General features: G+C 48.4%; 5 protein-coding genes across 15 annotated transcripts in view; 2 read left to right on the plus strand and 3 right to left on the minus strand.

Annotated features, from left to right (window-relative positions):
- The first annotated feature begins 4,946 nt into the window (after positions 1 to 4,946).
- Positions 4,947 to 15,206, plus strand: E2f1 (E2F transcription factor 1). Its single transcript, XM_036185139.1, has 7 exons — positions 4,947 to 5,327; positions 10,210 to 10,300; positions 10,616 to 10,835; positions 11,500 to 11,652; positions 13,220 to 13,334; positions 13,429 to 13,645; positions 13,742 to 15,206. The coding sequence occupies exons 1-7, from the start codon at positions 5,073 to 5,075 to the stop codon at positions 13,987 to 13,989; spliced, it is 1,299 nt and encodes a 432-aa protein (XP_036041032.1). The 5' UTR covers positions 4,947 to 5,072; the 3' UTR covers positions 13,990 to 15,206.
- A 490-nt stretch (positions 15,207 to 15,696) lies between these two features.
- Necab3 (N-terminal EF-hand calcium binding protein 3) lies at positions 15,697 to 30,420 on the plus strand. Of its 4 annotated transcripts, none has more exons than XM_036184809.1 (13): positions 15,698 to 15,874; positions 17,503 to 17,527; positions 18,654 to 18,762; positions 19,399 to 19,424; positions 19,594 to 19,691; positions 26,826 to 26,962; positions 27,248 to 27,366; positions 27,527 to 27,606; positions 27,709 to 27,762; positions 28,088 to 28,215; positions 28,377 to 28,454; positions 29,467 to 29,558; positions 29,655 to 30,420. In XM_036184809.1, exons 1-13 carry the CDS (start codon positions 15,773 to 15,775, stop codon positions 29,681 to 29,683), a joined length of 1,077 nt encoding a protein of 358 aa, XP_036040702.1. In that variant the 5' UTR covers positions 15,698 to 15,772; the 3' UTR covers positions 29,684 to 30,420. The 4 variants fall into 4 exon arrangements, with proteins under 4 accessions (XP_036040701.1, XP_036040702.1, XP_036040703.1 ...); XM_036184810.1 differs by having other exon boundaries at positions 28,103 to 28,215; XM_036184811.1 differs by having other exon boundaries at positions 28,121 to 28,215.
- Actl10 (actin like 10) lies at positions 20,935 to 22,640 on the minus strand. Its single transcript, XM_036184812.1, has one exon. It carries the CDS (start codon positions 21,988 to 21,990, stop codon positions 21,121 to 21,123), a length of 870 nt encoding a protein of 289 aa, XP_036040705.1. The 5' UTR covers positions 21,991 to 22,640; the 3' UTR covers positions 20,935 to 21,120.
- Positions 23,856 to 25,295, minus strand: C4H20orf144 (chromosome 4 C20orf144 homolog). Its single transcript, XM_036184813.1, has 3 exons — positions 25,043 to 25,295; positions 24,713 to 24,811; positions 23,856 to 24,532 (listed from the first exon to the last, which is right to left on the minus strand). Exons 1-3 carry the CDS (start codon positions 25,166 to 25,168, stop codon positions 24,122 to 24,124), a joined length of 636 nt encoding a protein of 211 aa, XP_036040706.1. The 5' UTR covers positions 25,169 to 25,295; the 3' UTR covers positions 23,856 to 24,121.
- A 10,065-nt stretch (positions 30,421 to 40,485) lies between the features above and the next one.
- Positions 40,486 to 68,844, minus strand: part of Cbfa2t2 (CBFA2/RUNX1 partner transcriptional co-repressor 2) — a 97,063-nt gene continuing 68,704 nt past the window's right edge. For 7 of the 8 annotated variants that reach the window (XM_036185048.1, XM_036185041.1, XM_036185045.1 and 4 more), the window contains 8 exons: positions 67,230 to 67,319; positions 62,705 to 62,886; positions 61,374 to 61,627; positions 57,715 to 57,800; positions 54,940 to 55,135; positions 49,588 to 49,656; positions 47,058 to 47,248; positions 40,486 to 42,255 (listed from right to left, as the gene is read on the minus strand). In XM_036185048.1, the coding sequence (XP_036040941.1) occupies positions 41,959 to 42,255; positions 47,058 to 47,248; positions 49,588 to 49,656; positions 54,940 to 55,135; positions 57,715 to 57,800; positions 61,374 to 61,627; positions 62,705 to 62,886; positions 67,230 to 67,319 (1,365 nt within the window). In that variant the 3' untranslated portion in view covers positions 40,486 to 41,958. The remainder of the gene's footprint in view (positions 42,256 to 47,057; positions 47,249 to 49,587; positions 49,657 to 54,939; positions 55,136 to 57,714; positions 57,801 to 61,373; positions 61,628 to 62,704; positions 62,887 to 67,229; positions 67,320 to 68,844) is intronic. The other variant, XM_036185042.1, reaches the window with a different exon arrangement.

Genomic DNA, 68,844 nt, shown 5'->3' on the forward strand with positions numbered 1-68,844 from the left:
GGGTTTCTCTGTGTAGCTGTGCACCTTTTCCTGGAACTCACTTGGTAGACCAGGCTGGCCTCGAACTCACAGAGATCTGCCTGCCTCTGCCTCCCGAGTGCTGGGATTAAAGGCGTGCGCCACCACCGCCCAGCTTGTTTGTTTTTTCAAGGCAAGGTTTCATTGGGTAGCCCTGGCTATCCTGGAGCTCACTCTGTAGTCCAGGCTGGCCTCAAACCCAGAGATCTACCTACCTCTGCTTCCTGAGTGCTGGGACTAAAGGTATGTGCCACCACTGCCTGGCCCATTCTTCATCTCAGAAAGAACCAAAGGCGAGATGTCTCCAGGCAGAAGACACAGGGCCAGGAGCTACCACCTCCATGGGCTCCTTTAGAGATGAGGTTGGTGTAGATGGTGGTAGGTGTAGGTACCTACTAACCAAGTCAGAATCCCTTTACCCTACTACCCTTTGGAAGCCACACATTATATCCTGACCCTGGTTCCTTGGACATGAACAGGGAATGGCAAATATAAGAGAGGGCAGCAGCCCTGGATTTTGCAGAGGAACGGGCTAAGTTTGCACTTTAGTTTGCTGTGTGACCTTGAGTTGTGAGGGACCCTCTCTGAGCCTCTTCCTTTCTGCATCCTGCAGATAAAAAAGCTTCACTCATGGGATTATGAGGCCTCAGGAGAACTGCTGACATTGAGAACAGCCTTATCAGAATCTTCCAGGCTCTGGGCCAAGGGGCCCATCTCTCCAGCCCTTTCCAGCTCTCCACTATTTATTAACGGATCCAAAAGCCCTTATCTCATCCTCATTTTCCCCTGGGGAATTTTGGCCTTTACCCCACACTCCTTTCTGCTGCTCAGGACCCGAGGGCTCATAGGAACGAATGAGGACCCTTCTGTCACCTCGGATATGTATTTGAGTGTTTGTTTTTGTTTTAAAAGATTTATTCGGTTGGGGATTTAGCTTAGTGGTAGAGCGCTTGCCTAGCAAGCACAAGCTCAAAAAAAAGATTTATTCATTATGTATACAGTGTTTTGTCTGCACATATGCAGGCACAGGCCAGAAGAGGGCACCAGATCTCATTACAGATGGTTGTGAGCCACCATGTGGTTGCTGGGAATTGAACTCAGGACCTTTGGAAGAACAGTCAGAACAGTCAGTCAGTCAGTGCTCTTAACAACAACAACTTCTTCTTCTTCCCCTCCTCCTCCTCCTCCTCCTCCTCCTCCTCCTCCTCCTTTAGGTTTTTCTAGACAGGGTTTCTCTGTGTAGCTTTGCACCTTTCCTGGAACTTACTTTGTAGACCAAGCTGGCCTCGAACTCACAGAGATCCTCCTGCCTCTGCCTCTCAAGTGCTGGGATTAAAGACACATGCAACGAGCTAGAGAGATGGCTCAGTGGTTAAGGGCATCGACTGCACCTCCAGAGGTCCTGAGTTCAAGCCTCAGCACCTACATGGTAGCTCACGTGTTCTACCCACCACTCAGCCATCTCTATAGTTACTTTTGTTTTTTTTTTAAGAAAGGATCTCATTATGTAACTCTGGCTGGCCTGGAACTCATTCTGTAGACCAGCTGTCCTTGAATTCACAGAAATCTACCTGCCTCTGCCTCCTGAGTATTGGAGTTAACAACACCTTGCCTAGCATAAGAGCTGCCCCGTCTTTATAATGGGGTAATACGATTTTTCCTTCTGTAGCCCAGCTGCCCTTGATTCCCTATATTCAAATGATCTTCCCACCGCAACCTCCTGAGTACCTGTGACTCTAGGCTTGTGTAGGATATATAGTTGAATTTTTTTGGAGGGAGAGGCTTTGCAAAACCCCTGGCCTTGGCCTCTCCAACCCTGGGTAGTATATTTTAACATACTAGGTAAACACAGGTTATCATCCTAAAATGGGACAATATTATGTTTCTCCCTCCAGCAACCATCTTGATTCTTGATATATAACAGATGCTCAGTAAGTGTTTGTTGAGTGACTATTGAGTAGCAGAAGGCTTTTCAAAAGTGACTGTCATTATTAATGGGTCCCTTAGGAAAGCGCAGAAAAAGGAAGCGCTCCATCTGGAGCAAGACTGTGCCAACCTCTCTCACCCTCCGTCAGTGTCTGGCTTGCTTATGTTGAATGAGATCTAGCCCTCAGCTTCTCTACTGTGTGTAGTGTGGAAGGTGAGTAGCATGGTTGTGGGGACAGGCAGACCCCGGGGCTGGGGATCCGTCGTGCGCTTACAAGCACCATCCCTGAATGAGCCTCATTTCCCCATCTGGACAGCAAGAGACTCATGTGCTCTTGTCCTTCCCAGTTCTGACACATTCCAGGATTTGCAATGAGTCATTTCACAAACTGTTCATGAGAGAGGGAAGGAGAGACACTCCTGCTATTTTCCAAAGCACCTCATAGTCTAGAATACTGTCTAGTCTGTTATGCCTTCATCTCATGAAGTGAGGTGCTTGAGGCAAGGTCTTCACAAGAAACTGAACTGGAAACCATCCTTAACAGCTTCAATATGCTTGTTTTAAAACAAGATCTCATGTAGCCCTGGCTGCCTATGTAGGCAAGGATGATCTAGAACTCCTGGTCTTCCCCTATCTACCTGCTAGGGTGTACAGCTGTAGGAACTGTAATTTTTGCCTCCACTCTACATGTTTATTATAAAGGTATGCCAATTTGTTTTCAAAGATCAACACATTATCTGGAATAGGCACAAGTGTTCCTTGTGGGTTTTCTTTGTTGTTGTTGTTTTTATTTTGTTTTGTTTTTTTGTTTTTTGTTTCGTTTTGTTTTGTTTTGGGTTTCTCTGTAGCTTTGGAGGCTGTCCTGGAACTCCCTCTGTAGACCAGGCTGGCCTTGAACTCACAGAGATCCACCTGCCTCTGCCTCCCGAGTGCTGGGATTACAGGCATGCGCCACCACTGCGAGGCGAAAGTTTTTTTTTTTTTTTTTTTTTTTTTAGCTGAGGATCGAACCCAGGGCCTTGGGCTTGCTAGGCAAGCGCTCTACCACCAAGCTAAATCCCCAACCCCCTTGTGTTTTTTGTTTTAAGGTCTTATTTATTTATTTTTGCTGTATATAGCCCAGGCTGTCCTGGGACTTAAGCTCTTCTGGCCCCTGCCTTCTAAATGCTGGAAATACAAGTGTGTTTCTTGAGAAGTTGCTTGTAAAATGCACATTCCTGGGCTCCTAGAGATTCTAAACTGGATCTGGGTGTAGTGGCACATACCTGTAACCCCAACTCTCAGGGAGCCGATGCAGGAAGATTATCTCGACTCAGTTTGTACTGGATAGCAAGATTCTGAGTGAGCCAGGCATAGTGGTGCACCCCTATAATTCCAGCACTTGGGAGACAGAGACAGGTGGGTGTCTGAGTTTAAGGCCAGCCTGGTCTACATAGTGAGTCCAGGGCAGCCAGAGCTACATGGTCTCAACAACAAGAACAACAACCAACAAAACAAAAACCCCAAAACAAAAAACCAGCCAAAAAACTAAGAGGTGGTGTGGTGGGAGATGGGGGTGGTGGTGTAGAGATTGATTCTAAGTTGTCCAAGCTGGGGTGGCCCAAAGTTAACAGGTGCCCTGGCATTTTGGAAGCCTTGGAAAATTATAGCCTCCTGTTGCTTCCTTGCTCATCTCTGCCCTCAGCTTCCATTTCTGTCATACCCAGAAAGGATATGAGAAACAGCCCCCGCTAGGCCAGCCCAGATCAGTGTGATCAGAGTTGGGACAGAGAAAAAGTGGCATGGGGCAATGGAGCAAGTAACCCTGGGTTGAAAGCTCCCTGGAGGAAGCAGTGCTTACACAGGGGACTGGGGACTTGAATGGTGTCAGCTCCTCTTCTTGTGGTCACCCCGCCCCCAGTGCAGGAAGCTTGTAGGTCTTGTTAAACCTTTCATATCTCTGTCCCCAGTGTTGGCACAATGCCTAGCAAAGAGGACAATACTGGTCAGATGGGCTGACCCGAGCAATGAGAAATGCCGATGGACATAGCCCGGAGCCTCAGGATTAAATGCACATCTGTCCATATGCATCCTCACCACCCTCGCACCGCCCTCCATGAGGTCTAATGTGGCGATCATTTAATGGCTGAGTCTCTTCCCGTAGCAAGCTTCTGCTGTTTGTTTTCCTCCTTCCTTTTCACTAAGTCAGGAGTCAAGGTCTGGACTGAGGATGGGGCACTGCGCAGGCTCTCAGACGTTTCTGATTTTTAAAGACAGGGTCTCACTGCGTAGCCCAGGCTGGCCTAAAGAAAGAAGATCGCCTGCCTCTGCCTCCCAAGTGCTGGGATTAAAGGCCTGTGCCGGTGTGGAGTGAGCAAAGGAATGAAGGCAAACCGGGCGCTAGCTACTGAAGGAATTTAAGCTAAAAATCAGACTGAGATCAAAGCCATACTCCCTACCCATTTCCCGGCACCCCTCTTGGGCTTGGCTTCGAGGTGACAGGGATAGGGAAGAGCACACGATCTGTGAGCAGATGGCATAAATGGATCTTAGGACGGGAGATGTGGCTGAAGCGAGCTTTGGTGGTGAGCCTGAGCGTGCAGAAGAGACAGTTTCTGGAATCTGAGCTGAGGGGGTGGAGGCCACAGGTTGAGAGTCTAGGGGTCATGTGGCATGGGAGACTGCGGGACGTGCAGAACCCAGTACGAAGTTTGTTCCCTTCGCCAGGCCACGCCACCCACGAGTAGGCGGTGGAGGGGGCGGGGCCCCGGCGCCCACGCCTCCTGCGGGGCACGGCTGGAGGCTGTAGGGACAAGGAGCCCCGCACCGCCCGGACAAAGCCTGCGCGCGCCCCGCCCCGGGATTGGCCGCCCCGCCCCGGGTCCCGCCCTCCATCGCCGGCCCGAACGCTGCAGCCAATGTTCGCCACCGGCGCCACCTCCGTCACAGCCGCGCCGACCAATGGAGGTGGCGCTCGGCGGCGCGTGGCTCTTTCGCGGCAAAAAGGATTTGGCGCGTAAAAGTGGCCCGGACTTTGCAGGCAGCGGCGGCCGGGGCGGAGCGGGATCGAGCCCTCGCCGCGGCCTGCCGCCATGGGCCCGCGCCGCCGCCGCCGCCTGCCTCCCGGGCCACGCGGGCCGTGAGCGCCATGGCCGTGGCCCCCGCGGGCGGCCAGCGCGCGCCGGCGCTGGAGGCCCTGCTCGGGGCGGGCGCGCTGCGGCTGCTCGACTCTTCGCAGATCGTCATCATCTCCACCGCGCCCGATGTCGGCGCCCCGCAAGTCCCCGCCGGCCCCGCCGCGCCGCCCGCCGGCCCCCGCGACCCTGACGTGCTGCTCTTCGCCACGCCGCAGGCATCCCGGCCCGCGCCTAGTGCACCGCGTCCCGCTCTCGGCCGCCCGCCGGTACGGACCCTAGGCGCGGGCGGGGGAGGGGCGGGCTGCAGCGCTGGGCGGCGCGGAGCCTGGGCTGGGCCTCCGGGCTCCGCCCCGGGGCGCGCGGTGACAGACTGCCTGCCTGTCCCGGTTTGCTGCGCTTTGCTCTGGGCCTCCGTGTCCTCACCAGAGCGTCGGATTCGTTCATGATAATGGTTCACGTGTATTCAGCTGGTGCTTGCTTAGTGCACGCCCAGCCTTTAGCACACTCAGAACCTCGGCCCACATTCTCAATTCTGCTGGGAGCTGGGTGTTGTCACGTGCCCATCTGCCGGAGGGAGGAACTGAGGCCCAGACAGGGAAGTGCTGCTTCACGCAGCTGCAGGTGGTGGGGCTGGTATTTTAACTGATGTCTGTTGGCTTGGCGCAGAACTTCGGGCTGGGTAGTGAGCGCGGTTGCTTGTGAGAGGTGAAGGAGGGTGACTTGGGGAGACCCCTCCTTAGTGCCTCGATATTGGATTGCCAGGTGCAGCAGGCCTAGCCTTGCAGGCCTCTGGGGATAGGCCTCCTGTCTGGGAGACCTTCTCTGCAGGGGCGGGGTGCTGGGCCAGCTGCTGCAACTCTTCCTCTGCTCGTCCTTCCATCTGCCACCCTTCCAGCCCCTGGTTGCCATGGAACTTTATTAATCAGGCAGGCAGACCCCGGAGTCTCTGGAGGACTGGGTGGGCTGGGCCCCTGAGATCTATGGAAGAGGCCTCCAGTGCCTGGAGAGAGAAGACGTGGGAGGGAGATCCCTGGATAAAGTCTTCACTTATCCCTGAACAGCAAGTAGCTCAAGACCAGTTTAGGCTGGGGGCCTAGAAAAGGCAGCTGAGTCAGTGGAGAGTGGAAGCTTGGAACTTGGATCCAAGCAGGGGCGGGCGCCGGCGCAGGGTGTGGGCCACCAACTTTATTGTGGGGGTGGAGCAGACAGGAGGGGGGTTCTCAGCAGGGGGCTTGGAGCAAATGGGAGGGGCAGGGCCTAGTACCCAGAGTAGAACAGCCTTTCACTGCTGATGGGGGTGTGGGTGGCAGCTGGTCCCTGAGGCATCTTGGGAAGGCCCATAGCCCCCTTGGCCCAGTGCCCAGTGCTGCCTTCCTTCCGGAATCACCAAGATGCTAATAATAATAACAATAGCAGCTACCATTGTTTTAAGGATGTTTCATGTGCCAGGCTCTGTGCTGAGCGCAGCACTCACTTAACCCTGGGGGCCACCCTTACTTTCTGACCCTTATAGATGGGGAGGCTGAGGCCCAGAAATGGTGCAACTTTCCCTAGCCATTCAGCCAGGGAGTGGTATTTCCTGATTGTTCATGGCCCTTCCTCCCAGTGAGGGCCGGCTTGTATTTGGTGGGTCAGCTAGCTTGCCTTCCACAAACTCCAGGGGCCTATGCCTGCAGGTAGGAGCTTGGGGCCTGGACAGGTAGTCTGCATTGGACCAAACATTCCATTCACTCCAGTTGGGTTAGTGAGTCCCCATTACATGCTAGGTGCAGAGGTAGTTGAGGATCCCCTGCCCCCATGGTACTTAAGGGCTGGCAAACATTTTCTGTGGGAGAGGCTGACAACGTCCTGGAGCCAAAGGCCGGGACTGCAAATCTGGAGTTTGGCCTCTACTGACTTTGTGCTGGCATTTTTGGGGGTAGCCCTTGAAATAAGCTTCAGGCTTGGCTTCCACCCAGCAAGCACTTGTTGAATGCTTCCTGTGTACAGAACTCCATGCAATTCTGACATTCCTTTTTGCCCCGCCTGCCTACCTCTACTTTGTCATGGCGCTGTGTGTGTGTGTGTGTGTGTGTGTGTGTGTGTGTGTGTGTATTCTGTAGGGGGAAAGAGGAGACAGGAGAATTGCCACAAGTTCAAGGCCAGCCAGGGTTTTATAGTGAAACTTTGCCTTAAAAGTAAATTAATTTTTAAAAGTAAACGTGCTCTATTATGACAACTAGAGTTTGGATCCCAGCACCCACATTAAGGTTGTAGATGCCTGTAACTCCAGCTTCAAGGGATTTGATGGTGTCTTCTGTCCCCGTGCCCACATGTTCACATACACTCATTCATACACAAATTTCTTAAAAAGTAAATTAATTAAATAAAAATCTATCACAATATAGTCTACCTTGGTTTATTGGCATATCTTACAATTACAGACAAGAGTGAGGATACCAACTCTTAAATACAAAGACCCTATTACAAAATTGTAACAGTGAGAAGCCGAGGTTCCCACTATACACATAGTACTTGTTTACTGTAGGAAGTGTGCAGTACTGTACATTAGGTCTGTAAAAAACCATTTGTAGCTCAGGGCTCTTGTTTTAGAGGTGACATTTTTATTCTATGTATCCCTGGCTGATCACTGCCTACTTAATGCTATTGGGGATTGAACCAGGGATTTAATGTATGCTGAACAAGTACTCTGCCAGTCCTCAGAATTTTAATAGTTCTAAAAATTGCTGTGAGCCAGGCATGATGGCAGTACTTACAAAGTAGAGATATAAGGATCAAGAGTCCAAGGCTTTCCTCAGCTGTATATCATGCTGGAGGCCAGCCTGGGCTATTTGAGACTGATCCGTGTTCAGACAGACTGTCATTCTCCTTGCCCAGAGCAGGCAACAGTCTGCCCTGTCTCTCCCACAGACGTGTCCTGTTTCTGAAGCACACTCTGTTAGAAACTGAACTAGAGAACAGCTGAGAGTTTTGATTCAGGAAGGGGCCATGTATGTGTTAACCTGTCACAGTGGTTTCCTTGTGTGTCTGTGAGGGCATTCTGGGTTGGCCTGGGCTTGCCTCAGTATTTCACTGAGACTGCGTGCTGTTCCAGGGGCTAAGTAAACAGTTTTTGTGGCCCTTCCTGTGGATGGGTGTTCGAGTCATTCAGCTGTTTTCACTAGTGAATGTCTTCACCTGTGGCTTTTAGGATCCTAGTGCTAGGGTTTTCTAGAGAGGCGTGACGGACAGGCAACTCTTTGAGCCCCGTACTTGCCTTTAGGGGTCAGCAAGGGCTAGGGTACTGGGGAGAAGGTATTCCTGGCTAGTTTGTATATTGGAGGCTTGCTTCTCTGTCAGCCCATTGGGGTACATATCTTGGGTTTCTCCCTAGCTACAGGTCCATCCCAAGGTGGAGAGCACCATAGACTGCTGCCAGACAAGATCTTGGTGAGGAAATGTATGGGAAGCAGTTACTATCCTGCCCTGCGTAGACATCGTAGGATGTCTGCCTGCCTGTGATCCTCTTCCTCACAGGTTGTCCTGTTCCTTGGCATGAGAGGGTGAGGAGTCTGGTCAACACATGTTGACTGACACTGAGGCCTGTGGCAGACAGTGATGCAGGGGTGCATTGGATCCAAGGACACTTTCTGAGGTGGAGGCGGTAGGCAGGAAGACAGACACCTCTGTGGCAATTTGTAATGGGTGTAGTCAAAGGTTGGGCTTGAGACAATGTAGAGAGAAGGATAACATCACTTAAGTAATTGTTAAGGGTCCTGCTGGAGGGAGCCACAGGTGTGAGGAGAGGCCTAGGCTAAGCCTTAGAGCAGGGTGGGAGAAGTCCATCTCAGCAGTTCTTATGAGGAACGCTGTTGGAAGGCTTTACTGAGATGTGGAGGGAGGCCAGTGTAGGGACAGCTGGACGACTGTCCAGTGGGAGGGTGATAATGGCTGTGGGTAGAATTCTTGGCAAGCGAATGTGCCAGGTGGTGGGCCAGGTTGGAAGCGGGTTTAGTTGAGAAAGGCCTGTGGCTGGTGAGGACAGCAAGTCTGGTCCCGTCAGGGTGGCTTGAGCTATCTCTCCGTGGGATTTCAGGATCCTTTCCATCTCCACGTGTCTAGCCTAAACCAGAGGGCATGGAGATGAGCAGCTTGGGGTCCTTCTCAGACAGATCTGGGTAGGCATTGTGGCTCTGTCGCTTCCTGACTGATCTTGAACGTGGGTTGCTTTAATCTGCAGAGGGAGCCATTGGGTGCTGCCAGTCCAAAGGCACCAGCTGCTGCCATGGTTCTAGATGTGTAAATGAGTTACAAACTAGAGAAGTGACTTACTTGCCCAAGGGACCTCTACCCTTCCTTGGTGGCTTATTACGTAGTCTCTGGACCAGGACTTGAGGGACATTCAGCTGGTGCTTCTAGCCTGGTCCTCATCAGAAAGCATGACTAAGGCTGCGGGATTTGCTTCCAAGCTTGTGATGTTCCTCCTCACCTAGAGGGTGAACTCTTTGCCAGCAGGGCTTATCTTCGGGGCTCCATGAGGGATGGCACAGCAGCTTTCTCCTGCCCCTTGCCAGCTGACCGGAGGAGCTCCAAGACCTCAGTGACCAGTGTCCCAAGTGACACTGTCAGTTCTGGCTAGCGCTTAAGGGGAAGGAAGTTAGCACTTGTCTTTGAAAGAAGTTCCAGAAGTAGGAAGTCCTGGTGGCGCGAGCCTGTAAGCCCAGTATTTGGGAGGTAGAGGCAGGAAGAAAAGTAGTTCAAGATCATCCTTGGCTACACAGTAAGTTTGAGGCCAGCCTGGGTTAAATAGTGAGACATTATAGTTGTAGGAACTGAGGAGACTAAATGGTAGATTGTATGTTAGTATACACAAGGCCTTCATTTTAATCTCTAGCATTCCAGCTATGATTTTTTTCTTTGCTGATGTATTTAAAAAACAAAACAAAACAACAACAACAAAACCACCTGTTGGACCTAAAACTTGAATTCCAATCTTCAGTCCTGCACTTGAATGATTTGTATGGTAGGATAGCCCAGTGCTGTGTGCCTTGGGATCTGTCTCTGCTCGCATACCTGGGCATCCTAATAGAGGAAAAAAGACTGGGGTGCCCTTAGCTGAGTCTTCTGTGCGGTCTCGTTACTGGGCATCTTCCTGTGTTTCTGCTACAGGTGAAACGGAGGCTGGATCTGGAAACTGACCATCAGTATCTGGCTGGGAGCAGTGGGTCCTTCCGGGGCAGAGGCCGCCACCCAGGGAAAGGTGATGGTTGACTCTAGCTTCTCAAGCCCAGATTTGGGGGTGGGCATGCTTGTAGACTCTGGGGCCCCAGCAGGCAGCTGGAATGGCTGGCTGACAGGCCTTCCTTGGGCCTTGGAGGTGGGGAGTTCCCCAGCCACAGAGGAATGCTTTGGTTGGCAGACAGCAGCCACAGGGCCTTTCTGCTTGGTCTGACTAAGAGGAAGGAGCCCTCTGCCTCCCACCTCATCCTGCCACTCTGCACTGCTGGGGAGTCAGGCCTGTTGGGGGCAGGCTGAGTGTTGAGGAGCCCTGCCTAGCCTAACCCCTGCCCCCCAGGTGTGAAGTCTCCAGGGGAGAAGTCACGCTATGAGACGTCCTTGAACCTCACCACCAAACGCTTCTTGGAGCTGCTGAGCCGCTCGGCTGATGGTGTTGTTGACCTGAACTGGGCAGCTGAGGTACTGAAAGTGCAGAAACGGCGCATCTATGACATCACCAACGTCCTGGAGGGCATCCAGCTCATTTCCAAGAAGTCTAAGAATCATATCCAGTGGCTGTAAGTACTGACCACTTTCCACATTCCTAACAGCTAAGAGACCAAGGTCTGAGGAGAGGTGTCTCCCTGGGTTGATAGAAGGGGAGGATACACAGACCTTTCGGATCCGGCTCCCCACAGCTGTACGAGGTATCCCATCCAGCAAACACACACGCACCCCCTCAAGGTTTCCTGTTCCTTTTCCTGGTGCTGCCCATTTCTGGACCGCTGGGCAACCACCATTCCAGCCTTTGCTGTCATCACTGAGGTCGGCCTTACAGATGTTTTACGTTTTGTCACGACTTCCCCTTGTACCTCCCTCTCTCTCCCAGGCATCCTGCTGCCCTCTCTGGTACATCTGTCTTCTTGGTTTTGGATAGCTCATTCTTCTGGTTTTGGATAGCTCATTCTTCGTTCTGTATTGTTTCTCTTCCCTTGACGGTGTGTCTTGGTGGCATTCCATGTCATGTGTGTGGTTTCCTGGCTCCTTGGTGGGGATATGTAGGTGTTTGTTGACAGACCAGGCATTTTACTAAGCCCGTGCCAGTCTGACTTGGAGCCTAGCTGGGGAGCAGAGCCGGAGGGGGGAAGAACTTGCCTACTTCTCACAGAACAGTGGCGGCAGCAGGCTGGGCTGATAGATGGAGGGCCTGAGGACTGCTAATCCTTCACTGGCTTCCCACAGAGGCAGCCACACCATGGTGGGGATCAGTAAGCGGCTTGAAGGCCTGACCCAGGACCTACAGCAACTGCAGGAGAGTGAGCAGCAGCTGGATCACCTGATGCACATCTGTACCACGCAGCTGCAGCTGCTTTCTGAGGACTCAGACAGCCAGCGATATCCTTGAATTGGCCAGGGAACATGGAGGGCAAGCTTGGCCAGTGATGGCACCACACTGAGACTATGGAGGTTACCTAGGGCTCTGGATTCTAAAAGATTCTGGATTTGGAAACAAGGCCTGGCTTTGCATTTACTCACCATAGGACACTGAACAAACTACTTGGCTTTTATGGGCCTAAGTTTCATCTGTAAAAGAAAATAGTAATATCCATAATTATACACAATAATAAAAAAAAAAGCTGGATGGTGGTGGCATACCCCTTTAATCCCAGCACTTAGGAGGCAGGTGGATCTCTGAGTTTGAGGCCAGCCTGGTCTACAGAGCAAATTCCAGGACAGCCAGGGCTACACAGAGAAACCCTGTCTTGAAAAACCAAAACAAGAAGAAAAGGTCCTGATGAGACGGCTTGCTGAGTGAAGGCGCTTTTGGCCATCTGAGTTTGAGCGGCCGGAGGGAGGGACTAACTCTGTAAGCTGTCCTCTGACCTGTACGTGTGTACACAAAGACACACAAAGTAATGCGTTTTAAAGTAAGTAATACATTTTGTTTGTTTGTTTTTTTGAGACAGGGTTTCTCTGTGTAGCTTTGCGCCTTTCCTGGATCTCACAGAGATCCACCTGCCTCTGCCTCCCGAGTGCTGGGATTAAAGGTGTGCGCCACCACCGCCCGGCCTCATTTTAAAAGAAGCCCAGAACTGGAGAGTTGGCTCAGCAGTTAAGAGCACTTTGTTGCTCTTGTAGAGGACCCGGGTTCAATTCCTTGCATTCACATGGTGGCTCACAGCCATCTGTAACTAGTCTGATGTCCTCCTCTGACCACTGAAGGCAGCAGGTACATATGTGGTGCACATACATGTCGGGAAAACAGTCATACACAGAAAAGTCCAGTGGTACACACCACTTGGAGGCAGAGGCAAGTAGATCTCTGAAGGCAAGGCCAGCCTGGTCTACATACCAGGCTAGCCAAGGATACACAATGAGACCCTGTCTCAAGAAAACAAAGAAAAGCCCAGTATGTTGGTGTGTGCTTGTGATCTCAGGACCAGGTATGAGTCAGAAACTGCTACATATTCAAGACTAGTCGAGGCTGTGTAGGGAGACTGTCTCAATAAAAATAACCACAGGCCACTGGACTCTACAGTGAGACCTGGTCATCAAAGAAAAAAGCTAGTACCAGTAGTGACAAACCTTTCATTAGTCATTGATTAGCGCTTGATTGTAGCTGCAAAGTTAAGGCTTTTTCATTCACAAAAAGAAACTTCATTAGAATATGTGTGAATACCATTGATTAACAGCAAGATTGTCAAAAGCAATTTCCATCTCCCAGCCTGGAGACCTGTTGAGCATTTTATATGGAATTATCACAGGCAACCATTAGTTTGGAATTAGATGGGTAGATAGTCTCACTGTACAGATGTGGCAGTTGAAGCTTGGGAATGAGGCTCTGAGCACCTAGTGTGTGCTAGGCCTTGTGAAGAAGGAGTCAAGACAGAGTGACTAGGTTGGGGTGGGCCCTGCCATGTTGCTGAGTCAGGTTCCTCAAATGCTCCTTGACTCTCCCAACCCTGGCCTATGTGACCTGCCAGGACCTTCGTAGCATAGCGGACCCCGCAGAACAAATGGTCATAGTGATCAAGGCCCCTCCTGAGACCCAACTACAAGCTGTGGACTCTGCGGAGGTAAGAATCGTGACCCCAGGCCTGGCCAAGACAGGGTGGGCTGGGCTGATGGTCACCTGGGCCTCAGTTTACCCTGCTTGCTGCCTCCACCCAGACGTTTCAGATCTCTCTTAAGAGCAGACAAGGCCCCATCGATGTTTTCCTGTGCCCTGAGGAGAGTGCAGGAGGGATCAGCCCTGGGAGGACCCCATGCCAGGAGACATCTGGGGAGGACGGGACTGCTGAGCCTGGCACTGCAGGGCCTCCACCATCACCTCCCTCCACATCCCCGTCCTTGGATCCCAGCCAATCCCTGCTAGGCCTGGAGCAAGGTAGGTAGGGCAGGTCCTGTTCTCCTGTTTGGGCAGGTGGTCGCGGCAGTTCCTTTCCTGCTGGGCCATCTCTAACCTAACACCTGCTTTCACCAGAACCAGTATTGTCACGGATGGGCAGCCTGAGGACCCCCGTGGACGAAGACCATCTGTCACCACTGGTGGCTGCTGACTCACTCCTGGAGCATGTTCGAGAAGACTTCTCTGGACTTCTCCCTGGGGAGTTCATCAGCCTTTCCCCACCCCATGAGGCCCTTGACTACCACTTTGGCCTAGAAGAGGGTGAAGGCATCAGAGATCTCTTTGACTGTGACTTTGGGGACCTGACCCCTCTGGATTTCTGACAGAAGCCTAGGGAGCCTGGGTGTCTGGAGATGCCCACCCTGCCTGCAGCTTTGGAGCCTCCTGCCCTGGGCCATCCTTCCTGCCTCATTGGAAAAGCACGATTTATACCCTCTTCTCTGTGCAGTAGCTTCTAGCTCTGGGGTTTGGCTGCTGCCAGACTGAGCAGACCAAAAGGGGAAGGATTTTGTATGGTGCGTGCGTGCATGTGTGTTTGTGCGTGTTTGCGTGTGTGTGTGTGTGTGTGTGTGTGTGTGTGTGTGTGTGTGTGTGTGTGCCGGGGAATGAAGGTGAACACATCTGTATGTGTGCTGCAGACACATCCTGGTGTGTCCACGTGTGCATGAATTCATGTGTGCGCATTGGGGTGGGGGGGGGGCTCTAACTGCACTTTTGGTGTCCTTGCTGCAGAGGCCCTGTGAGGCCCAGGGTGACTGCCTGCTCCCAGAATCCTGTGTGCCAGCCAGGCCAGGTAGGGCAGCTTGGCTGGCTGGGTTTGCAGGGCAGCAAGAGCACTGCTTAAAGGTTTTCCGATCGAAGCTTTAATGGAGCGTTTATTTATTTATCGAGGCCTCTGGCAAGCCTGGGGAATAAGCTAAGGGTGGGAGGGATATGGGGCTAATGTCCCAGGTTCCTATACTCTGAAGCAAGGGCAGGGTCCCCTAGCTGTCCCGTCCCCCACTTTGCCCAACCCCAAAGGAGCTGAGGCCCAAGCAGTTTATTTATTGGGAAAGTGGGAGGCGGGGAATAGACTGACAGCCATGGATGGGTTGGAGAGATGGTCCCCTTTTAGGAGGTGGTACCAGCACCCTAGCTACACCCATGTGGATTTGAGATGGGAAAAGTGGGTGAGGGCCTTTACTGACACGGTGGGCAGGAGGGTGGGTGTGGGCCCCCTTGTGGTCTGAGTGCACCTCCATTGTCCTCCCCACCCTCCAAACTGCACTTTGATTTTGTTTCTTAACAGTTCTGTTCCCTCCTGCTTTGGTTTTAATAAATATTTTGATGGTGTTAGGGCTGGGTTCGAGACTCTAGGGTCAAAGGGAATACTCAATCCCCTGTTCCCGACTTAATTTCCTTTCCGTATGTAACCACTTGAGAGGAAGAAGACAGACCCAGAGACTGGTAGGAAGTCATGCATGTGACCTAAGTGCAGAAAAGGGAGTGTTAGAGCCGGCTTGCTGTGTGTCTTCCGGACATTTCTGAGCATTAGTAAAGATGCAACACACAGTGAACTGTATTTGTGTCAGATGCTTTTGTGTGTGTCTGTGTGTGTGTCTGTGTGTCTTACTGTACTTGGAGCGTGTGTCTAGGACTGTCTTGGAAGTGAGAAAAACCAAAGTTTCTTGGAAGAGGTGATGGGGCTGAGATCTGGGAGAAGGGAGCGGTGACTGGGAATCCATGACATGCGTGAAACCCTAAGTCCTTTGAGCAAAGCATTTACAATTCCTTTGGCAATCTCTGGGGCGCCAGTTACTGACAGATGCCCAGGGTTGACAGCTTGTGGGTTTGACCTGTTATGGCTCCTGCACTTAGAGCTTTGACTGCCCACACCAGACTGCGTGGAGCGCCTGGTCCTGTTAAACTGGCAGGCTGTCATTGCCAGTAACCCCTGGGATGGCTCCTTACCCCACCCCTTTTGGAAGCCTCTTCCAGGCAGGGAAACCGAGGCCAGGTGGGGGCGGGGCCACGCTTGGGCCAATGGGCGCGCGCCCCGCCCCCAGCCAGCCTGGGCGGCCTGGGAACCGCAACCCGCAGCCTTGCGAGCCGGCGAGCCTCCGAGCCATGGCGTGCGCTGGGTTGCTCGCTGTGTGCTTGCTCCGGCCACCCGCGCCCCAGCCGCCACGACACCCCGCGCCTGCCGCGGGACACGCGCTTTTCCAGGATGTGAGTAGGGCTCCGGTGGGCGGGTGCAGGGCTCCCCAGGTCTCTGTACTCCATGTCTCTGTCTCTCCCTCCACATCTGTTTGGTTCTGCTTCCGTCCCTCTCCCAGATTATCTGTGACCCTGCTATTCTCAGCCCCCTGCCTTTGTGTTCCTCATGCTGTCTGCCGCTCCGTGTCTCTCCTTGTCCACCCCAAATGTGCCCAGTGGGGCTAGGGCTGTCAACACTCGGTCACAGCAGATATCACTGACCTGCTCCATTGCAGCCCCTGCTGGGCTGATGGGACATGGGAACCTCTGGACCTAGGAGCTCTGTCCTGCCCCAGAAGCCTCAGGCCTGACCCGAGGGTGGCAGAGTCCTACAGTTGGTAAGGGACTCCTCTCATGGACAGCAGGTGGCAGCATTGAAGCCCCCTTGTATGGCTAGAGAGCATCCTGACCTGACTCAGCCACTGCTCTGAGTCCCCAACCCCATCTTCCCCCGCCCCCAAACCTTTCACTGATGTACTCAGCCAGTCCTGGCCCTCTCCTACCCCTACCCCAGAGGTCCTTGCCGAGGGGAGAGACTGTGCCCCCTCCCCAATGCCCTAGTGACTCAGCACCTTGACCACGGTCCTTCAGGCCTGAGGAGACATGTTCCAGGTCACAGATGGAGTCAGGGGGCACAGCAGGATGTGGATGGAAGTGTCTTCATTCCAAGCTTAGCTCTCCTGTCTCACCTCCATTCCAGTTACCCCCGCCAGGCCATGCTGGGCTGCTGTGTGATCCCAACCTAGTAGAAGGCCTTCTCTGAGTCAGCCTAAGGGTTACATTAGTTGTTTAGACCAGTGACTCTGAGGGATTTGAGTGGAAGAGTTCAGCAGCCAGGACCCTGGCCTGTGGGGTTCTGCCCAGGCCTTGAACTTGATGCCCTTTGCTTGGCTGCTTTGGAGAACTGCGTGCTAGAAGGGAACTTGAGTATGCTCGATGCCTGCTTCATCACTGCCTCTACAAACAAAATCTGCTGGCCCTTGCCGCCCTCCTTGCCCCTCACACAAACGTGTATGCCCAGATGCCCAGTCTTTATGACGAGATGGCCTCTTCCCGAGCTTTGAAAGGGTTAAACTCAGGCTACTCCGTCACTACTAGTGGGAAAACCAAAGCATCCACAGAGGGGTAACCACTGCCCGCCAGCCTTCAGAGGCACAGGGGAAGTGCCTGTTCATTGAGGGTGGATGGAGAACGGAGTGGACTATGGGAGGACACAGAAGAGTCGGGGTTCGGGTCTGATGAGGCTTCCATGGCTCCTCAGGATGGAAATTGGTCCATCTGTCCAGACTTCCTCAAGCTGGGATCATGCCAAAGGCTGATACATCAGAGCGAACCCAGGCTAGACTCCAGCTGGGATAGAGCTGTCCAGGAGCACCACCCACCCACCGTGAAGCACCCTCAGCAGGAGGGAGCCGGCATTAGGACTTGCTGTGCGAGCTTCCTGTGCTACCTTGCTGGAGACTCCTGCAGGACTGCCCTAAGCAGGAGGAAGGCGACATAGGGGAGCTGGCTGGCCAGCTGGGGCCCCATTGGCCTGGGAGGGAGACCTCTGCCTCTCTGGCTCCACTCACAGCACCCACTCATTTCCCTTTGTCCCCTAGGTTTTTCGCAGAGCAGACAAGAATGGTGAGTGTGGCTTCTTCCCCTTGGGTCCCACACCGTGTGTGTGTGTGTGTGTGTGTGTGTGTGTGTGTGTGTGTGTGTGTGTAGGGGTGTGTGAGGCAGGGTAGGAGAGCTAGGGACTTGGAGGTACAGCCCAGAGTTAAGTCTTGAGACCCCCAAATGGGAGGTCAAACAAGGGACACTGCCTGGAGAACAGATGGTGTGCAGAATAGGGAGCAGGGAACTGTGGTTTGACCTGAGCCTGGAGGTGGGGGCTTATATTAAGCAGTACTTTAGCTCAGTGATGGGTGCTTGTACAAGACCTGGTGATGTCCTTACAACAGCTTGCTAGGTGGGAATTCCTCACTCCATCTCACAGGCAAAGGAATAGAGAATCAGAGAAGAGCATTCAATTGTCTAAGCCTTTAATTAGTGGGTCTGGGATATAGATCTGTGTGATACATCACCCTGTGCTCCCTGAACTAGGTGGTGGGGCACCCACTCAACCTCCACTTTTCTTCTCCCTGGGCATCCAGACTCGTGTGTTTCAGCCTCCTTGTGTCCCCACGTTTGTCCTTTCATGAGCCTCCATACTGGTGGGGACCACTGCTTTTAAGACACAGGCTCTCGGTGCATTCTGTGGCAGAGACTCCAGCCATCCCCAACTTTATCACTCAGATCCAATCCCAGCATCTTTAATCATCTTGTCCCTCTGCTCTCTGCTTACATGCTCCCTATGATGGGAAGCTCATTCTTATCCGAGCCAGTTTGCGGCTTTGTAGAGTCCCATTGTTAGACAGCTTCACCTGCCTCTCTGTGACCTAGGGTAAGGCTAGTCTATGGGACCAGGGGCTGTGTCCCTAAGTCCTAAGCCATGCTCTGGTGTGTCCCAGGCTGCTCACTCATTTCCATTTGGCTGATACTGAGTCCCTACCAAATGCATCCTGTACAAGATGGGTCTTGTTTCCTTCAGCATATTCTTTTGGGGACTCTTGTCCTTTTGTCCAAAACAGTTAGGACCACCACTAAGGTCAGAACCCTACCTGGCTGAGTGATTGTGAATGCTGTCGGGCCTTTGGGGAGCCTGGATCTGGGGACAGGATGCAGCCAGGACTCAAGGACACCAACTCTATGCCTTGTCTCTCCCCAGATGATGGTAAGCTCTCATTTGAAGAATTCCAGAATTACTTTGCTGATGGGGTTCTCAGCTCAGCGGAGCTGCGGGAACTGTTCAGTGGCATCGATGGGCATCTCACCGAGTGAGTACAATGGAGGGATGGCTTGCTGTGCAGTGCCTGGCCAGGTTGTCCCAACCCACTGTGTTTCCTGCTGTCATGGCTCTTTCTGGAGGCCAGGGGGTGGGGAAAGACGCCGGGCCCAGTGCCAACTTTACCCACCCACCTACACCTTCTTCAGCTCCAGCCTTGTTGCCACACTGCTTCCAGCTGGGACCCCAGAATAACCAGGCTTGAGTCACTACCCGTGATCAGCCCTTCCATTCCCATGCAGAGGATGTCTGAGGACAGCTGGGTTCTGCCTGCCTCCTCCTGTGGATGCAGGTGCAGGAATACACATCTTCCCACGCGTCCATATACACACATCTGGTTCAAGTGTACACTCCTTCCCTGCTTCTTCGCCTGGGGACACACACACCATGAACATGCACAGCTGCTCTGCTCTGCTTTCCTCCCCTTCCCTCCCCTCCTCTCCCAGACTAGATCAGCACTCAAGGCTTCAAAGGCTTTGACTGACCCTTTGAAGTTCCTCTGCCCGCCTCCCCCCCAAACAGATACCATGTCAGGCTGAGTAAAAGGGACAGAGACACTAGCATCTATGTTCAGTTCACCAGGCGCAGGTTCTAAGAGTCTGAGGGATCTTTTCTCTTTCCCTCACAGCAATTTAGAAACTGAGAAACTGTGTGGTGAGTAGGCCTATGTTGGCCCTTGTGTCCCAGCCCCTGGGCAGGTGGGTGTGGTAAGGGATGCTTTATGGGCTATTCTCATGGGATGGGAAGGCTGGGGCCACTGAAGAATTCCAGGCTGGAGAGATTGGTGTGGGCTGGATCCCTTGAGCACCTTTTCTGCCTACAGACTATTTCTCCAAACATCTGGGTGTCTATCGGCCTGTGCTGGCTGCACTGGAGTCCCTGAACCGTACGGTGCTCACCGCTATGGACACTACAAAGCTGGTAAGTACTGGGAAGGGCCTATGGGGAACCTGAAATGATGGCTCGGTGGGAGACTTTGCTGCTGTGGCTCAGGGCTGTGGAAATGGAGCTCGGGTTCAGATTCTGGTCTTCCCACTTGATGACTACCCTTTACTTCCTGATCCACAGTTTCCTCTTCTATAAACCAGAGGTGATAATGAACAATTAGTGGGTCATGGTGGCTCACACCTGCAATCTAACTCAGGAGACAGAGGCTGTCAGTTTCTGGCCAGCCTGGCTAGAGTGAGACCCTGTTGGGGGAGGAAGAGGCAGAGATCTAGTGTTTTGATCTTTGCTCTGTTCCCAGTACCCCACACAAGTCAGCCAATATAGTAGGTTTTTGTTGGCCTGTTGTAATTGCTGGGGGCTCTCAAGCCAAGATCCTGCAGGCATGGGCTAGGACTCAGATGAGTGTATACATGTCCACAGGTGTGTAGAGCCTATGAGGCAGGGCCTAACCTCAGTATATGTTAGAAGGCAGGTGTGTATATATATATATGCCTACCAGTTTGTTGGCCTATATTATAACCTGTGTAGACAAATATTGGCAGCCAGGGCTCCAGACCCTTAGTGACCAAAACCAAAACCAAAACCAAACCAAACAGACAAACAAACAAACAAAAAAACCCAAAACCCTCCCTTTATGTGTCAAGAACCGTCTCTGCCAGGATTAGGTATTAGCTTACACTTTCTTCTTTTTGGAGATGGTTTCTCTGTGTAGCCCTGGCTGTCTTGGAACTTGATCTGTAGACCAGGCTGGCCTTGAACTCACAGAGATCCACCCGCCTCTGCCTCCTGAGTGCTTGGGGTTAAAGGCATGCGGCACCCCTGCCTGGTAGTAGCTTGCACTTTTAACCCCAACACTTAGGGGAGACAGGAGAACTTGAGACTGAACCCAGCCTGGGCATATAGTTGAGATCCTGTCTCAAAAACTAGAGAGAACTGCTCCCCCTTCTGGGGGTGGTGTGAACAGGTCTGGGGCCTTTCTGACTACCTGGTTTTTTGTTTTGGTTTTGGTACGTGAGGACAGACCCTAAGATCTTGCACATGCCAATCACTGCTCTCTGACCCCACTTTCTACAGACAAGGGGAAACTGAGAGCTAACGATCCCGAGTCACAGCTAGCAACAGGGCTTCTCGTTCCCTCATGTAAGAGTTTTTTCAAGTGTTGGTCTTTGTGCCTGGCCCTGCTGGACTGACATTCTCTGAACTGGTGGTTTGGGTATGAAATGAAAGCAAAATGAGGGCCAGTGTTAGCCCCCAAAGGGCAAAGGGTAGCCCATCCACATATAACCCCACCAGTTGCAAACACTTCAATCTGTTTATCCGATTCTCCATGTTAGGACAGCATTGCCGCCTCTGTTCCTGCAGTACCCCCGGTGCCACCATCCATTCTATTTCAGTAGAAAGCTCAATCGAACACTTCTCGCACCAGAAAAGGGCCATACTCCTCGTACATGGCCCGAGTCATCCAGCGGCACTCAAAGGAGTTCAAGGAGGCCATCATGGAACCTCCAGTCCACACAGCTGTGCCCCGCCCAGGCTGAGCCACCAGGCAGGGCTGCAAGGCCTGATACCCATGCCTCCGACACTGTGCCTGTAGCTCCAGATTCATGCGCTCCACAAAGCCGGGGAAAAGGGTGGAACCACCAGCCAGCACCACCGTATTGGCCAGCCGTGTCCGCAGTGTTGTGGGTATCTTCTGCAGTGCCTGGAAGGCCAGTGTGGGCAGTCCTGGCTCAGGGTGGCCTAGGAGACTTGGCTGGAAGAGGGGTTCAGGACAGCGGAAGCGCTCGCTGCCGAGGTGCACGTAGCAGCCATTGCCCAGGCAAAAACAGGCCCTCTGGTGGCGGGCAGGGTCACAGATATCACCCTGGAAATCTAGGGACACGTAACAGCAGCGCTTCTTGAGCTGTGTAACGGTCTTGCGGGGCAGAGCCTGCAGGGGAAGATCAGGAGATGCTGTCACCAGCAGGTCTCGAAAGTAGCGCGACAGGGTGCTGCCTGCCACGTTCAGACGGAAGGTGGCATTGTGCCATGAGTGACCTGCGTAGACGGGTGTGGCGTGGCACACTCCTGCGCCCGCCTCCACAGCCAGCCCACTGAATGCTCCGGTAGAGCAGAGTGCCAGCAGTGCCGTGCTGGCCATGTGGCACGCGGGTACTGCCAGGGCCTCGAACAGCAGTTCAGCCACCTTTTCTCTGCCCTCCGGTGGTGCTGATGGTGAGTCGCTCACCAGCACAGGCCACTGCTCGGGGCGAACCTGCAGGCATCCCACCATTAGGCGCTCCCACAGTCCCTCCAGTGCGTCCCAGTCAACCACCACACCGTGCTTGATGGGGTGTGCACGAGCCACGCCGCCCGCCAGCTCACAACCCCGAGGTCCGGGCAGCACAGGCTGGTCCCAACTTGGCCTCAGACTAGAGCTCTTCAGCACAACACGCGGCTGGACCTCCCCAGAGAAGCCCGCCTTGGTGAAGCCCGAGCCTTGGTCTACCACCACCGCCACGTGGTCCAATGAAGGCAGCCTGTGGGCGCGGCGGGTCCTGCGCACCGACGCCACCTTCTGGGCTCAGCGTGCCCCAAAGCCCTGAGGGCCTTCTGGGCAGCTAACCAGCCCTCAGTTCTCAGCTCCGCCTCTGACTAAGAGTGGCGGTTCCTTTTTGTGGCTCCACCCCAAAGCTGGGATTTGGCCCTCTTGGTCAGTACTTAATTCCTCCTTAGGGTCCCAGAGTCCCGGCTTCCTAGGAAGTCTCTTGGCGCAGGTCACCTAGCTTGGCTAGAGAGTCACCTGGCTGTGGAAGTGGGAAGGAATAGTTCGAGAAGAAAGGAACTTAGATTGGGTTCATTATGACCTCAGTCTTGTAGTGCTCCCCACCCCCTTCCTCCAGCATGGAGCTGGTGGCCGCCATTTGGGAGCCCACAATAGGGGCCTGGCTGACCAGCACAGCCTGTTAATTCTTCCTCCCAAATGCTTGGAGTATCTGTGTACTCCAGCCACATGTGCAGCTCTTCTATCTCAGTTCTAAAGAGAAAGCTCTCAACCACACATCTACAGCTACAATGAGGACTTTCTTATGCTCAGCCCTGATAGCCACACAGGGGGTCTGGCCTGACCCCTTCAGTTCTGAAGCTCACATAACCTTCACAAGTCCAAATCCTCCTTCGTGGTGTTTCTTCCTCCAAAAGGCAGCAATGAGCCTCACCTCCTGAATAGTCTATTTTCTTTAGGACCATTTACACATAGAAGACTCAGATGCACTTAAGCTAAAATAAGGATTACACAGATATTGGATGTTTTCTGAATCACAAGGACGAAATGGGTCTTGGGAAAAGAATCTAATCATAGGGTTGTAGTTAACTGGGAAGATCTCTTAAAGTTCCTAATTACAGTCCTGGGGAAGGGGATAATAGAGCCACTTTGGACCAAGCGTGCATGTGCTGAGAACCCTGCAACAGGACAATTACCTCTCAAGTAAATAGGTACTATGCTGTGCATAGGTCACACATTTCCCAGCATGATTCAAGCCTGTGGACAGTGACAGAAGTACATCCTTAAGTCCATGGCTTATGGGTCTAGTGGGCTGAGACCTCATCCTGCTTCCTCTGGCCCCGGGGGAAGCATTCTGAGTTGGTCATCAGTGTGAGGCAGGAAAGTCGACTCAGTTTTTATTTTCTGAAGCAATCTGTTGTACTGAACTCAAGACCCTCCTACCCCATCCTCATGAGTGCTAATATCACCCCAGCTGGACTACAACTGGAGATGGTAGCTTTAGTGTCTATTCTGGAAGCTGGGTGTGGGGTCCAAGAAAGCCAGCGGCATGCTGCTCCTCTCAGGAGTGATGTAAGCAGTAAGCCTGACACTGGAGACCACTGGTGGCAGGACCGGAAGAGCGGGGGGGGGGGGGGGGGCCAGGCACTGGGAGGTGCCCAGGGAAGGCAGGCTGGGGAGCTGGGAGGGCACATCCCAATTTTAGCCTTGGGTTTTAGTGGGGATAGTGGAGAAAGAGTGGGAGCTATGTGCAGGGGCATGAACTGCCTGAGACAGATTAGTTTGGACGAAGCTTCTGGCTACATGTGGGGTAGAGACTAGAACTGGGTACCTCGGGAGGAAAGTGCTTTGACTAAGAGACCTCAAGCCTTTGCTAGAAACACGTTCTCCCGAGCGTAGCCACGTATAGATTATTCAAGCTCACCTTGAGCCTGTAGATCTGGCATGCGCTGACCTTTGTGCTACAAAGATAAAAGCAGCCCTAGCTCCAGGTCATGACGGTGGCTGTTCTAAGTACCTACTCACCCGGGGCCTCAGCTTTGACCCTGGACCCGACGGCTGGGACAGAGGTGGCAGACGCCCAGGTTGCTATGTGCTCTTTATTGAGCAGAGCCCTGGCACTGGGGGCCGCGCCAGGCACTCAGGGCCGCGGGCGAGGGCAGCGGCGCCGCTTGCGCGGCTGCTCCTCACGGGGGTCGCCTTCACCGCAGGCTTCGCGGTGGGTCAGCAGATGCGCATACAGCGGCTGCCAGCCCTGCGGGGCCTTGGCCCCGGTCCCCCGCCCGCCTGCCCCGCGACGCCCTTCCTCCTGCAGCCGCGCGTCCAGCTGCAGCAGCAGCACCAGGATCCTTTTCATCTCCCGCGCGCGCGCGCCTTCGCGCCTGTCCACGCCGTCGCCTGCCCCACGCAGCATGGGCGCCACCGCTGGGAAGCACGTCGTCGGGGCGCCGAGCGCATCCTCGGCCGGCCGCCCGGGCCGCACATACGGGCCCGCTGCTGCCTCGGCCAGCTGTTGCCGCTTATCCAGCGGGAAAAGCAGGACGATCTTGGTCTGGGTGGGCGGGTTGTGAGGGGAAGAGCGCGCCCTGGCAGGGTCTGAAGCCACTCCCGCGCCTCTGGAAGACCCAACCTCCCGAACCCCACGGTGCCATCAGGGCCGTTCACCCCGCACCCCGGGACCCTGCCTCCTCACAGGAACCCATCGTCCACCCTAGGCCGGTCCACTGCGTACTTTCCCAGCCTTGATGCGGGTGTTCTCACCCACCCGGGTGGAGTCAGGGGCCTCTCGCCATTGAAAGAAGGGGAAAGTGATGTGTTGTGAAGCTGTGGGCTGGAGAGAGGAAGTAAAGGACATTCCATGTCTGTGGACCCAGTGACACCTATGCCTGACCCATGGTTAAGAGAGCCCCATCTTCTGCTCTTGCTTCTGGGACCCCTATACCGCCTATATGGGCTTAGGGACCCTCCTCCTCTAAAGAGATTCTCTAACCCCTCTCATGCCCCTGGGTCTAAAGGCATAGACTCGAGCACCCAGCATCCCTTCGGGCCTCCCCGTACTCACACTTGGTTTCTTCCGCTTGAGGTGGCTGAAGAACTGCTTGTGACGGGCCTTCTCCATGCCAGGCGGCCTGTCCTTGCTGGCCTGACTGGGTGCTTTGGTCCTCTTGTGGGAACTGCTGTTTCCCATGGTAGGACTGTTCACTAGAGGCCACTGCCCATGCTGCCTCGGCCCGGCCCTCTACCCTGGGGTCCGTTTGGCCCCGCCCCACCAAGTGAACAGCATTGTGAGCTCACAAGTGACCTCACCACACCAAAGCTCTGCTCCTCCCCGGAACTCCCCAGAGAATCCCGCCTGTATTCACTGTCTATAACCTCTTCTGGTCTCAACTTCTCAGCTGCATAGAGGGAAATTTCTGTGGCTTTAATATGAATCCTGGCCTGCCATTAATTGGGTGCTTAACCTTGGCTAAGGTTCAACCTCTCAAGGCCCCAGATACGAAGTGGAGTCAACTATGGTTCCTACAAATTATGATGGTTAAATGAAATTCCTGGTATGAATCTGGTATGGGGTGGGTGGTTCTTCCAACCAGGTTTTTTGGTTGCAAAACAGCAGAAAACTGATCAGTCCTCGTATACCTCCAAAGGGAAGTTACTGAAAAGATGTCATGGAAACAGACCCACAGTCTTCAGGACAGGCACCAGGCACTAGTCTATCTCTTTTGTTATAAGCCTGGTCCAGAAGGTACCATCTTGGTTAAGCTAAGGCAGGTGACAGGCAAGAAATGAAGCTCATGATAGATGGTGCTGTGAGGCCTGGCTCTTCATGGCTCCCCAAGACTCCCATCTTAGGTGTGGGTGTGTGGTGGGGGTGAGGGCTTCTAAGGGCATCCTGACCATCCAGGTATGTAGCTGGGCAGATTACTAACGATATGTTCCACAATAGTGGTGCATTTTCACATTGAGAGCTCTGACTGCAGGCACTAGGCTTAGCCCTATGTAGCAAGTACCTGAGAGGAACCTCAATTCAGTCTGGTAGGAGAAATGGATGCACAAGGGAAAGCAGCTGAGGAGTGTGAGTATCCCAAGAGGCAGGGTCAGCCTCCCGGTCTCTGCTTCCCTTCAAGCAGCTGAGGGGAGGCTGGTAGTGTGGACTGGGGTCAGTTCAGAGGGGTGTGTGTGTGTGTGTGTGTGTGTGTGTGTGTGTGTGTGTGTGTCTTCAGTGACCTGAATGTTTTGAATATACAGCATTTAGCAAAATCCATGCAGTAAATGTTGGTTACTTAGGTTGGTGAATGGAATAATGAAAGAACAAACAAACACATATGCAGATTGTGAGTTTGGGTCCAGAAGGTCAGAAAGAAGCTATATCACACATCATTTTGTGCCAAGTGTAAAATTGGCCTTACTGCCCTGCGCCTACACCCTGTCTGGCTGTGCCCAGGAGCATCACTGGCTGTGGCAAAGATGAGGATGAGCCTTAACAGAGAAGAGAAATTGAGATCCAAGAAAACCAGTGTACTAGTGGGCTGTGATCCTTATGAGTCAGCTTCATACCTGCCAGGAAGAAAAAAAAAACCCAGTCTGGACCAGAAAAGGCGCTGTAGAAGCTGGGCACAGTGGTGCCCACCTTTAATTCTAGTAGTGGGAGGTGTAGGCAGAATGATCATGAATTCAGCCTGTGCTAAAAACTAAGACCCAGTCTCAAAACAAACCTAGAAAGGGAGTGACTGGCCTTGTGCAGGGCCTGCATGCTCTGCATCTTTCCCTGCTGCTCTGATGAGCATGACGCAGGCAGGCAGCATGGTAAGCTACTTCTTCAGTCACACCTCTCTGCCCTGCCACAGGAATATGAACAGGCCTCCAAGGTGGACCAGTTTGTCACACGATTCCTGCTTCGAGAGACTGTGAATCAGCTACAAGCCCTGCAGAGCTCCCTGGAGGGGGCATCAGACACCTTGGAGGCCCAGGCCCGTGGTCAGCGGTATGTGAGAGTGCTGTTGGCCTGCCATCCGGTGTGTGAGTGCTTTTTGTTCCTGTATTCCAAACTCTGCAGTGTCATGGTCCACCCAGCCTTCTGGAAGCCACATTCTTGGACAGGGAGGCTATGAGCTGGTGGTTTAGGGGCTGGGCTTCAAAGACCTTTGAGACCTGTCTTGCCCCACCTAAGCTTGGTCCTGTACTAGAATCCCAGTCCTTGACCCTATGGGTCTAACCCCAGTCCTTGACCCTATGGGTCGTGGGGGAAGGCTGACCTTCTATTTTCTAGGTTGGATGAAGAAAATATGGAATTGCACAGTAGGTCCCGGAGCAGCCGGCGGGCAGGACGAAGAGCTCTGAGGAGCATCAGCTGGTCACCAGCCTGGTCTCCTGGATCCTCTGATACAGGTGTGCTTGTGGCAGGGTAGGATCTGGTTGCACAGGGTCCAGGGAAGATGTGGTATCTCCTATTCTGTCAGGACTTTGCTCTGCCACTGTTCCCAGTTCACCCTGAGAGGACTCCCAGCTTCAGGGGCCGCTGGCTGATGTCCTCCTGGTCCCCCGTCAGGGTGGAATTCAGAGGCTGAGCTGCAGTGGCGGCTGCAGGTCAACCGCCTCCAGGAGCTCATAGACCAGCTTGAATGCAAGGTAAGTAGCTGGGTGGCCAGTGCCCCTCAGAGAGGACTTCTGTGGCACCTGCCCAAACTAATACATGTTAGAGGCTCAGCCTATAGTCTGTGTCCCTTGCAGGCACCCCGGCTGGAACCCCTGCATGAAGAGGACCTTGCTAAGGGTCCTGACTCGGTGAGCTTGGGAACCCATGAAGAAGGGTAATGGTTCTCCACTCAGACCTGGTAGGCAGGTGCTGGGTTCTGTTCTTGCTCTATGACCTTCTTGGGTTTTCTGTTCTCTCACCTGTATCTCTGAAAGTCAGGCCTGAGGTAGGGATGGAAGCTAGAGGTATAGTGGGAGGTGGTACAGCAGAGAGGGTCAGTGGTTCTCCTGGAGGATGGAGTCAAAGATGCTGGGAGGTCTTGATGGTTGTAGGGACCATCCCCCAGGGGGCAGATCTGAACCGTATTAGGAAGGGTGAGGTTATACTCTGAGGCCAGCTTACCGCAGTGGCTAGCTGCTCTCTTGCCAGCACATCCTTGTGGCGCAGAGGCAGGTGCAGGTGGCAGAGGACGCCCTGCAGGATTTTCATCGTGCCCTGTGCTGCTACATGAACTTCACACGGGCCCAGAGCCATTGTCTGCAGTGAGTCCCTGACTAGCTAGTGGGGTGGCTGAGGTGGGCAGGAGTGAGCAGGGAGGGATGGTGGGCTGGGTACGATGAGCAGGGCTCCTGTGAGACCCTTGGCAGGAAGGCAATGGTGGTCATAGTCCTGGTCCAGCCTGGCTACCTCTTTGGCTCTGCAGTGTGTCTGCCCAGAAGATGCTAGACCATGCTGCCTTCACCCTATATGAGTTCTGGCAGGATGAAGCCTCTTGGAGAAGGTGAGTGGTGGTTTAACATCCGACACTAAGAATGGGCTCTGGAGGGGTTCAAACCAGGTTCAAGTCCTATTTTCCTGTTCACTGGCTGTGCACCTTAAGATAACTTACCTAACACATCTGGGTCCCAGATGAGATGATGTGTAAAGAATGAATGCAAATTAGGTATTGAGTGTATGCCTGTTGTATCAACACTGAAGGTAGAGGCAAGAGAGCTCAGAGTTCAAGGTCAGCCTGGGCTACGAAGCAAATTCAGCAAAGCCCTGTCTCAAAACAAACAAACAAAAACAACTGTAGCTAGAATTTTCCTGCCTGGCCCACGGTCAGGACAAATCTCTCTCACCCTCCAGTCCTGAAGCTGCTCAGACCCAACCAAGTAAACACACAGAGATTTATATTGCTTACAAACTGTATGGCCACAGCAGGCTTCTTGTTATCTAGTTCTTCTTTCTTAAATTAACCCATTTCTATTAGTCTATAAGTTGCCACATGGCTTGTGGCTTACTGGTACCTTACATTTCGATTTTCATGGCGGTGGCTGTCAGTGTCTCTCTGCCTCAGCCTTCCACTTCCCAAAATTCTCCTTTCTGCTTGTCCCGCCTATACTTCCTGCCTGGCTACTGGCCAATCAGCATTTTATTTATACAGTGCAATGTCCACAACAGACAACAGATAGAATAACACAAGTTGGCCATGGCTGCACAAACCTAAAACCCCAGCACTTGAAAGGCAAAGGCAGGAGGATCAATGGATTGTCTAGCCTGGACTACATAACAAGACCCTGTCTAACATAAACTCAGTGTATGCCCCTGTGCTAGGTGCCTTTAGTCAGTCCCTGCAGTAATCTAGTGATGTAGGCACCTTGTTTCCATTTTACTGAGGGGAAGACTGAGGGTAGAACCAGCAGAGGAAGAGTTGGTGTGTGAGTCCAGGCAACAGGACTAATCCTGGGTAACCGGAGCACTGATCTAAGAGTAGATGGCTGCAGCCTCTGTCTATTTCATGGCCCTCCCAGGCACCAGCAGTCGCCCTGCAGCAAGGCCTTCCAGCGCACCCTCATCGATCATCTGCAGGCCCCGGACACCCTCACCACTGTGTTCTTTCCAGGTGCGCTGTACCCCCGGGCTCCAAACAGCCTTGGGGGCAGCCCCAGGAGGGGCAGCCCCCCACATAACTCCTAACCCCCCAACCTCTCACCCACAGCCTCCTGGTGGATTATGAATAATAACTGAGTTGGGTCTGCTTAAGCTGGTGACTCTGCAGCCTGTCACTCTAGACCCTTCTGCACTGGTCAACTCTACACTAAGACCAAGGAGCCTGCCTATTCTCAGGCTAAGGGCCTGGTCAGCTGGTAGAGGGTTTCGGCCCAGGGATTGGGGTCTGGGCTGCTTGCTCATTTCTTTCTTTTACTGTTTGTGGCTTCCAAGCACCTAGGCTTCTGCCTGACTCAGGAAGCCCAGATTCTGGTCCCCTTTCCTCGGCCTTCTTGTATGACCCAGGCAGATTCCTTCCCTCTCTGGTGGCCTAGGGGTGTCCTGCTTTCTGCTTGCTGTTTTGGGGTTAGGTTTCTGTTCTTCCTCAACCAGTGGCAGAACCAGGGCTGATGCTCAGGGACCCCCTCAAACCCTGGAACCTTGACCCCTGAGGCTAGGCCAACTCAGTCCGTAGTGTAGAGTAGAAACCTGGGTATCTATCACACTTCTGGGTCAGCCCTAGAATTTCTAGCATCAGTGGCTGTACCAGAGACCTCTGGAGGATCCTGGGTTGGTTTGCATGTCATCTGCATATCATTTGCATGCTCTCACCCACCCACTCTCAGGGCACTATGAGAAGCCCCAAGAAGACCTTGCAGAGTAGCAATAATTTGGGCCTAGAGTTCCCTGTTGCCCCCAGAGATCTCTGAACCCAAGTGTGGGACCCCAGCACAGAGGCAATAAAGTTGGTGGTCACTTGTGGTGTTGCCTCTGTCTGTCTGTCTGTCTGTCTTCTCTCTCTTGGTCATGCCAGGCTTTCCTGGCCACCTACATGTGAAACTCAGGGAAGGAAGTTTCAGGTGGTTCCCAGGTAAAACTGCCTCACGGGCAGAGGAAGCTTCGTCATTACTCTCAGCTCAAGGCTACACCCCAGACCCTGCTTCCAGAGCCTTGCCTGGGAAGATGAACGAGAAGTCCAAGCTCAGCTCCACCCTACAGAGCCTTCTCGGTGTTCCAAAGAGCCTGCTTGGTTGGATTTCTGAGTGGACCTATCTCATGACAGAACCTGCCAAGCTAGGCTGTCCTAACCACTGTCTTCTAATAGCATATCCAGGAATCCTACCAGCCATAGCAAGGCAGGGGAACTCCTACAGGGCAAGACTGAGAAGTAACTAATGGGACACCTTTAGTGACGCTCTTCAGGAAGGAGCACTGAAGAATGGACATCACCTGTCTCACATGTGAGGATCCCAAGCTCTGAGTGGCAAGGATACTCAACTCCAGTTAACCAAGGGAAGCCAAATGAGGGATCCTGAGACGAAGGGAAAGGCAGAAGCCTGGGGGTACAGCTGAGGAAGTGGGGCTCTTAAGGAGCTTCATTGTGGACGCTGCAGTGGGTTTGAAGCCAAGGCTGGTGGCCAGGGTCCTAATGCTGCTTTATTCATGTCCCTGTGTGCCTGACTGCCAGATCCTTGCTGGATGCTGGGGTGTGGCCAGAAAAGCATCCCTGCTGGCAAGAGTGCAGATCTGACCTCCAGGCAGCATCTTTTCTGTTGTTCTCTCTAGTGGCCTCAGTAGAGGCCTGGATGTCTTGGGGCTATCACCTGAACCCAGCAGGCTCCAGAATGTGCTACCAGTGTCTGTTCCACATGGGCCCTGGGCCTCCTTGGAGAGGTTTGTTACCCACACTGTGGTTTCAGTGTCTCCTTAGAGAGGGAACTAGTGTGTGAGGAATGATCCCTGCTCTCAGCCCTGTGTGGCACCGCCCACCCCTCAAACCAACAATAATAACAAACTCCCACAACTAAAGGCATGAGTGGAAGCAGATAGGCTTGCAGTGGATAAGCCTTGGGATCCACAGAAGAACAAAGGCAAAACCCACATCACCAAAACCCCATCACCGTCTGTGTGTTGTATGCATGTACTGGCCAGAGGACAACCTCAGGTGTGGTTCCTCAGCTTCTAGTTTAATATGTTTTTAAAGACAATGTCTCAGTGATCTGGAACTTGCTGAGGCTTTGCTGGCTGGCCAATAAGCCCCAGGGATCCAGCTGTCTCTACTTATCTAGTACTGAAAGCTCAACCTCTCCTGGCTTTTTAAAAATAAGGGTTCTGGGGATTGAATTCAGGTCTTCTTAAAAAAGTTACCGACTGAGCTAGCTCACCAGCCCCTTGCTATGTTTTTGAGATGAGATCTTACTATGTAGCCCAGGTTGGCCTGGAAATTGTGCTCTTCCTACCATTGCCCCTGGCCCCATTGATGTCTCAGAGATGCTACAGTCTCAGCCAGCTCCTCTGTAGGAGTGTTTATTATTATTATTCTCCTTCTCCTCTTCTTCCTTCCTTTTCTAATCTTTTCTTTTTCTTCTTCCTCATCTTTTTTTTTTTGTTTGTTTTGTTTTTTGAGACAGGCTTTCTGTGTGAGACAGCCCTGGCTCTCCTGGAACTTGTTTTGTAGACCAGGCTGACCTTGATCTTTGTAGACAAGAGAGCCACATGCCTCTGCTTCCCTATTGCTGGGATCAAAGGTGTGCACCGCCATGCCTGGCTTAAGGGAACATTCTTAATCTCATGTCCCAGGATGTTTACTGTTCAGCACTGAGTTAACTTTTTTTTTTTTTTTTTAACCTTTTTTGTTTTTTGGTTTTTTTCAAGACAGGGTTTCTTTACATAGCTTTGGCGCCTTTCCTGGAACTCACTCTGTAGCCCAGGCTGGCCTCGAACTCACAGGGATCCGCCTGGCTCTGCCTCCCCAGTGCTGGTACTAAAGGCATGCGATATCACTGCCTGGCCTGAGTTAACTTTTGAGACAAGGTCCCCAGATAAGCCTTGAGTTTGCTGAGATCTTCCTGCTCCAGCTTCCTAAGTGTGGGGACACTGGCCTAGACTAGACCTGGCCTTGAGGTTTTTCGTTTTAGACAGGGTCTTCATTATGTAGCTTGAACTCAGAGATCCACCTGCCCTTTGCCTTTCAAGTGTTGGGGTTATTGATTATTTTTATTTTATTCTTTTGAAATACTGGTGATTGAACCCAAGGTTTCATATATTACATGGGTGCTGTTCTACAGAGCTACAGCCTCAGCCTTTTCATTTTTTCTTAGTTTGGATAGTGTGAAACTTGGGTGATCCTCCTGCCTCGCCGTGCACTGCCATGCCTGACTTCTGTTTTAACTTTCGGTTAAGTGATAGGATCTCAGCAAGTTTCCAATTCGAGCCTTGAACTTTGGACTCCCCTGCCTCGGCCTCCCGAGATGCTGGGTTAGAGGCCTTTGCTACCAGGCCCACTAACTCTTACCTCATAAGCCACCTATACCCTTGCTCCCTTGCCGAGGGCTCAGAGCTCTAGGGAGGACACTGCACTCGGAGTATCTAGCCTGCTTTGGAGTCCTCTAGGAGAGTGACTTGGCTTGCGTTTTCCAAACAGGGGATCTTAGTGGGTGGAGGGGGTTTGCAGAAGAGCTGCAGAAAGGGGCAAAAGGGACAGAGTGAAGAGGGAGTATCAGAGAAGGCCAGGCCCCAGGCAGCTTGTCTTGGAGGGACAAGGTGCAAGAGGTGCAGCTGTGAGTCTGGAGTCTCAGCAATAGGAGGCTGAGGCTGGGGGAGAGGGGGGCACACTGTGTCTTCGATGATGTGTACTCTGACAGCCCACCTCATCTCTGTCTTGCATATTCACCATAACACACAGCTCAGGACAGCGACACAAAGTTTCCTCAGGCTGCACTATGTACCAGAAGGGAGTCCTCACCATGTTCATTCCTGTGGTCACCACATCCCTTTACTCAAGACCCTTCAATGGCTCCTATTTTCTTCTCTATTGACATCATCTCTTGTCTGATAGCTGAGGCCTTTCCCATTCCCAATTCATGCTGTCCCTTCCCCTAAGTCACATGCATGCTGCCGGGCCATCCCCAGCCTCCGTCACCCCTCCTTGACCTCCCACTGATGTCTACTCTACAGAACACTGCCTCTGCCTTTCAGCAGCAGGCCAAAGCCATCACCTCCACTCACCCTTGCCCTCAGAGCCTGCTGTGACTGGATCTGCAGTCCTCCCAACAGTTACTGGAGACGTGATCTGTGATAGGCACTAGGGATAATGAAATGTTAGCAACCAGGCCATGGCAGGCTGAGTGAAGCCAGCATTCTGGTCCTGTACTTAGCTGCCACTCCACCTTCCTGCCTACACCTGTGACTGGGGCTTGGCTTAGGGTCAGGCCAGGTGCAGTAACTTACACCAGCACCTGTTGATACAGCCTTTGAAAGATAAAATGAGGGAACTGTAAAGCAGGGTTGCCAAGAAGTCATTTTTGGTTGTGAGCCTAGCCTTTAACGGCTGAGCCATCTCTCCAGCCCAAGAAGTCATTTTTAACAGGGTCTCACTGTATAGCCCTGGCTGGCCTGAAACTCACAGAATCCACCTGCCTTTGCCCCCCAAAGTGCTGGGAAAGTCATTCTTGAAATAGATGTTACTTGAGGAAATCCTTCAGGTTCCATGTAGAGGGCTAAGGCTAGGTGAATCTTGGAGGAATCAGACTGGCTGGGAGGGAGGGAGAACAGCCATGCTAACAGCAGCTGCTGGACAGAACTAAGGTGGACACTCACCACCACACTTTTCCTGGGAGTGGTGATGGGGGCTGAGACATGGACACTCACCATCACACTTTTCCTGGGAGTGATGGGGGTTGAGACAGACTCTTACTATGGAGACCTGACTGGCCTAGGACTTGCTATGTAAAACACACTGACCTCAAACTTGGGGCAATCCTGCCTCTGCCTCAAAGCCACCATGGCTGGCTTAAAACTGTATATATATATATATATTTTTTTTTTTATTCATGTGTGTGAGTGTATGTCATGTGTGTCAGGGGTTGGAGGAGGTCATTAGACCCCTGGAGCTGGAGTTAGAGGTGATTGTGAGCCACCTGACCTGGGTGCAGGGAACTTAACTCGGGTCCTCTGGGACAGCAAGTGCTCCTAATCAGCTCTTAAGCCCTGAAGATTTTATTTACTTCTTTAAAAATAAACATTTAGCTGGGCAGTGGTGGCGCATGACTTTAATCCCAGCACTCAGGAGGCAAGAGCCAGGTGGATCTCTGTGAGTTCGAGGTCATAGTGAGATGCAGAACAGGCACCAAAAACTATTCAGAGAAAGCCTGTCTTGAAAAACAAAACAAAACAAAAAACCAAAACCAAAAAAGGCAGCCAGGTGGTGATCACTTGGGAGGCAGAGGCAGGTGGATCTCTGAGTTCGAGGCCAGCCTGGTCTACAGAATGAGTTCCAGGAAAGGCTCCAAAGCTACATAGAGAAACCCTGTCTCAAAAAACAAACCAAACCAAAAAAGGCTTCTAAGAGATAGTAAGATAAAAACAAAACTAATACATCATAGTTGGACAAAACAAACATAAGGAAAAGAGCCTAAGAGAAGGCATAAGAATCAGAGACCCACTCATTCGCACACTCAGGAATCCCATAAAACTCTCAACTGGAAGCGGTAGGTCTATAGAGGACCTGGCGTGGACCCCTGCAGGCCCTGTGTACACTGACTGCCTCAGTCTCTGTGAGTCTGTATGAGCTTTCGATCATGTTGACTCAGAAGGCCTTAATTTCTTGGTGTCCTCCATCCCCTCTGGCCTCTGCACTCTTTCCGGCCGCCTCTTCAAGGAATTCCCTGAGCCTTGAGGGGAGACATCCTTTTAGGGCTAAGTATTCTTTTTTTTTTCTTTTTTAGCAGAGGATCGAACCCAGGGCCCTGCGCTTGCTAGGCGAGCGCTCTACCACTGAGCTAAATCTGCATGTCTGCCTGTGGGTCTCTATTTGTTCCCATCTGCTGTAAGAAGCAACTCCTCTGCTGATGGCTGAGCACGGCACTGATCTATGAGTACAGCAAAGGTCATTAGGAGTCATTTTGTTGATTTTTTTTTTGGGGGGGGGGAACGGTAATATTTGGTTTTCCCCTAGGTCCCTGTGTTATCTAGTCTCAGATTATTGGTCACCCAAGAATGGGTAAGAGTGCTGGGTAAGAGTTCCATTTTGTGGATGGTCCTTAAATCAGATATTAGTTGGTTCCTGCCACAAGTTCTGTCCACCATTGCCCTAGCCTATCTCGAAGGTAAGACACCAATGGAGATCATTGGGCTGCTGGCTGAGTTGCTGTTTGTTGGCATGCAGAGTATTCCTGTGCCAAAGACACTAGCACTGCCAGGAGGGGTGAAGGCTTTGTGTAGCCATCAGCTCCACTCCCCGTTCACTGATCTGTGTAGGTGTCTTCTTCAGCAATTCGGCCTTGCCATCACTTTATGGAGAGCAACCTGTAGTCTTGGCAACAGCATGGGGTTTTTGGGGATTCCCATGGGACTTCTTTGGCCAACAGCTCAATTAGATGCAACATGATCCCAGTACCATAGGTTTCATTTGGAGATGAGATAGCCAGTTGGGGCTCTGTCTCCATTATTTGGTGATTTCATTTTGATCACTTGTGTGTGTGTGTATGTATGTATGTGTGTGTGTGTGTATGTATACATATATATACATATATATATATATATATACACACACACATATATATATATACACACACACATACATATACATATATATCTTTTTTTGGGGGGGGGTTGACAGGGTTTCTCTGTGTAGCTTTGCACCTTTTTCCTGGAACTCACTCTGTCCAGGCTGGCCTCGAACTCAGAGATCCGTCTGGCTCTGCCTCCCGAGTGCTGGGACTAAAGGCGTGTGCCACCACCGCCTGGCTACATATATATCTCTTAGGAAGCTCCTACTGTATGTACTAGGTTCATACTACCCCTCAAATGACTCTTAATTTACCTGCCTCTCCCTGTATTCCATCCCTCATCCCTCTCTCCTTGATCCTTCTGTTCCAGCTCCTCCCCCATCAAACTATCTATTCTAAGAGATCTATCTGCCCTCCCATCCCATCCCTTGCTGTATACCTAACTGCCATGGTTCTATGAATTTTAGCTTGGTTATCTTTGACTCAACAGCTAATATCCACATACACCACTTGGCTCTCTTATGATCACATTTCACCCTCACAACCCAGGGAGTAAACACTGCTATGGCATCCCAAGTTACAGGAGAGACAGATACATGCTTTGCTCTGGTATCTCTGTTACCAATTGCTATTTGCTGTCAAGTGTGGAAGGCATTGAAAATGGGCATCCTTGGGTTGGCAGTATCCTAGCTAAAGAAGCAGGGACAGTGATGAGAGGCTATACTCAGTCCCACGATGTGCCAAGGCCAACCAAGCCTTGAGGTCTAGGGAATGTCAAGCAAGGTAGAGCCCAGCTCAAGAAAAAGGCTGAATCCTGAGTTCTTCTGGAACTTCCTAATGTATCCAGAAAACATCATCTGAACTCATAGGATAGAGACAGCCTCAGAAATACCAGGCACGCCTTTAATCCCAGCACTTGGGAGGCAGAGGGAGCAGGTTGATCTCCATGAGTTCAAGGCCAACCTAGTCTACAAAGTCAGTTCCAGGGGAGCCGGAACTGCAGAGAAACCCTGTCTTGGAAAAAAAAAAAAGGGGGGGGGACAGATGGACAGAGACAGACTCAGAAAAGAATGAAGCCCAGAAAAAGACAAAAGCAGTTAGAGAATCACCCTGGATAGGAATTAGTTCAGATGGAAGCAGAAGCAGCAGGCACCATTTTGTCCTCCAGAGGGCACCTGATACCAAACAATGAAGCTGAAAGTATTGCCTCAAATTACAGCATCAGTGAAATTAAGAATTAATGCTAGTATAGAAAGGACATAAAAATTTCACAAGCCCAGGTATATTAATGTTGAAACTTTGTAAGGAAGTAACAAAAGTTACTAGGAAAAAATGTACCCTAAGCCCATTCTGTGGCTGAATGTTCTTATTAAAATCACTCTGTGGAGAAGAGTGTTAAGAACCATTGATACCTGTACACTATTGCTGGTACTCAACTGCAACCAGTATAGTCACTTAGGGCCTCCCTGGGGGAGACGATGGCTGCAACTGGCTTCATGGCAGGGTCTAACTGCAAGCCCTCCTCCTTAGAAGTCCACCTCTTTCCTGATTTGCCCAATCCCATGCTCTTTTGGCCATAGTCCAACTGCCCCTTCACCAAAGACCTGGGGGTGGGAGAGGGAAGAGAGAATGTGTGGTGCTTGACGATACCAAAGCCTGCAGCAGGCTACTTGGCACACACACTGTTAACACTATACTATCTTGCCCAGGCCCAGTCCAGCTTGAGTCAGAAAAGGAATATAGCATTTTTATTAACTACCTTAAGTAGAACAAACTAAATACGTATTTAACAGTTTTGGTTCATTTATACAGTACATTAAATAAGTTATGCACATAGTTAAGTAACAAAAGTTCCTATTGAGTCCAATGACAGAGCACAGAAAAACCAGACTCAAACGTGTCCTGCAGGTGGCTTCACATTCATCACCCACCTCTGCAAACCATGCTTGGAGGCTTGGCTTTCTATTTACATTATTGGTTTTCTTGAGGGATGGAGCCTTTGTGGCCTCATCAGGAACTTGGAAAGCCACAGGAATGGAGCAAAGGCCTTATATCAAACAGCCCTTTCTGCCATTCACTGAACAACTGTTGCGGCTTCTCCCTGGCAACTACAAGGCAGGGACTGGGCTGTCCCCGACAGACACCAGCTGCACATGCCCTATTTGGTATGAGCACTGACAGTTCACACTGGGCATCTGGAGGCCTGATAGGATGTGGTCTGAGTGGGAAGCATCACCTCCTAGGCTGTGGAAGGAGAGATGGGAGGGCAAGAGTCATCACCTACCACCTCCACTTCCTCCTGGGGCACACTTACTCCATCATCTTTGGAAATGGGTGTCAACACACAAGACAGAAGCAGGTAGTTCAGCATTTTGGCTTTACAAGGAATATACTTGAGTGGGCAGGCTCTGCTCTGCAGCTGCCGGGTCAAGGATCTTCCACAGCTGGCCACCTGGCCCACAATGGCCAGCTCAGTTCCTTCTGGCTTTCCTCACATTTGGTTCAAACATGCCACCACCCAGTTCTCTGCAAACAGCTAACATTAATCAAAGCACACTGGCTTGGTCTCCTGTGCCAGGATCCTGGAAACCTTGGTTCTAGTCCAGTTCTGAAGAAAGCCTCCAAGATGTGTCCTATTTGTAATGGTTTACTCAGCCCACAATCCCGTCTGCAGTTTCCAGGATGATGGCCATCTGCTCATTCCTTATGCTCCAGGGAGAACCCACTACCATACACTTGCAGTTCTGTAAGTCCTCACATACTTGCTGAAATAGCTTCCAGAATACTCAGAAAGACGTCTTCACACTCTATAAGCAGGTACAGGCCACTTCATCTTTTAGGCCAGGGATATACAAACTAAAATGTAGATATCCCCTTTGGAAGCTAAAGATGCTAGAGTGAACATCAAGATGTGAAGCACTTCCTGGGGATCAATTGGGTAGGAGTCCACACTGCCGAAGAGCCAATGCCCTGAGCAGACGGGGGTGGGGGTTGGGGTGGTGGTACACAATGTTGTTTCCACACAGATAGATGGCAGCATGTGACTTATTGCCTCAGGGAAAAACCACTCAGCCTGTGCCTTTACCACCACCTGTCGGTATGAGCCAATTTGATGGAGCTGCAGGGACCCCTTTTCAATGTGTCTTTTTGTTGAGATAGGCCTTCTGTAACTCAGGCTGGCCTCAGAATTGCTATGTAGCTAAGGATGACCTTAAACTTCTGGTCCTCCTGCTTCCACCTCCCAAGTGCTGAGATTATAGATATGTACCACCATGGCTGGTTTATGTCATGACGAGAGTCAGATCCAGGACTTCTACATGCTAGCCACACTACCAAATATGCCACATCACGGAGCCCTACCTACCAAGTCTTCACCATTTGCTGGAGTGAGGGATGACTGCATAACTCCAGTCTGACTACCTTTTGGTGTTGTCTGGTTCCTGCAATTTTATCTCACTTGGTAAAGGATGATAAAGCCCTGATCTTTTTTGTTCCCCAAATAGTTACTGCAGAAGCCAGACTTCTGAGTAGGCCTACTCAGCTGTTCCTTCATTTCTCTCTTAGTGTGGATGAACGGAAGCTATGTTCACTTCCAGCCTAGTAACAGGTCACATTAGCAGACTAGAAATAAAGTGGGGAGCCAGGACTCACTCATGTAACTCCATCTCCTACCACAGCTGCTGCTGCTCCTGACTAGGAAGGAGCTGGAGAACTGCAGAAAGGACCTCTCTGACTCTGTCAGGGCAACTATATAGCCCACAAAAGTATGCCAGGCTCTTACCCCAAACCTTTGCTGTAGAAACTGATCTCCAGCCTGGTAAGTAGTGTGCTGGTTCCAACTCTTTATTCTATCTGGAGTACTCCTGTGGCCGCAAGATTTTAACTTGGGTGTTCATCCAATTTACTAATGAATAATGCACCCAGGGCACACCAGGAGACATTCTCAGACTCCCAGAAGCCTAGGATCTTCTCATGACACAGCCTTGACTCTACCTAGAAAAGCAGAGTTGTCCCCAGTGGCTAGGATAGTACAACAGCAGGCTGATGGGGATGTGGCCAGGGAGGCCAGGCTGCACTAGGCTGTCTGACAAGCAGTGGGTCTTGGGTATTCTATGCTGAAACATGATTTTAAAGGTCTAACTTTCTAAGACTGAAAATCCCTGTTCAAATAAGGTAGGGACTCAAAAATCTTTTTTCTTTTTCTTTTTTGGTTTTTTTTCTTTCTGAGATGAGGTTTCTCTGTGTAGTCCTAGCTGTCCTGGAACTAGCTCTGTAGACCAGAGTAGCCTCAAACTCAGAGATCCACTTGCCTCTGTCTCCCAAGTACTGGGATTGAAGATATGTGTCACCACTGCCCAGCAGGGACTCAAAAATCTTAAAATCAGTTGTAACTATATGCAAGTACAATACCATCCATGCCTTTATGGGACAAGGGGCTAGTATTCAGGCTTGGTCATTGTACAGAAGGTGACCACAGCTTCTAAAAGCCAACAGGATCAAGTCAATGACTCATCCTAATTGACTGTACAGGGCAAGAGGATTCTGGAGGATACTGAATGGTAGGGGCAAGGTCCTCAGGCTCCTTCAAACCTCAAATAGCAGTACTTAGCCTGATGAATAGGGCACAGATGATGTTCTATTTGACGAATCAGGGTATTGGAAAAAAATCCCTGAAGATGGGAAGAGAAACCAGTTAGGCTTTTCAAAATGGTTCCCATACTTCACAAACTCTTTCGAGCTGTGAGGGATGATATCAAACACATAACACAGAAAAAGGAGACTGAGAATGTTCACCTGATAATGAACCCACGAAGGGGTGTAATGCCACAAAACCAGGTGTGATAACCCCACCAGGGTCAGGAGCACTGCTCAAACTGCAGCCTGACAGGTACCAAACAGAACCTATGGGCAAGAGATACCCACAGTGATCCAGACATGCACACTCTGAGAGAGCAAAGGACACACAGAACAAGATGACTGTTCAAACAGTCAAGCAGCAGCAGAGGGTTTTGCATTTCCAAGAGGTGATGCACTCAATAGTTTAGTTTGGCCAACATGCTCAGAGAAAAGACTAACACAATGGTTTCATCCTCTTTCAGACCAATCCATGCGATGGAGATTATTTTTTGCACGAGCAAAATCAAGTGAAACACTGGAGTTGGAGGATGGGTTCCAAACTAATGGAGCTGGCCAGTTTGGAAAATCTTGTCCAGAATTATTTATGATGCTTGGGGAAGACTGCTTTAATTTATTACCATTGCTAGAGACTTTACTGAAGTGGTGGCTTCTTTGTGGCATGTCTGAGTGGCTCAGGAAGGAGTCCTGAGTACTGCTTTTGGCTACTTGAGTCTGTTAGACCAATCAGTGTCTCTTGAGGGTGGAGATGAGGCTCAAGCAACTGGAGGCAGGGGAGGAAAAGTCTCCTCCCTTAGCCTGCTCCCGGCCTTCAGGCCTCTACTATGGATGGTATGGGCACAGGTGCCTGGTGGGACACTAGAGACAATCTGCTGATGCAAGGAGGCAGAGGAAGCTGGTGGTCTACACTAGGAAGGGCCGGTTATGCCAGTTTTCGCTGGAAGAGAAACATCGGGAAAGCCATGGTGGAGGCAGCTCAAGCTACTTCCTATGTGCAGAGACTGACACACTAGTTCTCCCAAGGACACGTGGCCAATCCTAGAGAAGCTGTGGAGTGCTTCTTGCCAATTTGTTTCTTGTTGATGACTCAATGGCTACTTGTTCTAATTGCCAGCTCCCTGGTGCGAGCATTCTGCCATGTGGAGTGGTCATCAGGGTGGAGTCCGTGGCTCAGAGTCCATTGGCATCGATGGCTGTCACAGAGGCAGGTGTTGAGGAACGTGAGGTGGTGGCTGAGGTCTTGTCCAGGGCTGGGCTGGGCACACTGCAGTCAGCAGACCTGGCTGAGCCCCGCCCTCCGGGGAGCAGTGGCCGGGTGTGGCTGTGGGGACTGTGGCCGTGTAGACTCTGGCCACAGAGGCGGTGGTGCCGTTCCCAGTCCTTGTGCTGGCAGAAGGACCCACAGTAGCGAGCAATATTGCAGCCACTGCAGGTCTCACTAGCTTTTCGGCCACAGTTCCAGCAGTTCTGCAAGACACAGGCATGAGTTAGTGGCTGCTGACACCTGGAGCGGCAGGCTGGCCACTAGCACCTGTCATCTGCATGGTAGAGCAAGGGCCATGGAGCTACACACCTGTGGCTGAGTCCTCTGAGGATGACCTTGAACTCCTGGTCCTCCTGCTTCTCCCTCCCAAATGCCAGGGTCATAGGCACCTGTCCCCTGGCCCAGGTCTCACAACTATCTTCTGAAGACCATACATCCACATATGAAGCTTGAACAACACTTTCTATAGCAACCAATGGAGGAACCATCTTCACCATTTTTACTGATAATTTTTGATATTTTTCCCCCTCCAAGATAGGGTTTCTCTGTGTAGCCCTGGCTATCCTGGAACTCTGTAGACCAGGCTGGCCTTGAACTCACAGAGCTCCATCTACCTCTGCCTCTTGAGTGCTGGGATTAAAGGTGCGCCGCCACCCCTGGCTAAAATTTGATTTTTTTTTTTTAAGCTGAGGACCGAACCCAGGCCTAGCAAGCACTCTACCACTGAGCTAAATCCCCAACCCCAACATCTGATCTTTTAACAAAGGATTTTTAAGGACTGTAGGAAAACTGAGACCTGCCCCAAAGTGATCTGCCAGGGAAGCAGGATGGATGAAGAGGGAGGTGGCTGTGCTACTGTTTCCTTTGTTCTCTGCCTACTTCCTCCGCTGTCCTATCAGACTGCAGATGGCTCAGGGAAACTGGAGTCTCATGTCCAGGCCACTCAACACTGGGGTACCTCAAGAGGAGCTCAGGGAGCATCCTTACTGCTTGCTACCTTTAGTTAGAGCGGGACAAATACTCCTGAGGCTCAGCAGAAAGTGAAGAAGAATAATTCTACCAAAGAATGGAAGAGCTAACCACTGGTGAGGTCAAGCAGCAGCCATGAAAGCAGCAGGGCAGTCACTGAGTCACTAACACATAACTCAGCACCATCTCTAGATGGCTGGGCGCAAAGACAGCATTACAAACAAACAAAACCTATTCCTGTGTAGCCCCATCACTGACTCCTAAGTCCTTTGCTACCTCTGAGAGGAATCCACTAGTCACATGTGAATATTCTACATCTGAAGACTCCCAGGACACACTGGTAAAGAAAGGGTTTTTGTTTGTTTGTTTTTTTAAAATTCTAGTCTGGGGTTGGGGATTTAGCTCAGTGGTAGAGCACTTTCCTAGCAAGCACAAGGCCCTGAGTTCGGTCCTCAGGTGGGGGGGTTGGGAGGTGCTTAGGGGTGGAGGGGGGGGATTCTAGTCTGGTGAAGCTATGAGGACTTAGCAACTAGCTAAGCCTTCTTGCCTATAAGGACATCAGAATGGCAGAAGCCGATAAAGCCATTATAAAGATCATGCCTACTGCACTGGCTAGGGTTTTAAGAAAGACAGCCTTTTCCCTAAAATCAGGATGCTTGGCCAGAATACAAAACAGGCCTCCTGGTTCCTTCCCAGCATTGTAAGATGGGAAAACTGAGGCCCAGATGTACTAAGGCTAGAATGTCATCAAAGGATGGCTATTCAAAGCCTAGAACCTGGGTTTCCTGAGGCTGAGGCACTCCATATACAGACTTACTTCAAAGTACATCAGAAAAGACTGCAGATCCCTAACTCAGGTTTCTTGTGAAATGTACCATACTGGCCAATACTACCAGCATCAGAGGACAGAAATAGAGAATGGACATAATTGTTACATTACATGTACACATTTTCAGGCACAGTGTCTGATGGGCTGCTGAGCTGCTGAGGAGTGATACCTCAACAAATGAATGGCACTTGTGAGGAGAAAGCCAGGAGCTGCCTATACAGCTGCCTCTCCCTCCAGGTGTCTTCAAGGACATCTAAGAACCAGGTCAGCACCAAGCCACCAACATTTCCATTTTGGCCACCATTTTTTAAACAGTATCTTCATGCTGTATAAAATATAGTAGAATAAAGTGAGTAGCCTCAGAGACAGGCTCCTAGTATGCAGGCATAGAGTTAGTGTCAGGAAAACTTGGGCAAAGGAATGGCGCAGGCCTGTAGTTCCAGCTACTTGGGAAGGCTAAGATTTAATTTGAGACCAGCCTGGGCAATATGGTGAGACAACTTCTTGAAACAAAACAAACAAGGTTTAAGCTAGGTTGAGTGGTGCCTGCCTTCAACCTCTGCACTTGGGAGGTGAAAGCAGGATAGACAGGAGCTCCGAGTAAGCCTTGGCTATACAGGGAATCAAGGCCAGCCAAACTATGAGAGCCTATCTCAAGAACAACCCTCGGCCCCAAATAAAAACAAACCGTTCACTGTTTAATCACTCTTCAATTAGCATTCCTAAAAACCTGAGCCATAGACCCAGCTCTTCTGTGGTTATTGTGGGAAGGTCATAAACCTCCTGAGTTACTGGTTACATAAGTCAGGACTGTGATTCTAGGATCTCTTTTGTTAAGCAGAGGCCACTGGTTATGGCAGAATCTCAGGTAAGTGCTATCAGAATTACCTGGGGCTTATCAAAAGCCTTGGATCCCAACTTAGAACTCCTGGCAGCCCTGGCCCACAGGAGAAAGGATTCTCCACTTCATGGTCAATTGCTAATTTATTATATTTGCCAGAAAAATCGGAGCTGGGGACAGAACCTGCTTTGTTAGAGAGATAATACTTTTCCTGTCCCTCCATTCCAGGCAGGTGCTAGGCAGTGGTGGTGCAGGCCTTTGATCCCAGCATTCAGGAGGCAGAGGCAGGTGGACCTCTGAGTTAAAATCCAACCTAGTCTAGAGAGCAAGTTCCAGGACAGCCAAGCTACACAAAGAAACTCTGTCTCAGGAAAAACAAACAAACAAACAAACAAACAAACAAACAAAACCACCCCAGGCAGAAAAGCAGTGTAGGCCTAGGGCAAGGATGCCAAGAGCAGGATCCACTATAGTTTACACACCACTGAACAGTATCACACTGTAAACTCAGTTTACGTTCCTAAAAGCTACCAGGCCAAAAGGACAGGGCAGTTGTACCCTCTGTACAAAACACTGATTCCTAAATGATGAGAAGTCAGTGTGAAGAGAAGGTGGGAGTAGCATGCTGTGTGGCACAGCATCTCATGAGATGGAGAAACCACTATTTATCCTGCAGGATTTTCTTAATGAAATGCAAGAGAATCAGCATTTCTAATCCATTGCAAACTTACTAAAGGCTTAAGATATCTGTTCTTCCTTTGGAAATGCAAATCTGCCAGGATCCAAGCTGGCATGCATCTCACCTGTAGGCTACTTTTAGTTTGCTGCTTAAAATTATAGCTACTACAGTCTTATCCCTTATGTTTTAAGCCTAAAAGAATGACTAAAATGAGAAGGTTGGCATGATGGTGCATACCTGTAAATCTCTGCATTTATGAGACTTGAGGCAGAAGGATTGCTTTTAGTTTAAGGACAACCTGGATTACACAGTACCAGGCCAGACTGGGCTGTATAGAAGAATCCTGTCTCAAAAATCTACTACCCCCCCCCCCCCCAAAGGCTTAAGACTAAAATGAAAGTTACGACCTGAGAGTGGTGTACATCCTTGATCCCAACACTTGGGAGGCAGGCAGATCTCTGTGAGTTTGAGGCTAGCCTAATCTACATAGCAAGTTCCAAAACAGTCAGGGCTACATAGAGACCTTGTCTCAAAAAAAACCAACACACACAAAAAAAAAAACCAAAAACAAAACTGCAGAAAAATGTCACCGAATTCAAATATGCTACTGCTAGGGCTGAATGCATGCATCCACAGTCCCATCTCCTCTAGAGGCTGAATGCATGCATCCACAGTCCCATCTCCTCTAGAGGCTGAATGCATGCATCCACAGTCCCATCTCCTCTAGAGGCTGAATGCATGCATCCACAGTCCCATCTCCTCTAGAGGCTGAGTGCATGCATCCACAGTCCCATCTCCTCTAGAGGCTGAATGCATGCATCCACAGTCCCATCTCCTCTAGAGGCTGAGTGCATGCATCCACAGTCCCATCTCCTCTAGAGGCTGAATGCATGCATCCACAGTCCCATCTCCTCTAGAGGCTGAGTGCATGCATCCACTGAGGCAGGTGGATACTGGCTTCAAAGGCAGCTTTATCAACTCAGTGAGACCATGTTTCAAAATAAAAACAATAAAAGACTGGGATGCAATTAAGAGGTAGCACACTTGCCAAACATGCTCACACCCATAAATTTAATACCCAGTACTAGGAGTGGGGTATGGCTGGGACTGTCACAACGTTTTGGCCTTTCCATTTTTTTCTTCTTCTTTGTGACCTGTCTTCCCCTTTGTGACCAGGCTAACATGGAACTCCAGCTTCTCTGGCCTTGGTCTCCTAGATGCTAGGATTACAGGTGTGTGACATCATGCCCAGTCACAATTTTTCATGGTATTGAAGCATCACTGAATCTTGAGCCCTGGATAGGGCATTTGGGCCATCTACATTCTTTGCCACTTCTGTAATTGAGAATCAACATCTCCCCAATGAGATTACTGTGAGGATTAAAAGGTGGATACATGCATAGTGTGGTCTCCTTCCACACATAGTGAAACCACTACAGCTGTAATTGGGACAAATCTGCCTTCACGGAAGCTAAAGCAATATACTGTGTGTATGTGATAGACTATAATGAATCCAAAAGAATGATTTATTATTTTGGTATATCTTAAAGCAAGGGAAAAAGTCTCCTGGTATTGGCTAAACATCCCATCATCTAGTGGACTCTTCCTAGCCAGCACCTCAGTGGCAAACAGTGGCTTGCTCCCCTTCAGCCTCCCAGCCCAGCCTATAGCCCAGCACAGCTCTGACCTCTGTGGACTCTTCTTGCTCATTGATGACCAGGAAAGCATCTTCTGCAGCCTGCCTTTTGACATCCGCTATGGTTTGCTCCATTCGAGCCCTCTCCGTTGCAATCACTTCAAAAGCTTTTTGCTCCGCCTCAGCTACAGCCTTCTGCACCTCTGACATGGCCTGAATTTTCACCTTATTCACAGCTTCTTCTGGAAGAAAGCAACAGTAAAATCAACTGGCAGAGAAATCTCTTTCCCTCCCAACCTACAACAAGGAGATAGGGTTTAATAGGTTCTCACTATATCCTAGGCTAGCCTCAAACTTGTGGCAATCCTCCTGCTTCTGCTTCCTGAGCAGTGAGATTATAGGCATTCAGCTAACCACAGTATTTCTTCTTCTTCTTCTTCTTCTTTTTTTTTTTTTTTTTTGCCAGAGCTGAGGATCGAACCCCGGGCCTTGTGCTTGCTAGGTAAGCGCTCTACCACTGAGCTAAATCCCCAACCCCTTATCCACAGTATTTCTAAGGAAAAACAGTGAAAATAAGATGTACAGGAGTGAACATGAAACACATCTACATTATGTCCTTACAAGAGCTCACCCAGTGATGCACCTGTTAGGTACACATAGAAGTAGATGATGTATTAAGGCTGGGGAATACACCATCCATTTTCCTGTATATGATCAAGTACCCCAGTGGCTTAGGTGTCATCTCACATGTCAAAAGAGACTAAACTTTCAAGAAGAAAGGTGGTCAGCTCTACAAGGGGCAATATTTTGCATATCATATTTTCTAAAGGAAATGTGAACTCAGTTCTATACGAGGAGATAAGAAAGCAACTGGGAAGCTGGGTGTGGTTCAGCTGAGACAAGAGGCTCTTAATTTGTAAAGGGTACCTAGGAGGTGAGGAGTCGGGGTAGTCTGGGTATGTGGTAGAGGAAAACAGCAGCTTCACGCAATGAAATGTACAGACAAAAGGAGTGGGTAGGTGCCTGGAGGCATCCAGGCAAAAACAAGGGGACATTTGGACTGCCTGGTCAAGATCCCTCCCTCCTCTGACTCACCTTGCTTAGTTTGCTTAAGGGAAGACACTCCAAATGACAGGAAATTTAGCCCAGAGAATGTGAGTGTAAAACATCTCTTTGGAGTCCACAAGGAAACACAACCCAGACCCTAAGGGGATCCCTAATAGCTTGGCTCTTTCATAGAGTAGAGGCTCAAAGGAGCATTAATTATCTGTTCTAGATGCTGTTACAACTTCCTACAGAACTAATCCAGCCTTAAGAAAGTCCTCACCCACAGGTCAAAGACTCCAGAATTCCCTATTTCAAACATCTACACAGGCCCACTGCATAGCCTGGGTTATACAGAAAAACCCTGTTTCGAAAAACCAAACCCAAACTCAAATCTTGTCTTGAAAAACCAAAACCAAAACAAACAAAAAAGATTTATTTTTCTCATTTCTAAAAGTACTTCTAAACTGTTTTACATGGTAAAAATAACTATCTGTTTTGTTTTGGCATCAAATTATGAATTAACATGCCTATAATTTAGTTACTTTTGGAGATAAGGAAGGATGACGTTGACTTCAAGGCCAGCCTTGTTTAACTTAGTGAAACCATGCCTTAAAAAAAAAAGAAAGAAAGAAAGAAAGAAAGAAAGAAAGAAAGAAAGAAAGAAAAAGAAAAAGAACTGGTATGTACTAGAATATAGTTCAGAGGTACAAGATCTGCCACTATACTCAAGAACCTGCATGTACTCACTGTTGGTAACTATGTGCTAGTGAAACCTAACACACAGTAAACACACATTTAACCACAGAGCTGAAAACTCTTAGCTCTTGAATAGTCTTGGGTAAGCTAGAGACAGGAAAAGGAGAAGGAGCTGGGAAGATGGTTATGAGCACTCACTGCTCTTGCAGAGATCTATGGAGATGCTCAGTGGAGCCTGAGCTGTAAGCGTAAGACATGAATTTTGATCTGCAGAACCAACGTAAAGCCAGTTGTGAAAGCATGCATCTAACAATCCCAGTATTCCCATGGAGAGATCGTAAGCAAAAACAACTCCCAAAAGCATCCTGGCCAGCTAGCCTGGTGTTCCAAACAGGAAACAAGACACAGGTTCAAAAGAAGGTAGATAAAGGACTGATACTGAAGTTGCCCTCTGGCCTCCAAAATGTGCTACCCCAAACACAAGTAAACTTAAAAGAAAATCAGAATTCAGCAAAGGAGTGGTAGTGTGAACACAGTACACTAGCAAAGAGACCAAGCAGAAATAAACTCAACTTCATGCTTCAATGGAAACCAGGAGAAGGGCATGAAAAAGCCTAGAGGGACCCATTCCAAACTTCTGATCAGCCCAGGATCAGGCAGGCAGTTCCGTCCAGGAGATGTGCAGATCAGCCAGAGGGAGAACAGGAGAGGCAACAATTCCACAAGGAGGACGTTACGGACAATCAAAAGGCTGGTCACCAACCTTTCCCTAGGATATGGGCTCCCAACTTGCATAAACTAGTGAGTACAGACAGCCTACCAGCAGATAGATACACACCTGTTTTCTTCCAGAACTCCACAGGTACATATCCTGTTCCTGGCCTACTGGTGAATTCCCGCTGAGAATCTACACAAGAGAGATAAAGAGCAAGGAGTCAGAAGCTGTCTTTAACCAGTATTCAAAACATAAATTCTTATAAAGGTTAGGCAAATGTTCTAACAATAATCCCTAACCCTAACACAAAATTTCTTTTCAGACTTCTCATTTACCACCTAGATCCAACATGTATGCTTGTTTAATGCAAAACATATTCCAAGTAAGAGCTAGCTAGCGCCAAGAAGCCAGATGGTGGTGGTGGTGGAGGAGGCGTTGGAGGCAGAGCCTGGCGAATCTCTGTGAGTTCGAGGCCAGCCGGGTCTACAGAGTGAGATCCAGGGCAGGCTCCAAAGCTACACAGAGAAACCCTGTCTCGAAAAACCAAAAAACAAACAAACAAACAAATAAAAAACAAAACAAAACAACAAAAAGAGCTAGCTTCGTCCAATAACTGATGGCAGTGGATGCAGAGATCCTCAGCCAGGCCCCAGGTGGAGCTCCAGGTGTCCAACTGTCGAGAAAGAGGAGGGACTGTAAGAGCATGAATTGTTGAGCCCAAGATTGGAAAAACAGGGACAAATAGCCAAATGAATGGAAGCATATGAATTATGAACCAAAAGCTGTGGAGCCCCCAGCTGGATCAGGCCCTCTGGATAAGTGAGACAATTGAATAGCTTGAACTGTTTGGGAGGCATCCAGGCTGTGGGACCCGGACCTGTCCTTAGTGCATGAGCTGGCTGTTTGGAACCTGGGGCTTACATAGGGACACTTTGCTCAGCCTGGAAGGAGGGGACTGGACCTGCCTGTACTGAATCCACCAGGTTTAAATGAATCCCCAGGGGAGTTTTGGCCCTGGAGGAGATGGGAATAGAGAGGAGGAGATGGGGGGAAGGTAGGAGTGGGGGCGGGAGGGGGGAGGACAGGGGAACCCATGGCTGATGTATAAAATTAAAACACAAATAATTTAAAAAATGCCCCCCCCAAAATTAACCCTATTTATCTAGAAACACATTAGTTAGTATGTTTAAATGCTGTATGAGTATATATGCCCAAATCTTTCATTTATGAGAGGTATTACCACACATAACCTATCCTGTCATTTTTATTTTTCTTTAAAAGACTTATATTTAGCCTGGTAGTGGTGACACACACCTTTAATCCTAGTGCTCAGGAGGCAGAGGCAAGTAAGTGAATCTCTGTGAGTTCAAGGCCAGCCTGGCTGAGTTCTAGAACAGCCAAGGCCATATAGAGAAACCTTGTCTACAAAAAACAAAACAAAGATTTACATTAGATTTTTATTATGTATATATTGTGGGATATCCTATCCCTTTACACCATGTGAAGATGTATCACTGTGATTGGTTTAATAAAAAGCTAATTGACCAATAGCTAGGCAAGAGGTATAGCAGGGACTCCTGGACAGAGAGTGCACTGGGAAGAAGAAAGGGGGAGTCACCAGCCTGGCAGAGAGGGTGCAAGACATGCAGGAGGACAGGTAAAAGCCAGAAATCATGTGGCAACTCACAGATGAATAGAAATGGGTTAATTTAAGTTATAAAAGCTAGTGGGACAAGCCTAAGCTATAGGCTGAGTTTTTATAATTAATAATAAGTCTTCATGTCATTATTGGGGAGCCAATGGTCCCAACTAGAAATTCCAATTACATGTCTGAGTGTTGAGTCTGTATGAGTGCAGCTGCCTGCTTAAGTGAAATTCCCTGAGGCTGAAGTTACAAGTGGTTGTGAGCCATCTCAAGTCTTGCCCTCTAGAAGGTCATTTAGTGTTCTTAACTGCTGAGCTATCTCTCTAGCCCCTACCCTACCATTTTTTCCCTTCTCTCCCTCCCCTTCCTTTCAGACAGGATTTGTTTGTTTGTTTTGTTTTGTTTTTTTGGTTTTCCGAGACAGGGTTTCTCTGTAGCTTTTGGAGCCTGTTCTGGACTAGCTCTGTAGACCAGGCTGGCCTCGAACTCAGAGATCCACCTGCCTCTGCCTCCTGAGTGCTGGGATTACAGGTGTGCGCCACTGATGCCTGGCCCAGACAGGGTTTTATGAAGTTCATAATAGCAATTAACTTCGGAAACTCTTGTCTCTACTTACCAAATGTTGTAATTACAGGTGTGCACTAAGACCACACCTTTTTTTGGTGGTACTGGTAATGTTCTCAGGATTTAATAGGAGACACTGGAATCCATGAAGCACTACACGTACAGTGACTAGGATTTATCAAATTATTTTCATTTTGAAAGGGAGGTGTTGCCGGGCGGTGGTGGTGCACGCCTGTAATCCCAGCACTCAGGAAGCAGAGGCAGGTGGATCTCTGAGTTCCAGGCCAGCCTGGTCTACAAAGTGAGTTCCAGGTCAGCCTCCAAAGCTACAAAGAAACCCTGTCTCGAAAAAACCAAAAACAAACAACAACAACAACCAAAAAGAAAAAAGAAAAAAAGAAAAAGAAAAAAAGAAAGAAAGAAGGGGAGGTGTTAGTAATGACTCTGACAGGTCATAAAAATAGTAAGAACTGTCCTAGGCACATCAGACAATATGGTCATCCCCAGCTAGATCTGCAAGTTAGGGTGGTTTGTACAAAGCAGTGGCAGTTCACAGCAGTGTTTTAGTGAGTGCTTTTAGCCTGCACTCTGCCACCCCAGCTGTACACATTCACTCAAGGAAGGAATGTGTGACTGTGGATATTGATGCTCAGTCAAGGATCTCTAAGTTGCTTTAGGAAATATTTGTTAAGGGCTCATGTTTGTAAGGGAGACCTGAGAATTAGCCTCACTTGTTTTTTTCAAAGGTATGTGTGCAAGTGTAAGTTGTTTGTTTCCTGATATACCAGATATCCCATATAAAATGGTGCAAATTGATAGCTGGCTCAAGAGCCATGCCTGTCAATGAAGAGAGTAAGTGGCAGCCCTTAGCTATTTAGGATAGGACACACATTATTAATGCTGGCATCTCCTCAAAATTTTCTTCCAGTCCTTTTGAGACTAACAGCTGTCTTCTATGAAAAATGCTAGCACTGTCATAAGAAAAAATTTATTCTCTTTGATGAACATTTGGGAACTTTAAGTGGGTGGGTGGAGAAAGAGTGTGATCACAGATGGCCTGTCATTCAGCTGTGCCTTTGGATAGGGCACCTTTTCAGCTCCGGGGAGAAAGTGATGGAACATTCTGGGGGATAACTCTAACTTCCTGGATGTATCCTTGGGAGAAGAGCTACTCATCTCTGCTGCATCAAGATGAACAACCCAGCTTTGCCTAAGCTAATCTTTTGGAGGCAGCCACCAAGAAGTGGAGGGTAATTGAGGAAAGGAAGCAAAGCAGGGTGAAGACCATTGAGAAGGAATATGGTGAGTGCAAGCAAAGTACCTGGCTAGTTATAACAGTGACATATCGACGACCCGGGACTCTTTTTGTCCTCCCTTACTGTACTGCTGGGCCGAACCCAGGTCACTGCTCAAGCTAGGCGAGCACGCATCATTAAGCTACACCCTAGTCACCAAACTTTAGATGTCACCAGTGTTTCTGGCTAATAACTCCTTCTCCGCTGGAAGCCACACAAGCCTGAGTTTCCCCTACTCTTGCTCCTCTTGTCTTACCTCCTACCGACTGTTCTATATAGGGACTGGCCATAACAAAACGATGGGGAGGCTGTTCATGCTGTAATCTCAGCAGAGGCAGGGCTGAAGCAAGTTTGGGGTCAGTTGAACTGTGATCCTAACTAGTCTTAATCAATAAAAACCCGGAGTCAGATATCGAGGGTGAAAGCTAAAAGATCAGAAAAGCAGAGGAACAGCCCCTAGAAACTTCTTACCTTTAGAATCTTCAGACTGAATGGGGGTGATCCTATCTCTACCCACCTTATTTATATTCCTATCTCCACCTCCCTAGTGCTGGGACTAAAGGTATGCACCTCCTATGTGCTGGGATCAAAGGTGTGAGCCACCACCGCCCAGCTCTATTTCTCTTTTAGACGGGTTCAATCTCATGTAGCCCAGGGTGGTCTTGAACTCCTGATCTTCCTGCTTCCTTTTCCCAAGTGCTGGAACAAACCACCACTGCCTGGCCTCTATGGTCTAGCTCCACCTTCTGATCTCCAGGCAAGCTTTATTTGTCAAAACACAAACAATCAGGTAACAGTCAGCCTAAGCTATATAGTGAGAACACATCTCAAAAACCAAATCCAGGAAACAAACAACAAAGCCAAACCCAACAATAACAAAACTGTTTGATTGTATCCTTGTCTGATAATATTATACTGGTGGGTCTTGCTCTATCACCTAGAGGGAATGCTGCAGAATAGCAAAAAACATTGATGAACACAGGCCCTCCTTGATTTCCCCATCCAGTCTACTGTAATTCAACTGCAATGATATAGCCATAAGGCACAGGACTCAGAAAGCAGTTTCCAAGTGTGGCAGGTCTAGAGAAGTTCTGTGTTCCTTCCTCTAGGCCTTTTGCTTTGTATTTCTTCATGTGTGTCCTTTGTAAACAGATAAACTTGCTTCCCTGAGTCTGTGAGCAGCTTGAGCAAATCAATGAAAGCCAAAGAAGGAAATGTGGGAAGCATGGTTGATAGTCAGCAGGTCAGAACATGAATAAAGAACCTGGGGCGCCGGGCGGTGGTGGCACACGCCTTTAATCCCAGCACTTGGGAGGCAGAGCCAGCCAGATCTCTGTGAGTTCGAGGCCAGCCTGGGCTACAGAGTGAGTTCCAGGAAAGGCGCAAAGCTACACAGAGAAACCCTGTCTCGGAAAAAAAAAAAAAAAAAAAGAAAGAGCCTGGGGCTTGCAACCTGCATTTAATGTGGAGGGGAGGAGTCAGGAGAATGGTTTGATAGGTAAGGCCTTTGCAGCAGAGGCTAAATACCAGAGTTCAATCCCTGGAAACCACGTGGTGTATAAAGACTATTGAATATTGTAACTTATCCTCTGATATCCCCCAGTGCACCAATTAAAGAAAAGTAGCAAGAGTATAGTAAGACAGCTCAGTGGGTTGAGAGTGCTTGCTACCAAGGATGGAGAACTAAGCTCAATCCCTAAAACTAACATGGTGGGAGGAAATAACCAACACCCTCCACAAACATGACACACAAACACACACATAGACAACTAAAAATATGTAGTTAGGCATGGTGGTGCATACCTTTAATCCCAGCACTTGGGAAACTGAGGCAAGAGGACTGAGGCCAGCCTAAGCTACATAGTAAGCTTTTTACAAAACAAATCAAACAATGCTACAGAACAAACAAAAATAATAAACTCAGATTTGATGTTTTAAGTGGAGTGAAAGGCTACCTCTCTATATCCTTACCATTGCTGAGCGAATCTGTGCTCCCGGGGCTGTGCTGTCTGGAGACCAGCTCAGTCCCAGTTTTCCTCATCTCTGTGTTTTCATTAAATCGCCTTTTCCAATAGTTGAGTTCTTCACGATCAGATTCCTGACAGCGCCTCAGAACCGCCATGGAGCGCCTTGTTTTCTCTACCATTTCCATAATGCAGTTCAGGGCCTGAACCAGAGAGAAAGTGAGGCACAGATAAGAAATTTAAACAAGCCGGGTGGTGGTGGCACACGCCTGTAATCCCAGCACTTGGGAGGCAGAGGCAGGTGGATTTCTATGAGTTCGAGGCTAGCCTGGTCTACAGAGCAAGATCCAGGACAGGCACCAAAACTACACAAAGAAACCCTGTTTTTGGGGGAAAAAAAAAAAAAAGAAGAAGAAATTTAAACAAGAACAATGAAGATCAAGGATGGACAAACATCACAGGACTCATAGATTTTATAACCGTAGGAATAAAGTTTACATCTCAGAGTCATCCTTTTTTAAAAAATTTAACAACACTTTTTATGTATGTATGTATGTATGTATGTATGTGTGCATGCATACAGTGTTCTGCCTGTATGTCTCTGTATGTCTGCCTGCAGGCCAGAAGAGGGCACCAGATTTCATTACAGATGGTTGTGAGCCACCATGTGGTTGCTGGGAATTGAACTCAGGACTTCTCTCCAGCCCCCAAAGTCATTCTCATACCTTGTTTTTCTTTATTTATTTTATGTGTATGAGTGTTTTGTCCACCTATGTGTTGTCCTCAGAGATCACAGGAGGGAATAGGACCTCCTGGAACTAGAGTTACTGATGGTTGTGAGCTGCCATGTGGATGCTGAGAAGCAGATCCCGGTCTTCTGCAAGAGCAGCAAGGGCTCTTAACCACTGAGTCATCTCTATAATCCCTCTTACACCTTGTTATTTTATATAAACAGCTATCTTTTCCTATCCGTGGAGGTACTGGTTCTAGAACCCTCTGGGAACACTAAAAAAGTCACAAGCACTCCAATTCCCTTATATAAAATGTGTGAAATTTGCATACAACCCATGTACATCTACCCACATACTTATGTCACTTCTAGATTAAAGTACCTAATGATTTTTTTTTTTTTTAAAGGACTTTTATATAGGCTAGCAAGATGGCTCAAAAGATAAGGAGTGCTTGCTGCCCTCTGGAATTTACAGGGTGGAAGAGAGAATTGACTCTGGAAGGTAGCTCTCTGACCATCACATTCTCACTGTGGCACAACATACCACCACACATACACACACAAAATAAGTATTTTTTACAAAAGAAAAACTACTGGTCTGTAAGCTAACAGCTCAGCGAGTAAAGGAACTTTTCACCAAGCCCAAGTACCTAGTATCATAAGATAAAGCTAAATGTTTTTATAATGATACAATCTGGAGTTGTCTCTGTGACAGATGCATGCATGCACGAATGCACTACCCCCTAGGTAAGGGACCAGGGTCAAATGATGATGAGGAAGATAGTACAATGATATCCACATCTGAGGTAAGCCACAATGTGCTATTTTAAAGTAGGCAGTACCTATTTTTAGAGAGAAGGGATGCTCTCCTCTGATGGGAAAGAGAACCTGAATCTGTATCAGTAAACTAATTCTAATTTGGATTTGTCTAACTTTCCATGCGCCATACTCTATGTATTATTACAAATGCCAGTCTTTCTTTCTTATCTTTTCTTTTTTTCTTTTGAGACAGGGTTTCTCCTTGAACTCAGAGATCCGCCTGGCTCTGCCTCCCAAGTGCTGGGATTAAAGGGGTGTGCCACTGCCCCCCCATTTTAAGGAGAAAGATTACATAATTTTAGTACGTGAGTATGTTTGTGTGCACATTCCATGGCCTATGAGTGAAGTCAGAGGACAACTTGTGAGAGCTGGTTCTTCCCCTCCACCCTGTGGGTCTTGGGAATCAAACTCAGTTTCTCAAGCCTGGCAGCAAGTGCCTTTGCCCACAGTCCTTCCACTGAACCTTATTTTTAAGAAGAAAAAAATCAAGGCTAAATGTAGATGTGTGTAGCTTACTCAGCTCACAAAGGCACTAAGTGGCAAAGCTGGAACCTTTGCTTTAACCATCTAGTACGTGACTACTTGGTTTACGAACTGGAGAGATCAAGATCAGCCTATCACCAAGATTTAGGAGTGACTCTGCAGCAAGTGGTGAATAAGCCAACTTCTGTTAAAAAGTAAGATCTACTTCAGGCGGGCAGTGGTGGCACACGCCTTTAATCCTAACACTCGGAGGCAGAGCCAGGTGGATCTCTATGAGTTTGAGGCCAGCCTAGTCTACAGAGGGAGATGCAGGACAGGGAGATCCAGTTTTGGATTAGACAAATCCAAATCTACACAGAGAAACCCTATCTCAAAAAGCAAAAAAACAAAACAAAACAACAACAACAACAAGTAAGGTCCACTTCAAGCACACATGGACTACTAGTAACATTAAGAATTAAATGAGCTGGATGCAGTGGTGCATGCCTGAATAGGAAAGTGAAAAACAAATGTGGGTGGGCAAAATGGTTAGGAATGTAAATGGCTGCCAAGCCAGAAGACAAAATAGTTGTCCTCTGAATCTCCACATTCAAGTTATGGCTCGTACACAAATGTGCATTCATGCAAGCATTCATGTGCACACAAATATACAACAAACCCACAAATGGACAAATAACAAAAAGCAAGACAAACTATAAAGATTTATAAGTAATAAGGACTTAGCGAAATTAAACATGCTGAGATTCTTACATGGTCAAGATGTTTCCATTCATCAGCCCATTCCCTTTCTGTCAAACGGTGGTCTACCAGCTCATCTTGATAGCCTCCATTCAGACCTATTAGAAACAAGGGATTACATTTAAAGAATACAGAGCAACTGAATTCTAACAAGTGTACACATAGTTGTGTCAACTTAGAGCACACTACTAAGGGAGTAAGTTAACATATCTGGTGTGAGACCTACAAAATGACACAACCATTAATGTTAAGCAATAAAGAGTTAGTATTCAGATCAAATACCTCCAGGGACTAAAGTCTAGCTCAGTGATAGAATGCTTAACTAGTACACTCTAGGCCACTAGGCCCTGAGTTCCACTGGCAGCACTTTTGGGGCATGACTCCCAAACTCTTAACAACTCAATTTTAAAGACAAGAAAAACAATCACAGCAGGTTCTATCAGAAAGGAAATACCTATCGTTCATAAACATCTAAGTTGTCAGGGACTAAGTCCCTTTCCTTTGTTCACATTAGCATTTCATCGCCCACATTCTGGAAAATGAAACGTCAGGACTGCTCTGTTGGGTTGGGTGTCTGTGGTGGTCTGAGTAAGAATGGCCGCAGGCTCACGTATTTGAGTGCCTAGTCACAGGGCAGCACTACCTGAAAGGATTAGAAGGTCTGTCACTGGAGGTGGGCTTTTTTTTTTTTTTTTTTTAAGATTTATTTATTTATTATGTATACAGTGTTTTTGCCTCCATGCCAGAAGGGGGCATCAGATCTCATCATAGACAGGTGTGAGCCTGAATTGAACTCAGGACCTCTGGAAGAACATGCCTCTGTGCCATCTCTCCAGCCCTGGGCATGGGATTTGAGGTTTCAAAGGCTCATGCCAGGGCCAATGGCTCTCTCTTCCTGCTGCCTTCAGATCCAGACCTCTCCAGCACCATGTCTGCCTGCATGCTTCCATGCTTCCTGCCATGCTAATGGACTGAACCCCAGGAACTGTAAGCCAGCCCCAATTAAGTGCTTTCTTTTATAAGAGTTGCTGTGGTCATGGTCTCGTATACTACACAGACTATAGATCCTAATAGTACAGATCTAAGGTAGGCTATAGTGTCTACAAATTTCATTCTAGGAGAGTAAAGGGAGGGGCATGTGGTGGTTTGATGAATGCAGACCAGTATAACAGTATAGACATTTTCTAATAGGTCTACGGAAACAAAGGAATCTTTGATGAATCTGGTGGATTCATCATGGTAGGCGACCAACAATTTCAAAGTTCACTTCCGGATGTAAATATACATTTTCTAAAATTATGAGAAATACAAGTAAAATCAAACAAAATACAGTTATACCTAGTGTCTTAGGGTTGTTGTTGCTGTGAAGAGACACCATGACCACAGCAACTCTTATAAAGAAAATATTTAATTGGGGTGGCTCTCTTATAGTTTCAGAAGTTCAGTCCATCATCATCATGGTGGGAGCATGGTGGCATGCAAGCAGACTGGGTGTTGGCTACATCTTGATATGCAGGCCACAGGAAGTCAACTGACAGTCATGCTGAGGTAATCTTGAGCAAGAGACCTCAATGCCCACCCCCACAGTGACACACTTTCTCCAACGAGGCCACACCTCCTAATAGTGCCATCTCTTTGGGGGTCATTTTCTTTCAGATCACCACACCTAGCTTTCACTATTCTTCTCTCTCAAATGGGCAGAAATTATGTATGAATGTGGTGATAATTGTGTTCCCCAATATATTGTGAACACTAAACTTATCTGGGATTAACAGCCAATAGATATAGAGGCTAGAAAATGGTGGCACACACGCCTTCAATCCTAGCATTCTGAAGGCAGAGATCTGTCTGGATCTCTGTGAGTTCAAGGTCACACTGGAAACAGCCAGGCATGGTGCCACACACCTTTAATTCCAGGAAGTGATAGCAGGAAGCAGAAAGGTATATAAGGCGTGAGGACCAGGAACTAGAGCCTGGTTAAGCTTTTAGGATTCTAGCAGCAGTTCAGCTGAGATCCATTCAAGTGAGGCTTCCAGTTTGAGGAAATGAGATCAGCTGAGAAGTTGTTGAGGTAAGGTTAGCTGTGGCCTGTTCTGTCTCTCTGATCTTCCAGCATTCACCCTAATAACTGGCCCAAGGTTTGTTTTTTTGTTTTTGTTTTTGTTTTTCGAGACAGGGTTTCTCTGTAGCTTTGGAGGCTGTCCTGGAACTCGCTTTGTAGACCAGGCTAGCCTCCAACTCACAGAGATCCACCTGCCTCTGCCTCCCAAGTGCTGGGATTACAGGTGTACGCCACCACCGCCTGGCCAAGGTTTGTTTTTTATTAATAAGACCTTTTAAGATTCATGTTACAAAAGAAGAGAAAAAAATCAATAGCAAGCCTAGTCTTAAAAAGAATTTAATATCATTGTTTATGTCTTTGTGTGTGGATGATGATGATGATGATGATGATGATGATGGTGATGACTTTCTGGAGTTAACTGTCTCCAGGAATCAAACTCAAGTCCCCAGGCTTACATGGTAAGTACCTTTATTCACTAGGCCATCTTGCTGACCCCCAGCCTAGTTTTTAACAAACAAAAAGGCATGGGAGAATAAGAACTGGACACCAAGGATGGTATATCTCATCACCTGCTGCCGACATAGCCAACCTCAACATCAGGCAGTTTAGGAACTGAATCTTGTCAAGGCCACTTACTAGCTATGTTACAGTGGATACAGTTGCTCTGATCTGGAAAGACAGAATCAAATGATGTAGTGCTAACTGAGACTCAGAAATGCATGGAGACAATGCTCTCAGTGGCCTTCACCACTCAGTAAGAACTGCATGAAGCCCTAGTGAATTTTATGCCTAGGTCAGAGTGGGAAAGTCAATGTGTTCCCCACAAGGTACCCCTAGCAAATGGAATGCAAAAGAAACTCTACAAGATGGCAGCCATTTGTTTCGTTTTGTTTTTCTGCCCGATAGATGCTGAGGAATTAAAATCCAAAGATTCATCTACAAAACAGAATGTGACAAAAAGCTGTTTTCAAAACTTATCTCAAATTAAGACTCTGGGTTTTTTTTTGTTGTTGTTTTTTGTTTTTTTAAGACAGGGTTCCTCTGTGCCTTTCCTGGATCTTGCTGGGTTTTTTAAATGGGAGTGTTTATTCCTAAATTTAATAGTTCCATAGGCTTATGCTTCAGGCATTTCAAACCGAACAAAAGAGCAGAGAATAATGTTATCTTCATTCATTTCAGAAGTTATTACTCTTCAGCTCAAGAGCCCAAGCAATATCCATCAGATTGCACATGTGGCACCAAAGCACCTCTAACTGGCCTAACCCTAACCTTAACCCTCATGGTAAATCACGCTAGCCTCAAATTTGGAGTGTTTCTTCTGACCGCTAAGATTATAGAAGTGTGCCACCATGCCCAGCCCTTTATTTTTTGTCTATAGCACAAGTTAGCTCAAACTCCTTATGTAGCTGAGGATGACCCTGAGCTGATCACTCTCCTCAGCCTCTATAGTATTAGAATTACAGGCATGCGCCACTAAGTCTAGCTGCTAACGTCATCGTATCAACAGAAAAAGGCAATGATGGTATTATTTGGCTTTATCACTGAATGGGAAAGCAATCCACAGATTTCCTCCAATTTAAAGCACTGTTGTGCAGCTGAGATCACTTACTAAGGTTGTGGTGCCTCTCACGAACTTCTCGGTGTTCTAACATCTTGTTGGGCTCCCGATACAGGTGAGAAGTTGCAATGTCTTCTAAAGTATAGTGCTGAAGAGGTGGTGGGGTAGGATGGAACTGGCCCCCAGGATTCATGAGGGGCACAGTGAGGGCAGGACTGTGCCGGGGAGCAGGGCTGATAGTACACACTCTCTTGGCAGGTGGTTCAGGAGGAACTGTATCTCTTTCAAAACTATTCTCTTCCCTCCTGTAGAAGAAGCAGAAGTGCTTGTAGGAGCCTGTCAGGAAGAGTTCATGTTAACATCCCTACCAAGTCTCAGAACACCTGCTCCTTTCCAGCAACTCACCTCATAGGAAACCTAACCTTCAGATACTATGCACTTTCCAAAGCAGGAATATGGTTCTTTATTTTTGGTGCTGCAGCCCATATGCTAAGCACATGCTTCACACTGCTACACTCCCAGCCCATCAGTCCATATCTCAGTATGTTCCCCAGATGTTCCTCAGCCAAACTCCAGAGGTCTGACGACTTCAGTACCTTTGCAGGAGCTGTGACTCCTGGTGTGTGTTCCCGTACTCAGCTCAGAAACAGTTTAACAAGAGGCATGAACTAACTGTCCTCAGGGCAGACACAACCTGTAAATGTTTGTTTATTCCAGCGTGAAGAAGAGAGGTCCAGTAAGCAGAACCATCTAATTATGACACAGGACAGGAGAAACTGGATATGTACGACAAGGTTTGACCAAGTTTAGGAATGCTGAAGGTCAAATTCGACTTTATAGGGGTGAGTAGCTGGGAAGAAAACTGCCTCTGTGATTTGGCGGGGTTTTAGTCACTCAGCTTCAACTGTAGTCAGCTTCCTATTGTTCACAATACTGGTTCCTCAACAACTCATGCATTATTGTGGCACGATTATATTATTCACAGTCACAACCTGAGACTTGTCATGAGCAGAGTCTTCACTCGGCTTGTGGAGCCGTAGAGGACGACAGTAAAGGACAGACTAACATTTGCTTTAGTGCTGCTGCTTACCAGATGTGAGGGCCCCACACATCTGGTAAAAGACATCTTTTTTGCTGGTGGTTGAATGAGACAGAGCGAGGGACTGGGTGTTCCATTTCTGGAGCAGTGACCCTGTCTAAACTCTAGGCAAAGCTCCTCAGCAGGAATGTGTAGTGAGGCACCCGGAGAGGTGTTGTGACAAAGGAAAACTGATCTTGGAAAGTCTAAGACATTATCTGTCCACAAATCAACAACCAAACCCTCATTCTTTTAAAGCAAAGAGCAACTCCAGGAAAACAGAACAGATCTCTTCTCTGCTCACCTTTCTGGACTGGGCCTCTTCCCATTTCCATGAACCTCCATAAGCAGTTCAGAAGAGTCAGCAGGAGATGCAATACTGGTGTTGAGCAGAAGGTGCTCGTGCTGAGCCAAGTACTGGGATGGGGTCTGCTTGGCAGCCCTGGCACAGTGCAGCAGTTCTCGCTGCAGCAGGGGCAGGTTGGCCTTGAAAAGAAAGAGGCAGTTTTCCCATCTGCTGAGCCCTACCTACAGGGATTAGCATCTCAATGAGATCTCACAGCCCAAAGGCCCTCTTTGCTTTCTCCTTCCAACACTAACTAGTAAAGTGACATCATCAAAGCACTAAAGGGGCATTTTTATTTGAGTCACTGGTTGGTCTGTTTCTTCCCCCAGGAAGAGGTCAATCCTCTTAAAGAGACTGTATCTTAGTTACTTCTGTGGCCTGATACAGAGCACAATAAAGGTTTGTCGAACACAGAATTTAAAAACATACATTTTTCTTTTTTTCTTTTAAGCTGTCTTTTATTTTGAATTGTGTGTTTTTGTTTAGGTATGTGAGTGCAGATGCTGGAGCTGGATTACAAGGGGTTGTGAGTCACAGCACTATTGGTGCTCAGCACCAGGCCCAGGTCCTCTACAAGAGCAACAAGCCCTCTGCCATGGGCTGTCTCTCCACCCTAATACATAGATTTCCAGCAAGGGTTTTTCAGTCTGGGAAGTAGGACTAAGGCCAAATGCAGACACGGCAAACACTTTATTGCTAAACTGCACCTCCAGCACCCAAAATACATATTTTCTTGAAGACTAGCCAGTTAGAGAATTACTATTGCCTAAAAAGGAGAATTACAGGCCCTGGTTTCTCTCTTCTGAACCACAACCCTACTCCGATGGTGGCACTCAACCTTCTCTTAGGGGAGAAGATTCTAGAATCTGGAAAGATTTTGGAATCCTAGAAACTAGGATTACTCCAGAAATGCAGTTCTGAAGAGGAGTGTTGGGAGTAACATCATTTGGAAAAGGAAAATTATGTTCTGCTATTTTTCCTTTTTATACTGAGGAAACTTTTGGTAGATAAAAAACAAACAAATTGGGCTGAAGAGATGGCTCTAGTTAAAAGCACTGACTGATCTTCTAAAGACCCAGGTTCAATCCTCAGCACCCACATGGCAGCTCATAACTGTAACTCCAAGATCTGACATTCGATCAAATAAAAATAAATAAATTGTAACAAACAAACCCACAAAAATTCTGTATACTTTTAAACTTCAGAATTCTAATTATTTTTCTATATATCAAAAAGCCCCCCCCCCCCCAATTTAAACAATTCAGGAAGAGCCTATATCTTTACCTCAAGGGACAAATGAGCAAATGAAAAGTTTTAATACATGCAAGCAGTCACCCCCTCACTGAGGGTTAATTTAGCAGGCACCATAATTAGTGGCTGTTTAAAGCAGAAATAAATTGACGAAACCTCAAATGCTAGCCAAAAAGCTGCTGTAACTACCTACCTCATGCTGTTTTCCAAATAACATAGTTAAGACTAGAGAATCTGACAATATGAAACACTTCTGAAGTCTGCTCTAGAATCTCAATCTTACAACTGTAAAAACTTAATTAAAAAAGAACACATGTCAGATCTTTACATGTGTGACATGTGTCCTTTGGTGAATACAGGAAAAACATAGCTAATTATGTTCTCTTAACACAAATCTCATAAGTTGTTTTCTGATTCAGGAGTCTCGGGGAATAATTGTCTATAGATTCAGATATAAAGAAAAGACAAGACGGGCGGTAGTGGTGCATGTCTTTAATCCCAGAACTCAGGAGGCAGAGGCAGGCGGATCTCTTTGTGAGTTCGAGGCCAGCCTGGGCTACCAAGTGAGTTCCAGGAAAGGCGCAAAGCTACACAGAGAAACCCTGTCTCGAAAAACCAAAAACAAACAAACAAACAAAACACCACATGTTGTGTGAGATTTGTTCAAACTAGTTGTTCAAACTAATCTTTCACTTCCTTTGAGCTATTAACTATGTAACTTAAAAGTAGCTGATATAAGTAAAAATAGCTGTTATATTTGACATGAATTGTTTCTGGGAGAGAGCCACCTTAGAATGAATTTTGTGTTTCTAGCAGTACCCAGCTCAATTCTTCACTTAAATACATCAAATGACTTTAAGCTTCAAGGAGAGAAAGTTCCAAAACAAAACAAGCAGAGCTTCTTTACAATCAATGAATGCACTCTAAACCGTGAAGCTCTTGGGGCTGGAAAGATGCTCACACTTAAAGAGCACTGCTCTTCATCAAGTTAAATTCCCATCACCCATTATCAGGAGGCTCAAAACCAGCAGTGAAGCCAGTTCCAGAGGATCTAACACCCAACAATCACATGTAGATATACACACAGACACTCATATAAAATTATTCCAAGTTGTAACACTCATTAAAATGAGAAATTGATCCAGATTAATGCTACACAATGTGGAACCATGATTAAATATAGACCAAGGACCATGCTCCCCACATTCAACAAAAAACATGGTTCTAAAGAGAAGCAGAGATATAGTGGCACACACCTTTAGTCCCAGCACTAGGGAGGCAGAGGCGTGTAGATCTCTGTGAGTTATCGAGGCCAGCCTAGTCTACAGAGTGAGTGTCAGGACAGCCAGGGCTACACAGAAAAAACCCTGTCCCAGAAACATTGACAAAACAAAAAAGTCTTTTAGAATGTATCTCTCCATTTCTGAGATGGCAAAAATCATCATTAATGGTGGCAAGTACTTCACACAAAAGCTCTAGTCCTTTAAGGGCATCAAGAGCAGGAACTACCTATTGCTATAGGATTTGTGTTCTGGGGTAGATAAGAATTCTGAATTTGTGTGTTTTGGTGCCATGCCACATTTTTTCCTTATGCTCCTTATTTGTCCCTCAATCCCTTCTCAGATACTACATATATTAGCAGAGTAGAAAAAGCAAGAGCAAAGTTACAAAGACTAACTAGACCACTGAGATGCACCGGGAAGATATTTTCCCCCCATACCTACCTCAGTTGTATGAGAGAAGGCCAGTAGGAAAAGAAACAGCCCTCAAATAGCATCCACGGCAGAAATGGATGAGCCAAATAACAAACTCTTTTCTCCTAGCATTCTAGGCTAGATTTTCTATCCTCTGCTGTAACTGGGTGATACCATGTGACTAAGTCCTAAACAATGAAGAGATAGAGACACAGGGAGTCATAGACAGACAGACACAGGTGCCAATCTCAGACCTGGCTCCTTCAAAGTCCTGTATATGCAAGCATTCTCTCTAGCTTGCTCTCTCTATCTCACCCCTCAGTCATCAGTTAACTGAATTTGTACGCAATCATCTAGTAAGCCACAGGTTGAAGATTTTGGAATTTTCCTCTGTCTCTAGTCTTGAATGATGTTGAGGAGAAAGGTCCTCACTCCCAACTCCTTTTACTAGACTGTTTTGTATGACTAAGGAATACATCAATTTATTAAACCACACACACATAAAGGCTTAACTCTGCTGTGAAGAGCATTAGTGGGACACTGCTAAAGCAAATACAAGGTCTGTATGTTAGGCACCCAGTGCTGTCCTAGTGCTAACGGGCTCTGGACACAATTCCTTGAGAAAGGCCTTGTTTGGCATGCCTGAAGCCCAAAGTTGGGTCCCTTGTATTAAGAAAAAATAAAATTCTTGATTTGGAAATTTAGATGTATCACATCTACAGCTCTCTTTAACTTCAGAAAAAAAAAAAGCAAACAGTTATAAAATGATACTGTTTGGAAAACTGGTTTGAGACTGTATCCTTTTACAGTTTATCTGTGAGCATGAAATTACTTCAAAATGAAAACACTTTTAAGAAAGTAAGCATGGTAATTTAGAACCGCGTGCCCAAAAGGTATGTTCCAGGAAACAATTAATTCTAGAGGACATGAATTAGACTGTATTATCTGGAGTTTGAGGAAACACAGCCACTGCCTTCTTATATCTTCCTGAAACAACTGCACAGGTCTCTTTGTAAAGAGTCTCCAAGTCTCAGATAACACATACTTTCCATCTTCAGACCACATCCAAAAGATGGAGTGGTAGTTCCTCCTCTTCCACAAACTTTCACAGTTCAATCCTTTCTTCTCTCCTTATTCCTTTACTTGCTCCTGCATGCTACCTATAGTGTTTGTAAACAGAAGTCATTCAAAACAGCCGGCAGCGGCAGGGGCGGCAGCGCACACCTTTAATCCCAGCACTCAGGAGGCAGAACCAGGGAGATCTCTGTGAGTTCAAGGCCAGTCTGGGCTACAGAGTGAGATCCAGGACAGGGACCAAAACTACACAGAGAAACCTTGTCTTGAAAACAAAAACAAAAACAAAGTAAGGAGGAAATCATTCAAAACACTGCAGTTCTCATCATCTAAGAGGCTAATTTACATACTGTTTACTCCCAGCCCCAGATAAAACAAAGACATGAAACTGCAGCAAGCTGCTCTGAGAGCATGGATCTTGAGGAAATGCTGATGATAAATCATAATGAAGGACTCTGAATTACCTTGAGAAACGGAATCACAAATGGACGAAGAGGAAAGTTTGTAGCCTCTTGGAGCTTGCAATGGAATTCTTCAATTGTCACTGTTGAGTTCTGAAAAGACAAATAATGTTCAACATACAAAACTGGGCACAGCAGCAAGAAGTGGATTAAATGTATGGAAAGACCAAAGGAATGATGTAAAGTTTTGCTATGGATGGACAAAGTGATACTACAGATTTGTAGCAGAGAATAAACGACGCAGGCCAGAGGCCCAAACTCAAGGCTGCATGTTTGGACAAAACAGGGCAGATTGCATCTCAGAGGAATGAGCCATCATACCAGACTGCCTTCAGTCAACCGTTAAATCACAAAAAGCATAACTATTTCCTTTTTGTTTAGTTTAGTTGTCTTTCCCACCTCTAGAGAATACATCCAGCAAGAAAGCAGACTACAAGATTTTTTTGTATTGTAATAGTACCATGACTAAGTGGGTAAAGGTGCTTACTACCAGACCAGAGTTCTATCTGATTGTCCTCTGGCTTCCATGCATTTACAGTGGCACAAGTGTACACTCACATCAGATAAACATCTTTTTTTTTTTTTAAATCTATTTGCTTTGATTTTTGAGACAGAGCCTCACTATGTAGTCTTGGCTGGCTTGAACTCAAGAGATCCTCCTGATGCCTCCAGCGTGTAAGAAATAAAGGCATGCACTACTACATCTAGCACTAAACATAGTAATTATTTTAAAAGGCTCAGAAGTGGTTATTTTTGGGAGACAGAAAATTCAAAGGGTAGGATGTCAGGAGATTTAGTCTCAAGGGAACATCTACAATGGACTAACAAGATAAAGTGCATGGACAGAGATGGTCCCCCACACTTTGTTTGGTGGGAACAGGATCTCTCTATGGCACTGAGGCTGGCCTGGAACAGCTTACTGAATGCCAGAATTATAGACACACAAAACTATGCATGGCTTTACAATTTTCTGAGATAAATTATAGTCTAACAAAGTTACAAAAACAAATTAGAGGGGATGGAGAAATGGCTAAGCAGTTAGACACACTGGTTCAATTCCCACACCCACACGATGGCTCTCAACCAGCTGTAGCTCCAGTCTTTGTTTTTTTTTTTTTTTTTTTTTGGTTTTTCGAGACAGGGTTTCTCTCTGTAGCTTTGGAACCTTTCCTGGATCTCGCTCTGTAGACCAGGCTGGTCTCAAACTCACAAAGATCTGCCTAACTCTGCCTCCAAGTGCTGGGATTAAAGGCGTGCGGTGCGCCACCACCGCCTGGCACTTTATAACTTTTTTAAGCTACCAAAAGAAACTTAGAAAGGTTACACACAATGGGCCATTTCTCTAATCTTCACTGTTAACATCTTATGAAACTCACACTGATACAGTGTAAACCAAAAAAGATTTATTTTTGTTTAATGTGTATGAGTTTTGACTGCATGCATGCACATGTAATATGTGTTTGGTGCCTATGGAGGCCAGAAGATGGTGTCATAACCCTGGAACACACCCATACCCATGCATACACTAAATAAATACAAGTAAAAATAAATATTTAGAAAAAAAGGAAAAGAAAAGCCAGGCCTTCATGAAAGAGCAGACTATTAGCTGATTTGAGAA

This window comes from Onychomys torridus, chromosome 4 (genome assembly GCF_903995425.1).
Source record: "Onychomys torridus chromosome 4, mOncTor1.1, whole genome shotgun sequence".
NCBI lineage: Eukaryota > Metazoa > Chordata > Mammalia > Rodentia > Cricetidae > Onychomys > Onychomys torridus.

Bases quoted from the DNA above. Each gene is read 5' to 3' on its own strand.
- C4H20orf144 (XM_036184813.1), bottom strand. From the start codon at position 25,168: ATGGGAAACAGCAGTTCCCACAAGAGGACCAAAGCACCCAGTCAGGCC. The intron at 24,812-25,042 runs GTGAGTACGGGG...TCCTCTCTCCAG, and splicing joins TCAAGCGGAAGAAACCAAGT to CCCACAGCTTCACAACACAT. The intron at 24,533-24,712 runs GTACGCAGTGGA...CCGCCCACCCAG, and splicing joins CCCGCATCAAGGCTGGGAAA to ACCAAGATCGTCCTGCTTTT.
- Actl10 (XM_036184812.1), bottom strand. From the start codon at position 21,990: ATGGTGGGATGCCTGCAGGTTCGCCCCGAGCAGTGGCCTGTGCTGGTG.
- Necab3 (XM_036184808.1), top strand. From the start codon at position 15,773: ATGGCGTGCGCTGGGTTGCTCGCTGTGTGCTTGCTCCGGCCACCCGCG. The intron at 18,763-19,398 runs GTGAGTACAATG...TTTCCCTCACAG, and splicing joins ATCGATGGGCATCTCACCGA to CAATTTAGAAACTGAGAAAC. The intron at 28,455-29,466 runs GTGAGTGGTGGT...TGGCCCTCCCAG, and splicing joins GATGAAGCCTCTTGGAGAAG to GCACCAGCAGTCGCCCTGCA.
- E2f1 (XM_036185139.1), top strand. From the start codon at position 5,073: ATGGCCGTGGCCCCCGCGGGCGGCCAGCGCGCGCCGGCGCTGGAGGCC. The intron at 10,301-10,615 runs GTGATGGTTGAC...CCTGCCCCCCAG, and splicing joins AGGCCGCCACCCAGGGAAAG to GTGTGAAGTCTCCAGGGGAG. The intron at 13,646-13,741 runs GTAGGTAGGGCA...TGCTTTCACCAG, and splicing joins CCTGCTAGGCCTGGAGCAAG to AACCAGTATTGTCACGGATG.